This window comes from Oncorhynchus mykiss, chromosome 11 (genome assembly GCF_013265735.2).
Source record: "Oncorhynchus mykiss isolate Arlee chromosome 11, USDA_OmykA_1.1, whole genome shotgun sequence".
NCBI classification, from domain to species: domain Eukaryota; kingdom Metazoa; phylum Chordata; class Actinopteri; order Salmoniformes; family Salmonidae; genus Oncorhynchus; species Oncorhynchus mykiss.
In genome coordinates, this window is record NC_048575.1 from 66824111 (window position 1) to 66879029 (window position 54919).

Consider the following 54919-nt stretch of genomic DNA (forward strand, 5'->3'; position numbering starts at 1 on the left):
ACAGTAATGTACTTACTTGTTAGCCAGAAATGATATTGAGATAAAAACAACTGCATTGGACATCTAATGCTTAGGCAATTTCTATTTGCCTATGCTTGCAATGCATTCTGGTAAGTAGACCCTTCTCTCTCGACCTGAGGACGTCCCTGCCCCCACCTTTTCCTGGATCTTAAACAGTTCTCTTCCCTTTCCCTCGCTGTTCCACAACTCTTGACATTTGTTTTTAACCACTGTTAATTCTATCCCATTGGCTTCTGCTTTACTGATTGATATTTCCATATCAGGATTTCAACATCATCATATCATACTAGGATGTTTGAGAGCCTGCTTGGAGCGAGCACCCCCTTTGTTTACTTTACAACATGTTAATTAATTTGCCTTGCGACCGTGATATATAGGCCTAAAGGCCGAGACAATTAGAAGGCACAATGGCAGAATACATTCACCACACCTTTGTTTTATTTATAGCGACCTCTGTCCAGGTAAGTCCACAAAGCATATTGCATGACCCACAGCATGGTCAAGCAAGTTAATGTTTCCACCATTTTCGGACAACTAAACAACTATTGGTTTATAACTACGGAGATAAAAAATTTTTTTTTTTAAATGTAACATTTATTTAACTAGGCATATCAGTTAAGAACAATGATGCCCTACCAAAATGCACAAGGCCCCCTGCAGGGACAGGGGCTGGGATTAAAAATAAAAAATAAAAACATTTAAAAATAGGAAAAAACACACATCCCGACAAGAGAGACACCACAACACTACATTAAAGAGAGACCTAAGACAACAACATAGCATGGCATGGCAACATACGACAACACAGAGTTATGGAGTCACCACAAGTCACAAAGAAAACAGGAGCTGCCTCCACTATTCCAGCACCATTTCAACTTTAACATATCAACATCATCAAATCACCTCTGCTTAGTCTAATACAGTGACAACTACAAGATACCAAAAACGATTTAGTCCAATCAACTTAAACTAAATATGGTGTGGCTGTCCATGGTTCTGATTTCTGTGTGTGTGTGTGCGCGCGTTCATGCAAGCAGAAAAACATGTTGACTCACCCTACTTGTAGGGAACGGTCTATCACTCTGTCATACAGTACACCTTTTAATTTGTTGTTGTCCTAGGCTACCTGTTTAAAATGCTTGCTCGCTAGTCTAACTTCCATTCATGGGCAACGTTAGCTTGTTAACATTAGCCTTTTATATCTAGCTACATACTGAACTTCCATCCTCCCAGGCCAGGGGCACAACAATGTATGAATTAATGGTTGGATCAGAATTGCCTTTATAAATATTGGCCAGTACAAAGAATTAAGTAAAACCAGAAGTCCAAATCTTTATCTCCATCCATGGCTAATTTAGGAACCAGACAATTTTAGCTAGCTGGAATGCAACAATTCAAGTTTTTTCTGTCAATGACATATGCTCTCAATGGGATTTGATAGGACTGACACTAAATCCAAGCTGGCTTCCATTGACACTTTTTTTTGGTGCGCCAGGACAATTCACAGTTGAGCTCGCTCCTTTAGCTCAACGCTGATTGGACATTTTTAAAACTTTTTTTATCAAGGGAGGCCAAGTGCTCAGCTTGCTTCCTTTGCCTTCAGTGCTATGGGCGGCAACGATGTCATGCTGGTTTGGACCAGACAGCATCAGTTAGATGACCTACACGTAGAGAGACAGAGGGGTGCTGTTTTTCTCGCTCGGATGCTTTCTCCTGTGAGAGACATTCAGCCTCTTGCAAACTGAAGGAAAATTATGAAACACACAGAGACGCAAGATCAATTAATTTATGCTATAGAATTTACATATTGGTACATTTTTGGGGGAAGTATGGCTTCTCATGGCACCCATGAATACACGCCACTGCTAGCATTACCCCCAGCTGTCTCATCCTAAACAGGCACTGCATAATCACATATAATACATCTTGGATGCTCCTTTGACACAAATTCATTTAAACTCATCAGTGCTGCAGATGAGACAGAGCAGATAACAACTCCATTGTGTAAACAGATAAATGATCTGTTGCTCTTTTTCTCAATGTTCCCTTCAACTCAGAAACACTAAAAGCTGCACCTGTCCTCCCTGTTTTAGGGTCCTTAGATGCATCAGTGAATATATCCAAGACAGCATAGCACTGAGTTCTTAAATATTCACTTACAATATTTACTGGATTTCCCTCTCAAGCAATGTCCCAAGGAACCTGGATAGCAAGCACCCTTTTTTTTTTAAATGGCTATAAATAAAATGCAATGTGATTGGTAGCTGATATACAAAAATCTGAACAATTAGAAGAACCCATATGAGGTTATTTTAAAAGATATAAAACCAATCATCCCTTCCTTTTTTGATCAGTAAAACCTATTGAGATAGATGCTTGGAAATAACACATTTTTGCATGGACTTTGCTGTTGAGGACTTACACCATTTTAAAGCAGTCAACTTCTTATGGGTTAAGGAAGGATCACACAATGCAGCCTTAATTGACATCCACGTCATCCGGGTGACAGTTGGTTTACTGACTTGTTCAGGGGCAGACACGACAGATTTTTCCCTTGTCAGATCAGAGATTCGATCCAGCTTGCAGTCCTCAGTCCTCAAGTAGAGTTCATTCTACAGTATTTAAATGAATGTTTCGAAGACAAAATTACATGTATTCAACTATTTTGTTGTTGTAGTGGGGACAGTAACATTAGAACTTTCAAAGAATCATACTTTAAGGATAAAAAAATACATATATGTTTAGCTCACATAATATTATGTAAAAGTATACATTAAGGTGTCTGTAGTAGAATAAATGTGGCAAAAACAAATATAGACATTAATAAATGCCTTTCTATAGCTTCCAAAATATGTTTTACAATGGTGGGGGAGTGTGAAGATAGAGGTGCAGTGGCTTCAAAACAGCGCCCCCCCGTCAGTCATCTAGTGTACATATAAATTATTGGGTAATACCATCATAGAGTACCACAGTATGAGTCATAATGCCCATCAAATCTAGCGGTCAAACAGGGAAATGGTTACAATCGTTTTTTTGACCATTCAGTTTTCCCATAGAGGACTTTAGAAACACTTCAAATAAGCGCTGTGTTTCGTGTAGGCTTATTCTGGCGGGACATTTTGCTAACCGTGTAAATCTCTCTCAGACAATGCGATTCCAAATATAAAATACAAATCCAGGTGCCCCCCCCCACATTCTGTTAGCATTCCACTTTCTTTTGTACAACACCCTTCCTTTTGACAGCGACTTCTAGGATGGCAGATTCAGAGAGCGAAGTGGAGTTAAATCCAAGATGAGTCGTCACATCAGGCAAGCCTACTACAGTGACAATCAATGATGATGTAGTTTCTCTAGACAGAAGGTATATAACAGTTGGTTTATTTGTGTGTGGCGGGGGAAACTAGTGTTCGAAATAAGTACACCTCATTGATGGTGGAACCGGCATCCAGTGTTCAATTTAATAAAATAAAAAACGGTATAACTGACAATGTAAATATGCCCTGGTCAGCTGAAGGGTATGTGTGTGAGTGAGGGAATTCCTATGGTCACATATAGAGTAATCATATCACTGTAGAAGGTTGATCAGTCAACCCCACCAGCACCCAAACCAGCCTGTAGCCCAGCCTCAGTCCCAGTTGTCCGTTTAGAGAAAGAGAGTTAGGGAGATGAGAGGGGGGGGGGAACAACTCTTCCCCATTCCTCAGTTTGGTGTTGTCAGTAGTTCATTAGAGCTCCATTGGTACAGTAGACTATGTTTTCATTGATGCATCCCTGCAATTAACAGAATACCTGTCTCTCTCTCCATTTGCTCATTTCAGGCCAGGAAACTACACCAGGTAAGCCCTCTTTGTGCATATATTAACATGTCCTCTGGGTCTTGTTTAGTCTGGTTCCATTTGCAGAATCAAGGCTCCCTGCTGGAGATGGCAAATAGATCTGAAACTCACACTGTCAACTACTTACTGAAATACAGATGATGATTTCCTAAAGTCTGTATAAATTGTTGAAACTTGACGAATTGTTATATTAATTTGGGTATTATGTTTTATCTTGTAGGCTTGGATATCCCAGCATATATATATATATATATATGAACTGGCGCCTGTCAATGAACAGTCTTGTAGAGATATGGGCACAAAAATGACAGTGAAGTCTTTAAGCAGTTGATGTTTTTGAGCAAATTGATCTAAGAAGCAATGTTCTTGGGGAATAAACATAATTGGGGTACAAAACTAAATGTTGTTTAATTAACTCAATGTGTCATATCTTTGGGAAACAATATGTTTGAACAGAAAATTGTGATAACTGCTAATGTAATTTGGTTTCATGGAATGAAATTGCTGCAAACTGATTTACAATGTATTAAACACCACTTTATTTGATCTTTAAATAGCAAATGAAATAATAACTGTAAGCAGTACGGTTCCTGATACTCATACAACAGAAATGTCAGAGGGGCTGGACTTTTTGGGGTGCAGGTGTTGTTTTGAGCTAGAAACAGTATAATCTGCAAGGCAGATGTGATGTGACTATTGATTGTGCACCAAGGTGAGATGGGGGAGTGCAGTGCACGTGTGTTTAGAGAGTAGAGAGAGAAAAGGGGGGATAGGGGAGAGAGAGAAAGGGAGAGTGACAGAGAGAGAGGGTGAAAGAGAGAGAACCAGTGTTTGTATCAGTGTGCTGTGGCTGTTCACATTGAGTTTAAGTGCCTTTGCAGGCGGATCGATCAGGCTGTCAGAGCAGAGCGGTGATGGCCTGCAGGTCCCACTCAGCCTGCCCACTGGGTGTGAAGGACACTGATGTGACAGGACTAATTACACACACAGGAAGCCAGCAGTAACAAGAGCCACACACAGGAGCAAAGCAAGCTCAACACAGGCTCAACACAGCCTTAACCATCTATGGCCTTAACCAAGCTTTTTCCTACTCTGCTTGCTATCCATTTGATAGTAATTGTAGGTTGGATTGTGATATTAGCAAAGGGTGGACTCATAGTTGGTAGCAAGGCATACACGGGTGGTATAGTTTGAAAGGAAATGGATATTAACTATTGTTACCCTTTTTATGCTTGTTGATTTTGTGTTAAAGTGGAGTTAATGTAGTCAGGGGCAATTCCACAGTAACAGAATGACGCTGAGACGCAGATATTATACTTCAAATGTATGTCAAACAAAAACCATTGATTGCAAAGTTAAACAAATCAGCCAACTCTATGCACAATTACTACTTTTAACAATTTCCACTGAAAATTGTTCAAAAGCACATTTACTTAAAGAATAGTGCAGGTACAAAGTTAGGTAACAGAATGATGGTAAAATCTTCATCGGTGACCACGTTTTCTAAAAACTCTGTTAAATATCTAATTTGAATCAAGCTTCAAATATGTCTGCAGAAAGAACAGCCTAGGAACAGGGGTAGAATGATAGATTTTTACCTTGTCAGCTCGTGGGATTCGATCTAGCAACCTTTCGGTTACTGGCCCAACGCTCTAATCACTAGGCTACCTGCTGCCCCGAATGAGTCTCCGCCCCCAAACAAGACCACATTTTGTTGGTCCGCACTGGACCAAACCTGTATCAATCATAGACTGATGTGTTTCACAAGTTTGGACATCACAGTAAAGAACAGTAGAGTACAGTATAGCACAGCACATTATAGTAGAATAGAGTTCAGTAGGGTACTCTACAGTACAGTACAGTACAATACAATACAATCAATTATACTGTTCTCTACTCTAATGTGCTCTACTGTACTAAACCTTATTCTACTGTACAGTACTGTACAGTACTGTACTGTATTGCACTGACCTATCCTCTGCTATATTTTTCTTTACTCTTCTGTATTGTACTGCACTATACTGTACTGTACTGTGTTGTCCAAACTTGTGAAGCAGACGTCTATGATTATTTCAGATTTGGATTGACAAAATGTCAACTCATTTCCCACGTCCGGTATCAGTTGGTGCTGGGTGCATGAGAGGGCAGGTTACAGTACAATATATGGAAAGAAAGGGGACTCATGGGTAGGTGTCAGTAATAGTTGGTAGTGTTGACATTAACTGGAGAGAGAGAAGAGAAAGAGCGAGGGGTTGTCCAGAAGATAAATCATTTCTGCAAAGCTAAATATGTGCTGATATTAGTTGGCAAGAGTCTTTACTTCAACATTGTTGTGTTCTGATATATTTCTAACACCTTTTAAGACTTTATCTGACAGATGTTTTCTAAGACCCCTTTTCCATCTGTTTGACCAGAAATCAAATACCAATTTTTAGGATGAAAAATAGTTACAAAATGTAAATAAATCTTTTTTTTATTTTTTAAATAGACTCTTAGCTTTCATTTGATTTCAAATGTGTTGTGCCCCTATAAACCTCATGGGGCTTTTTACATGAAAATGCCCTCAGGCTACTTTATGAATGTATAGTTTAGTCAGTATTGTTTATGAACTTTGTGTGCCACGTAATGATGTTACCTGGGAATAGTAAGACACACAAACATGAGAAGCCTAAGTATTGTGAATGGCATTACCCCATATCTAGTGGTATGTCAAAATGTCACGTGCATGAAGTACTCTGCTCATCTGTTTTAATTATTACATTTCCATTGAGTTGACCTGCCATTTAATTATTTCCACATTGATCTGTGATCCTCAGCAGCAGCAGCCTCACATGCAGGTCAATGCACATGGCTTACTGCTCAGTTGGGTCTCTCACACACACACACACACACACACACATGCACGGACACTCACACACACACGCACACAAACACACACACACACACACACACACACACACACACACACACACACACACACACACACACACACACACACACACACACACACACACACACACACACACACACACACACACTCAAACACACACACACTCAAACATACATGCACGGACACTCACACACGCACACAAACACAATAGTAGCTATATAGTCAGTCACAACCATGCAAGCACTCTTCTAAGTGCATACAGTATATGTGAACTGTCTCGCCCTTCAAATCCTTGACACGTTCGCTACATTCTCAGGGTCTCCCAGATATGGGAAATGTTCAGCACTCAGTCTGTACACACACTGACCTGTAATTTGTGAACATGATCATTGTGTATTGCCTGGCTATCCAAACTTTTTCTCCGGCCAAAAGCTACGCCACGCTCACTGACAATATTTTCTTCTCCGCAATGCGTCTGAATCTGAGTACCTCTCCGATGATTTTTAGAACGCAAATACATTCTAACCACTCTGATTGATCGTAGAAACCGATGGGTTGTCAACTAAGATTGTGTGAACTGTGCTAAATACACACAGTTCTTTACACAGATCTTCCCTTTTCTGTCTTTCTTTTTTTCCAGGATGGACCATGAGCGAATGGGAGACCGGGGTATGGGAGACCGGGGTATGGGAGACCGGGGTATGGGGGACCGGGGTATGGGGGGCATTCACCATGGATATGATGAGGAGGAGGGTAAGTGAGACACAGCACAGTACATCAGGAAACTGTCCTCATCTACAATAAAAATACATGATGTATAATGTACAATAGACCTATCATGATGGAATAGGTCTATCAGTCTGTTGCTAACAAGAATGGACATGAGAGATTTAGAGTTACAGTTTGTTTGTTTTCAATTACAGTATTATTACTGAGTGGACTATCCTGGCTAAAATGGAATGAACTGACATTCATCATTTCAGTGTATTTAAGTATCTAATGTATCATTATTAGATCTGATCATTTGTGTAAATGTGCTGTTTATCTTGAAGAATTAATCATGTCCTATGTGATGATAATTGGCAATAACAACGATGAAAGAAGAACATGATCATGATGGGCATTGGATACCATTTTATATGTGAATATGAGTGTGCATGTGTGTATGTACTTTCAGTGTGGTTCGCCATGTCCTAAGCAGGCCCCTATCTATCCATTTGGCAACAGGGATGTGTGTATTTCCAGCAGGGCTGTATGTTGTTGTTCCAGCATTGATTTCTCTGTATTTAGTTTTGCACTGAGGCGGATGTCACAGACTTTTCATGTTTCAAGTTTTATTAGTTGTATGTACAGGGTACACATGGTACACACCGTCCAAATAAATTCTTACTTGCGGGTTCCTTCTCGACAATGCAACAACAATAATAAATAATAAAATATAAGAATACGAACATAAAGTAAATGGCTCAGTAGAATATAATAAACATTTTCGCATGAGTATAATACAGGAAGACACAATTTATAGTCCAATATTTACACGAGTATAGGGGAATGGGGGATCGGGGGGCAAGTGTTTAAATTGTGCAGTATTATCAATAGTAACTAAGAATCTAGTGGCAGCAGTTGTGATGGATGTGTTTAACAGAAGTCCCCACAAGAATAGTAAACAAACAACAATTTGACCAACTGGGTCAAATGCTATTTCTAATGGGTTTAGGATTCAGGTTAGAATTAATGTTTGTGTTATAATTAGGTTTAGGGTTAGGGTTAGGAGCTAGGGTTAGCTTTAGGGTTAGGAGCTAGGTATCAAGTTTGAAGGTGAGTCCCATGTGCAGACAATGTCGAAGTAACAAAAGTTTATTAGTTTCGAACACAGGCAGGCAAAGGTACAGGATGGCAGGCAGGCTCAGGGTCAGGTCAGGCAGAGGTTGGTTATCCAGAGTAGTGGGGCAAAGGTACCGGACGGCCGGCAGGCTCAGGGTCAGGGCAGAGGTCGGTAATACAGAGTAGTGGTGCAAAGGTACAGGATGGCAGGCAGGCTCAGGGTCAGGGCAGGCAGAGGTCGGTAATCCAGAGTAGAGGGAAAAGGTACAGGATGGAAGGCAGGCTCAGGGTCAGGGCAGGGGTTAGAGAAAATTGGATGTTGAATGGGACTGAATTGTGTGTTCCATTGTTAGCTGTACAAGACTGTGTGTGTGTGTGTGTGTGTGTGTGTGTGTGTGTGTGTGTGTGTGTGTGTGTGTGTGTGTGTGTGTGTGTGTGTGTGTGTGTGTGTGTGTGTGTGTGTGTGTGTGTGTGTGTGTGTGTGCGTGCGTGCGTGCGTGTATGTGTGTGTGGATGTGTGTCTGTCTGTGTGCGTGATTGAGTGAGTGAGTGCATGTGTGCGGAGAATCAGAGCAGGTGGTCAGTCCAGTTCAAGTGTTTAGCATTCTGATGGTTTGTAGATAGAAACAGCCTCTGAGCCTTTTGGTATGAGACCTCATGCTTCTATAACGTCTGCCTGACAGTAAGGGATTGAACAGCTCATGGCTGGGTTGTGTGTGGTCCTTGATGATTCCCTGGGACTTCCTCAGGCACTGTTACAAATATATTTCCTGGATGGGTGGGAGCACAGTCCCAGTGAGATACTTGGCGAACTTCACCACACACTGGAGGGCCTTGCGGTCATGGACCGAGCAATTCCCATACCAGGCCATAATGCAATTGGTCAGTATGCTCTCGATGGTGCAGCAGTAGTATTTGGCAAGTACCCGGGGTGGAAAGCCAAAATTCTTAAGCCGCCTTAGTGGGTAAAGGCGCTGTTGAGCCCTCTTGACAAGAGTGGGGGTGTTGTTGGTCCATGTCAAGTTATCTGTGATGGGGACGCGCAGGAACGTAAAACTGCTGACTCTCTCTAATGCAGTCCTGTTGATGTGGATCAGGGCTTGTTCCCTCCTCTGCTTCTAGAACTCCTCTGTTTTGCTGACGTTGAAGGACAGGGTGTTGTCCTAGCACCACAATGCCAGTTCACTTACCTCCTCCCTATAGGCTGACTCGTTGTTGTTGGTTATCAGGCCTACAACCGTGGTGTCATCAGAAAACTTGATGATGGAGTTGGTGTCGTGCAAAGCAACACAGTCATGGGGGAACAGGGAGTACAGCAGAGGGCTGGGGACACACCCCTGCGGGGTGGGGGGGCTGTGTTCGGAGTCGGTGTGGAGGAGGTGCTGTTGCCAATCCTCACAGCTTGTGGTCTGCCCATCAGGGAGTCCAGGATCCAGGACCCAGGTGTAGAGGGCAGTGTCCAGACCCATTATTCTGCCTTGGAGCGCAAAAGCACCTGGTCATCTGGAGCAGCTAGAGCCTTCAGTGAGCACCACACATCTGGATCTGCCTTTGTAGTCCCTGATAGCCTGTAGTCTTTGCCACATGCGTCGGAATTCTGAGTTGTCGAACATCGATTCAAGTTTGTGTTTGTATCATCTTTTTGCGGAGTTTGTACCTGCTTGACTTGTAAGCTTTGCGCGTCAACGAGTCATTTGTTCTGCCGACATTGAATGCTGCAGTATGGGCTCTTAGCATGGTACGGATTTCACCATTCATCCAGGGTTTTTGGTTTGGGTATGTACAGATTGTTATTGTTGTTACAACATCATTAACACATTTCCTAATGAAGCCTGTGACTGATGGTATTTATTCCTCAATGTTGATGGATGAGTCCTGAGTAGACTCTTTGAACATATTCCAATCAGTATTCTCAAAACAGTCCTGCAGCTTTGATTCTGCCTCTGTCACGGATGTTTGAATATACATGGTCCATCACATTGTTTCCTCTCATGAGGCAGGATACATGTTGGTGATACTTTGTTTTAAAATCTCCTGCGACAATAAAGACTGCTTCTGGGTGAGAGGATTCTTGCTGGCTAATGTCCTTGTACAGTTCGCTGAGTTCCGCCTTGATGTTTGCTTGTGGCGGTAGGTACACACTGTGATAACAACACAGGAATTCCTTCGGCATATTTGAGCATGAAAAACTCCAAGTGGGGTGACCAGGAGCTTGAGATGTTTTGTTGATGAGAATGCATACCCCTCCCCCTGCTCTTACCAGAAGCTGCTGTTCAATCCATACGGAAAATGGAAAAGCCGTCTGGTTGAATAGCAGAGTCAAGTGAATTGTCCGTAAGCCATGTCTCTGAAAAACAGACACAGCATTCTCTGATGTTCCTATGCGATTGAAGCCTTTCTCTGAGTTCAACATTTATTTTCCAGCGATTGGACATTAGCCATCAGAATACTAGGAAGAGGAGGCTGTGTAGACGGAACTTCTAAAAGACTGCTGAATTTGCAAGATTTTCTTTCATTTTGATTTCGGCACAAATTAAAATATGACACTAACTTGCCCATGGCTTGATGTTTCAGCATTGTCTCAATGAAGAGTTCAGAATTCGACTAGTCACGTGCGACATGCACGCGCAGTTACAAGCCTGCTAGAGTTAGTGGCAGGCAGAAGAGTAATATCCACTGTCCTAGCACGGATGAAGCCTGAGCTGGAATGGGAAGCTAACTGAAGCTGGATAACTTTAGAAAACCCTGAGTAGATCTGGCTGACCCCTCAGGCCTCACATTCTAGGTTCATTTTTGGGGGGTCCTTTCGGCAAACAGAATATTATTCAATTTAGAACAATGTTCTAATTGTGTTTTAATGTAGTTGTTGCATAAAATGAACTTGATCATGCATTGATATTCAAAAAGGAGTCCATTGCAAAGCGACAGATACAGTTGGTATCAAAGTAATGTAAAACAACACAAACGTTGACATGGTTCCTGCTGTTAGTAGCTGACAGGAAAACATGACAAAGTATGTCATGTAAGGAAAGACACTGTGTAGAAGAAGAGTCATCTTTTACATGCAAATCATTGATAAGAATGAATTTTCTTTGTCATTCAACCCTGACTGAAATACTTGAGAATGGTTTATTTATTAGAGAAACAGACATGAACACTGTATCATAATTTATTCATTGTTTGTTTCAATGATTGAACACTTATGGAAATGTCCCTTTCTGTACCAGGGATTAATGAGTGATGTGGCAGGACTCCGTGATTATGTTAGTCTGTCAAGGTTGTTGTTTGGCTTTTCTAAATAATGTAAAACTATTATTAAGCCCAGTTTAATGTCTTTTTTAGGACGTTCTGTTTCTGTAATACATGTTTGCAGTACGTTCTCCTCAATGACTGATTTAAATCATGTATGTTAATGTGACTTTACATTACGGTTTGTTTACAGGCCATTAGTCCATCTGCATTAGTGTCCCAGTAACCAACTTTGATGTTAATGTAATTTGCATTACCGTTTGTCCACAGACCAGCAGAACATCTACATCGGTGTCCCGGTGCCTCGTGGGTACAGACGGAAACGCCGGCGAAGACGTTCTGCGGGGGGCCGTGAGGCAGCAGACAAGGAGAGGGGGGACAGACACTACGACCACCATAGACACCATGACCATGATGACAGAGACAGATACAGGGACCTAGAGGAGGGACTCATGGACCCACATGACCTCCAAGTTCCTCAAGACATCAACCGCACAAGTTAGTCATGGTCTGCGTGACAAATGGCACCCTATTCGCTATGTAGTGTACTACCTGGGCTTCAATCACATCACACTCCAGTGCCTAAGCACCATAAAAACCAATCACTTCACGCATCACATCACAAGTGAGTCATGATGAGTCACATGTCACTATGCTGCACTACAGTATGGAATGGAATGAATGGTATCAAACACGTGGTTTCCATTTGTTTCATTTGATTTCATTCCATTCCCTCCACAAGTAACAACTCCTGTGACGCTCCAGACAGTTGACGAAGACAGTATTTCAGATTCAATGGCCAGTTGTTATTTCCCTTTTGGTGGCAGGAAGCCTAGAGGTTAAGCATGATGGGCCAGTCATTTAAAGCAAAGCCCTTGAGCAAGGCACTTAACTCTAATTTATCCTGCAAGTCCCTCTGGAAAAGAGCATCTGCTAAATTGACTAAAATGTCAAATGTAGATAACTGCATATGTTTTCCTGTATGAGGAAGTGGATCTGTAATGCTTACAGGAACTAAAATAAAACATAAATCAGGTTTGGTTGGAATTGCATCCCTTGGCCAGAATGCTGACCTGGTTGAATTGCTAGGTGAAGCTGTGCACATCACTTTATGTGGTGTAACTGAGTTCAAAGCAGCACAGTAGTATGAATATGCAGCTGTTGTTCATCTCAGTCAGCTTGTTAGCTGGTGTAAGAGAGCATCTGCATGGCTGCAATTTTAGGAGAGGGCTGTTACACAGGAATAAAAGGAACACTATGTTTGAATATATTTGAGAGAAGAAGGAAATACAAGGTATAGTTCAGTTCCACATAAATATGTTGTTTTGTGGAACTATCCCTATAAGAATAGAAGCTGTTTGAAGGTTGTGAGTCGTACAGAAGTACCTTCAGGACAACAACATTTTGGGAGATGAAAGCTTAGAAAATGCTGAAGAGAGAGAATTTCGGGAAAGTGAATGAAACTGCTTACTGTAGCGACAGTCTCTCTGTCTACCCGTACCTGTCATTTTCTCACACTTTGAAAACTGTTTGTGTCAGTGTTTTTATTACAGTTGGATAAATACACAAGGGTTTAAAAAATATACACTACCGTTCAAAAGTTTGGGGTCACTTAGAAATGTCCTTGTTTTTGAAAGAAAAGCACATTTTTTGTCCATTAAAATAACATCAAATTGATCAGAAATACAGTGTAGACATGTTAATGTTAATGTTGTAAATGGCTATTGTAGCTGGAAACGGCTGATTTTTAATGGAATATCTACATAGGCGTGCAGAGGCCCATTTTCAGCAACCATCACTCCTGTGTTCCAATGGCACGTTGTGTTAGCTAATCCAAGTTTATAATTTTAAAAGGCTAATTGATCATTAGAAAACCCTCTTGCAATTATGTTAGCAGAGATGAAAACGGTTGTCCTGATTAAAGAAGCAATAAAACTGGCCTTCTTTAGACTAGTTGAGTATCTGGAGCATCAGCATTTGTAGGTTTGATTACAGGCTCAAAATGGCCAGAAACAAAGCACTTTCTTCTGAAACTCGTCAGTCTATTCTTGTTCTGAGAAATGAAGGCTATTCCATGTGAGAAATTGCCAAGAAACTGAAGATCTCATACAACGCTGTGTACTACTCACTTTATAGAACAGCACAAACTGTCTCTAACCAGAATAGAAAGAGGAGTGGGAGGCTCCGTTACACAACTGAGCAAGAGGACAAGTACATTAGAGTGTCTAGTTTGAGAAACAGATGCCTCACAAGTCCTCAACTGGCAGGTTCATTAAATAGTACCGGCAAAACACCAGTCACAACGTCAACAGTGAAGAGGCGACTCTGGGATGCTGGCCTTCTAGGCAGAGTTGCAAAGAAAAAAACATATCTCAGACTGGCCAATAAAAATAAAAGATTAAGATGGGCAAAAAAACACAGACACTGGACAGAGGAACTCTGCCTAGAAGGCCAGCATCCCGGAGTCGCCTCTTCACTGTTGACATTGAGACTGGTGTTTTGCGGGTACTATTTAATGAAGCTGCCATTGGAACACAGGAGTGATGGTTGCTGAATATTTGTTTCCCAGTAGTTGTTTTCTGCATTGGGAAAAAGTAATATGCTCTGTCTCATTCACGTGTACTGTCTTTCTACATAGAAATAGAATCACTATGATGATGGGATTCTGTTTCTATGGTCCTTCCCCATAGGCTGACAAGTGAGGTTTTTGTGGGTACTAATGCATGCAAACAGGCAATATAACAGGAATTCACTCCCGGGTTGGTTCCTGTCGATACAATGATTTAAAGCCATTGATCCATCATGGCCTTTTACAGCTCAGTGTGTAATTTATAGACGGCTCTGGTCCATCCGTCGGTTAGGTTAGAACACTGTGACCACCAGCTGCAGTGCAACGCTCCCTTCCCTCAGATAACTACAACCCACATATGGAATGTGTCCCAAATGGCACCTTGTTCCCTATTTAATGCACTACTCTTGACCATAAGTAGTACACTATATAGGAAATAGAGTGTAATTTGGGACGCAGATATGGACATCTATGTCAATCTTCATGTAAATGTTAGAGAAAAAAAACGGATTTTCATGTGAATTTATTGTGTCATACGTTTTTATGATGCTTGTATCTAAACCTATGTAGATAGTTTTAAGATTGTTTTATACATCAGTTGGGGTCTCTCTCAGCTACAATATGAGGTCCTAAACCTGGAATGAAAGTGCATACTTGTATCTGTGTGGGCTAATATGAGCCAATGGCCACCATACTACATACCCCTGATAGGTTCTAAGTTCTGGTACAAATCCAGTTGGACTACAGTTGGAGTCACCTCCTTGTATTTCTAGTACAAACAGTCAGTCTCTGTTGCTGGGCAACAACTAAGTCTGTTCCTCCTATTGGTGTTGTCGTGGTCCAGTCTGAGTCCAGAACCTTCAGTCAGATAGTCTCCAACACGTTTAGTCAGTTTTATGCATAAATGCATCGTACTTTAGCAAGGTGTCATCCATATGAACTCAAGATAGTGCATTTGTATTGCTACAGAGCTGACATCATCAAGCCCCATGTAAACAAACGCAAAACAAGCAGGGGTCTAGCCCCCCCCCCCCCCCCCCCCCCCCCCCTTTGAGGTTCTTGACAGAGCAGCCAAGGAAGTGAGAGAAGGGAAGAAGTCCATAAGAGTACAAGCAACTAGCAAGGGCGGAAAAAATAGACTGAATGACACTGAAGAGGTACAGTGACAAACAAACATGTAGCTGTGTGAAAGTGAGGCTGTGACAGAGTAGCAGAGGAACACAAGGTCTCATCTGATGACTTGGAGTCTGAGCTTGATAAACAAATCAAGAATCTCACGGACCAGTTTCATGGGCTTAGTAGCCTCAAATGCAGAGAACTTGCCAATGAATTGGCAGATTGAAACATCCCTGTCCCAGATAACTGGTCAAGAGATGGAAGGGTAAGTGATATTGAATAGAGAAATCTATATCTGAATGTAGGCATACATTTAAGATCATATATCACACCCCCATTCCATAAATTAAACTTTGACCTACCAGCACCATCACCCAGTCACAGGACACCGTCACCCAATTACCCCAAGGCGGCTCCACTTACCCTGAACCAATGCTCAATTTACCTCATACCTCGTAAGTTGTGCCAAGAGATCACTTTTTCTGGACAAGCTATGTTGTTATTTTTAAATTAATTTAGATTATTTCCAGGGATACACAGCATCCTGAATAATAGATATCATTGTTAGAAAAAATACAATATTTCCCTGTACGTAGTGATGCTGAATGTATAGAACGTCTCAACACACCCCATTCTCCCCTATATTGAGGTTGTAATGTGACAAGCCAGGTCGCTGAGTTAGCCTAAGCATTGACCGCTCGGGGTGGAGACCAAACCCTCTGGTTATGGGTGTTCCTGTTGGATTAATAGAAATGCTGTCAAGCTCAAGATCAGATCATTACCATTTAAGTGGAATGAAAGGGGAAGACAAGTTCAACACTTTCTGATGTGTCAGCAAACCATCCCTAAATAATAATGTGTGTGAGGAATTACAACAACAAGCCAGTCAAAATCTTTCTTTTCGATATTAGGAAATGTGATCATCACCGTCTGCCGTTACACCATTTCTTGAAATGTATAAGTGGGTAAACTGGGAAAAGATTAAGCACGCTTAGATTTCTGATCCATAAAAGTCAAAATAAAGAAAACAACTCCAGAGTAAATATGAGTCTGACATCAGTGATGATATCTGACGTGTGTGTGTGTGTGTGTGACCGGTGTGTGTGTCCGGTGTGTGTGTCCTGTGTGTGCGTGTGTGTGTTCATCCCAGTGTCCCCTGCAGCTGAGCGGCTGCGCTATATCCTGGGAGAGGAGGATGACATGCCCACCCCCACACTGTTCACTGAGATGGACACGCTGCAGCAGGACGGGGATGAGCTGGAGTGGAAAGAGTCTGCTAGGTGACTGCTGACCCACAGATTATACACACAGACCTACAGAATCATAACAGATCACACACACAGACCTACAGAATCATAACAGATTACACACGCAAACCTACAGAATTTTAACAGATTACACACATAAACCTACAGAATCATAACAGATTACACACCCAAACCTACAGAATCATAACAGATTACACACACAGACCTACATAATCATAACAGATTACACAAGCAAACCTACAGAATCATAACAGATTACACACACAAACCTACAGAATCATAACAGATTACACACGCAAAACTACAGAATCATAACAGATTACTCACACAGACCTACAGTATCATAACAGATTACACACACAAACCTACAGAATCATAACAGATTACTCACACAGACCTACAGAATCATAAAAGATTACTCACACAGACCTACAGAATCATAACAGATTACTCACACAGACCTACAGAATCATAACAGAAACGTACAGTAGAATCCAGCCAATGTCAAATCTGTTCATACCAAAACAAGTTCATGCCAAGACGTTGACAGTCTATGTTATCAACTTCTGAGTCAACTGTAGTATAGGCTAATTAATATTTTAACATGTGCATGGTGATGCCAAAAATACATGAAATAAAACAAATTGTCCCATTCCTTCAGCATAGACAGAAGTCATTCCAATTTTGAATGAATGAATGTCTGAGCTACTGAATGTCGTAGCTACTGAATGTCTGAGGTACTGAATGTCTGAGGTACTGAATGTTTGAGCTGCTGAATGTCTGAGTGCAGTCAGTGTTTTCAGTCAGTGTTGACCTAATACCAGATTCGACATTAGTCATTTTTAACTTCCAACTCATTTGATGCCTCCAACTCATGTCCTCTATCTGTCCCTGTGCTGTGGTCCAGGTGGGTGAAGTTTGAAGAGAAGGTGGAGGAGGGAGGAGAGAGGTGGAGCAAGCCCCATGTGTCCACCCTGTCCCTGCACAGTCTGTTTGAGCTGAGGACCTGTATACAGACCGGCACTGTGCTGCTTGATCTGGAGGGATACTCACTGCCACAGATAGTTGGTGAGCAACACAAACTCCTTTGTACAGAGCACTAATGCATGCCATATGTGTGATTCTTACCTAATGTTAAGACGTAGTACTGTAAAAAATGTCAAGTCTCTGTCACAATTGACAAGCAGAGGCATTTCAGCATGGTTGCCCTTCTAAGAAGAGTTAGCTTAATGTGTACAGATGTAGGATCTTAATTTGATCACCCTATTGCATGAGAACTTTCCTGCAATATAGGACATGTAAAACTTGTAGTGTTTTTGAGGTTTAAAAAGGCTTTTGAAGTTTGTAATTACCACTTACAAATTTCAGACTTGATTTTCCCATACAACATTTTGTATCAACCTCTACAAAAATGTCCATGAATTATAATCTACATAATAATTCACATTTCCTGTTGCTGCAGGATTATTTTCCTGCAGTAGCAAACTGGCTCAAATTAAGATGCTAGTAGCCTTCAGTTGTTGACAAGAAAGGTGTTATGGTACCAAGAAGGAAATGAAGTGGTGATCGTGAGTGATTCTACACAAACAATAATAAGACCACATTCTCCTCTAGATGAAATCATTGAGCAGCAGGTAGACGAGGGCATGCTATCTCCTGACCTGAGAGAGAAGATCAGCTTTGTCCTCCTGAGGAAGCACAGGCACCAGACCAAAAAGCCCATCCACCGCTCTCTGGCTGACATGGGCAAGGCCAGCGGTGGTGGTGCCCGTGAGTGTCCCTCTGCTCTCTGGTCAAGTATGGCCGTCAGTAGCTTGAGACACATTATAGTACTTCCTAAATGTTACATTTGTATTCTACTTATATACATTAAAACATCAAAGTGTATGCCCACTGCCCAGGCTGTCTTACACTTTCATTAATTGTAATTGACCACACATCTTTTCATGCAATAATCTCAGTTTTATTCAATTCAATTCAACAAACGTTATTTATCCCCAAGGGGAAATTATAATCTTGTTCAGCAGTCTCCTGTCTTCTTTACTTGTATTCCCTCCTCAGCCCGTAGTCCAGGTGCAGCAGCCGCATTCAACCGCTCCACAGAAGACCTCCGCATGAAATCACAGCCAGGAGGCTATGGTCGTCTGCGTGAGTCTGCCTGCTCCTCTGTCTCTCTCTGTACCTCTCTCTCTGTACTTCTCTCGCTACATCTCTTTCAATTCAATTCAATTCAAAGGACTTTATTGGCATGGGAAATATATGTTGACATTGCCAAAGCAAATGGAGTAGATAAAATGCAAAAGTGAAATAAACAAAAAAATGAACAGTAAACATTACACTCGCAGAAGTTCCAAAAGAATAAAGACATTACAAATGTCATATTGTGTGTAGAGACGGATCAAGGCGCAGCGTGCTCTGAGTTCCACATCTTTATTTTTGTGAAACTTACAAAAACAAAAGGAAACAAACTAACTCAAAAACAAGATCCCACAAAACACAGTTGGGAAATGGCTGCCTAAATATGATCCCCAATCAGAGACAACGATAAACAGCTGCCTCTGATTGGGAACCATACCAGGCAAACATAGATATAAACACACTAGATCACCCACCCTAGTCACACCCCGACCTAACCAAAATATAGAATTAAAGGCTCATATGACACATATTATGCAACGATGTGTTGTAACGATGTGCAAATGGTTAAAGTTTAAAAGGGAAAATAAATAAACATAAATATGGGTTGCATTTACAATGGTGTATGTTCTTCACTGGTTGACCTTTTCTTGTGGCAACAGGTCACAAATCTCGCTGTTGTAATTGCACACTGTGGTAGTTCACCCAGTTGATATGGGAGTTTATCAAAATCGGGTTTGTTTTCGAATTCTCTCTCTCAATTCAATTCAATTCAAGGGATTTTATTGGCATGGGGAACATATGTTAACATTGCCAAAACAAGTGAGGTAGATAATATACAGAAGTGAAATAAACACTAAAAATGAACAGTAAACATTTAACATACAGAAGTTTCAAAATAATAAAGACATTACAAATGTCATATTATGCATATATACAGTGTTGTATCGATGTACAAATAGTGAAAGTGCTAAAGGGAAAATAAATAAGCATAAATATGGGTTGTATTTACAATGGGGTTTGTTCTTCACTGGTTGACCTTTTCTTGTGGCAACAGGTCACAAATATTGCTGCTGTGATGGCACACTATGGTATTTCACCCAGTAGATAAGGGAGTTTATCAAAATCATGTTTGCTTTTTTCGAATTATTTGTGGATCTGTGTAATCTGAGGGAAATATGTGTCTCTAATATTGTCATACATTTGGCAGGAGGTTAGGAAGTACAGCTCAGTTCCCACCTCATTTTGTGGGCAGTGTGCACATAGCATGTCTTCTCTTGAGAGCCAGGTCTGCCTGCGGCAGCCTTTCTCAATAGCAAGGCTATGCACACTGAGTCTGTACCTGGTCAAAGCTTTCCTTAAGTTGTGGTCAGTCACGGTGGTCAGGTATTCTGCCACTGTGTACTCTCTTTTTAGGGCCAAATAGCATTCTAGTTTGCTGTTTTTTTGTTAATTCTTTCCAATGTGTCAAGTAATTATCTTTTTGTTTTCTCATGATTTGGTTGGGTCTAATTGTGTTGCTGTCCTGGGGCTCTGTGGGCTGTGTTCGTGTTTGTGAACAGAGCCCCAGGACCAGCTTGCTTAGGGGACTCTTCTCCAGGTTCATCTCTCTGTAGGTGATGGCTTTGTTATTGAAGGTTTGGGAATCGCTTCCTTTTAGGTGGTTGAAGAATTTTATGTCTCTTTTCTGGATTTTGATAATTAGCGGGTATCAGCCTAGTTCTGCTCTGCATGCATTATTTGGTGTTCAACGTTGTACACAGAAGATATTTTTGCAGAAGAGTCTCAATTTGGTGTTTGTCCCATTTTGTGATTTCTTGGTTGGTGATTGGACCCCAGACCTCACAACCATAAAGGGCAATGGGTTCTATAACTGATTCAAGTATTTTTAGCCAGATCCTAATTGGTATGTTGAATTTTATGTTACTTTTGATGGCATAGAATGCCCTTCTTGCCTTGTCTCTCAGATCGTTCACAGCTTTGTGGAAGTTACCTGTGGCGCTGATGTTTAGGCCAAGGTATGTATAGTTTTTTGTGTGCTCTAGGGCAATGGTGTCTAGATGGAATTTGTATTTGTGGTCCTGGGGACTGGACCTTTTTGGAACACCATTATTTTGGTCTTACTGATATTTACTGTCAGGGCCCAGGTCTGGCAGAATCTGTGCATAATATCTAGGTGTTGCTGTAGGCCCTCCTTGGTTGGTGACAGAAGCACCAGATCATCAGCAAACAGTAGACATTTGACTTCAGATTCTAGGGTGAGGCCATGTGCTGCAGAATTTTCTAGTGCCCTCGCCAATTCGTTTATATTCATGTTGAAGATCGTGGGGCTTAAGCTGCATCCCTGTCTCACCCCACGGCCCTGTGGGAAGTGTGGTTTTTGCCTATTTTAACCGCACACTTGTTGTTTGTGTACATGGATTTTATAATGTCGTATGTTTTACCCCCAACACCACTTTCCATCAATTTGTATATCAGACCCTCATGCCAAATTGAGTCAAAGGCTTTTTTGAAATCAACAAAACATGAGAAGACTTCGCCTTTGTTTTGGTTTGTTTGTTTGTCAAATATTGTGTGCAAGGTGACTACATGGTCTGTTGTACGGTAATTTGGTAAAAAGCTGAGGAAATGTACGAGTCTGCTGTTAATGATAATGCAGAGGATTTTTCCAAGATTGCTGTTGACGCATATCCCATGGTAGTTATTGGGGTCAAATCTGTCTCCACTTTTGTGGATTGGGGTGATCCGTCCTTGGTTCCAAATATTGGGGACGATGCCAGAGCTAAGGATGATGTTAAAGAGTGTTAGTATAGCCAAATGGAATTTGTTGTCTGTATATTTGATCATTTCATTGAGAATACCATCAACATCACAGGCCTTTTTGGGTTGGAGGGTTTTTATTTGGTCCTGTAGCTCATTCAAGGTAATTGGAGAATCCAGTGGGTTCTGGTAGTCTTTATTTGATTCTAAGATATGTATTTGATCATGTATATGTTTTGCTCTTTGTTCTTTGTTATATAGCCAAAAAGATTGGAGAAGTGGTTTACCCATACATCTCCATTTTGGATAGATACATCTCCCTGTTGTTGTTTTTCTCTCTGCACCTCTCTCTCACTCTCTCTGTACCTCTCTCTCTCTGTGTCCCCCCTCTCTCTCTCTACATCTCTCTCTCTCTCTGTACATCTCTCTCTCTCTCTGTACATCTCTCTCTCTCTCTGTACATCTCTCTCTCTATATATACCTCTCTCTCTCTCTCTGTCCTCTCTCTCTCTCTCTCTCTCTCTCTGTGTCCTTTCTCTCTCTCTCTGTACATCTCTCTCTCTCTCTGTCCTCTCTCTTTACATCTCTCTCTCTCTCTGTACCGCTCTCTCTCTCTCTCTCTCTCTATCTCTCTCTGTACATCTCTCTCTCTCTCTCTCTCTCTATGTACCTCTCTCTCTCTGTACCCCTCTCTCTCTGTCCTTTCTCTCTCTCTCTCTCTCTCTGTACATCCTTCTCTCTCTCTGTACCTCTCTCACTCAATTAAATTTGCTTTATTGGCATGACGTAACAATGTACATATTGCCAAAGCTTATTTTGGATATTTACAATATAAAAATGAAAATCAAAATTGTCAACGGGACAACAGTAACAACAATAACCAAGTGTCAAAATAGCCATACATTCAACAATAACAATAAGCATACAATGGAGTACATGTGCATGTTGATTGGTCTGTCAGACACTGTCCCTCAACTTATGGCAGGCAGCAATGTAGTACGCTGCCAACCCACAGCTCTCTGCATCCTCCCTCAACAGGATGGGTAGCTTACTCTCATCAGAGAGGTTTTTGAAACCTTGAATAAGTGTTTCAAATTTGGGGAAATTACACTCTCTAATTGTTTTATATTTTTGACATTTTGTCAGGAAATGCAGCTCCGTCTCAGGTTCTGCTGTTGCGCAGTGGTTGCACAGCCTTTCCTCTACAGGGAGCCAAGTTTTCCTGTGTCTACCCTTTTCAATGGCAAGGCTGTGCTCACTGAGCCTGTACTTTGTGAAGGTTTTTGGTTTTGATCAGTAACCATGGTCAAATATTTAGCCACAGTGTACTGTCGATTTAGGTCACTCTCTCTCTGTACCTTTCTCAATTCAATTCAATTCAATTCAAGGGCTTTATTGGCATGGGAAACGTGTTAACATTGCCAAAGCAAGTGAGGTAGATGAAATATCTCTCTGTACCTCTCTCTCTCTCTCTCTCTCTCTCTCTCTCTCTCTCTCTCTCTCCGAACCTCTTTTTCTCTCTCTGTACCTCTCTCTCTCTCTCCGTACCTCTATCTCTCTCTCTGTTCCTCTCTCTCTCCCTCTGTACCTCTCTCATTCTCTCTCTGTACCTCTCTCTCTCTCTACCTATCTCTCTCTGTGTACCTCTCTGTACCTCTAACATTGTCAAAGCAAGATAAGTTTATATCTCTATCTCTATGTACTTCTCATTGCTTTCATCATCTCTCTAGAGCCTGTTTGTCTCTCTTTCTCTCTTTCTTTCACTCTCTCTTCCTTTGACTTCTTTTATCACTTCTAAATATCAAATTATTTCCCTGTCTTTTCAGATGTGTTTAAAGCTCTAGAATACTAGACAATATATAATAATATGTACTATACTAGACAATATTTCATCGTCTTCATGGTATGAACTCATTTCATTTGAAGAAGAAAAAACTGAACAAAAAATTATTTGCACATTTTTCATTGATAATTAGAACCCTCTCCATATCCTAAGCAATTGTTTATATGTACTGTGTTGTTTTGCAGGTCATGCCCAAAGTAGGAGCATGAATGACATTTCAGACACTCCGAGCACAGACCAGGTGACCCACTAATATAACATTACAACTCATCAGGCTCAATTCAATCAAACATTGTCCTTGCACAGAGAAATGACTGGTTTTACTGAATTATTGTCATAATATAATGTATATTTATTTCATGTAGGTTAATCTAGGTTAGTTACATTACTGAAAATGTCATTATCTCTAAGCAGGGATGATGTTAGTTTTCTGCAAAGCTGTTTGATTGAATTGCAACCAGAGTGTTTTTAATGCAGGAATGAATGTTTCTTATTTTGTAATAGCACAATGTGTTGAGTGTGTGTACTCCATGTGAACGCTATGATCCCTTATTGATGTCACTTGTTAAATCCACTACACTCCACTACTACACAAGGAGAAGGATTTGTTTAGCCTTGAGACAATTGAGACATGGATTGTGTATGTGTGCCATTCAGAGGGTGAATGGACAAGACAAAAGATTGAACTTCCTTTGAACGGGGTATGGTAGTAGGTGCCAGGCACACTGTTTTGTGTCAAGAACTGCAACGCTGCTGGGTTTTTCCCGCTCAGCAGTTTCCAGTGTGTATCAAGCTACCCAAAGGACATCCAGCCCACTTGACACAACTGTGGGGAGCATTGGAGTCAACATGGGCCAGCATCGCTGTGGAACGCTTTCGACACCTTGAAGAGTCCATGCACGATGAATTGAGGCTCTTCTGAGGGCAAAATATAGTCAATATTAGGAAGGTGGTCCTAATGTTTGCTATACTGAGTGTATATGTGTGCTTGTACATGACATATAGTGTATTAAATAACATTTAACCCATAATCTAATGTTACTTTCTGTATGTATGCAGTAAAGGATTTGGATTACAGTTGTGTTTCATTGTTGCCAGGGGAGCCCGATGGAAACAGTGTTGTTATAATTAAATCTTGGATTGTGTTTGTTTTAGTGTTCGTGTCACAGAGTTATCTGGGGAGCAGGCGGGCATACAACTCAGTGTTGTCTAAGGATGATTTAACAGTAGCATTTAAACCCAGTGAGAAATACAGCCCCTCCCTGAATGATAGGTCAGGTGTATTGTGCTGAGTATTGGGTTGAAACAGTTGCCTCTGCCAAGTTTATGCCCAAATAATTGTCTTGAGATAATGTGCTGGACAAATATGCCATGTTTAACTCAGTAGACACATCAATGAATACATCTCTGGGTACTTGACTGTTCATGTATCTGTTTGGCCAGCGTAAAGCAGAACCAGGCTGATTTCCAGGCTATGCCAATCTACCCTCACTGATTAGGGGAAGGGGGATACCTAGTCAGTTGTACAACTGAATGCATGCAACTGAAATGTGTCCTCCGCGTTTAACCCAAACCCTCTGAATCAGAGAGGTGCGGGGGGCTGCCTAAAATCGACATCCACGTCTTCGGCACGCAGGAAACAGTTGGTTAACTGTCTTGCTCAGGGGCAAAATGACAGATCTTTACTTTGTCAGCTCGGGGATTTGATCCAGCAACTTTTTGGTTACTGGAGCAGCGCTCTAACCACTATTATTCTCTGGTTGAGTGGTTTTTACTTAACGTAGTCGCAGGGGGATGTTTGAATCAACAGTAGGTCACATGTGCCAGTTTGCTAGTGATAGCCCACGTGTCGTGTGTGTCGCTGGCAATGGCCTCCGTAGATAAGCTGACATAGCCCGTGACTGTGCTAGGTTTGTCTGGGACAGTATTGAGCTGCCATTGGGAAAACGTGCTTCTCAGTGTCCCATCCTCGTGCCTCTGCTGCCTCACATGTAGAGACTGGGATTGGCATTGGGATTGTACGTTCATATCGGGTGAGATCGTTAGTATCTCATTTGCAGCCTATCTTCGCATGCGATTGGTCAGTTCAGGTTATACGGCCACATTTCTTTCCCACAGTCAAGCCCCAGTCTCCAATGGATGTGGTATTTTTTTTACATTCACTAGAATTGCTTTAAATGTTATGCTCAGAGACTAGTTTATTTTATCCAGGAAAAACATAAGCTGCCAGAACAGCAGTGAGGTGAAATGTAATGATATTTTCAAACAGATCAGTGAGTGGATCGATGAAAGGCCAAGGGCATTGATAGAACACAATGACAACGTCAAGCAGGAGAACACTATTGTATACACATATCTAATGTCTTCCCTGTCACAACTGAATCCTTTATTAATGTCATATTGGGATATTTATGTGCGTATAAATGTATAAAAAAAAACTTGAAACTTGAACTTGAAAATATGATGGAATTTCATCTCAAAATGTTCTTGTCAGTTCTGCTGACAAGAAATCCAGTGTCCATACCATATATAGTATGCCCTGATGTATCAACTCTCTCTGACTGTCCTTCTTACCCCTCTCTCCCTCATTCCCTCCCTCCATAGCTAAGGAATAAGTTCATGAAAAAGATCCCTAGAGATGCTGAGGCATCTAATGTTCTGGTGGGTGAGGTGGACTTCCTGGATAAGCCCTTTGTAGCCTTTGTCCGCCTGGCCCAGGCCACCACTCTGGGAGGACTGACAGAGGTTCCTGTGCCCACCAGGTAATGAGCTGCCTGCCTGCCTGCCTGCCTGCCTGCCTGCCTGCCTGCCTGCCTGCCTGCCTGCCTGCCTGCCTGCCTGCCTGCCTGCCTGCCTGCCTGCCTGCCTGTCTGTCTATCTGTCTGTCTATCTGTTTGTCTGTCTGTCGGTCGGTCTAGCTGTCTGTCTGTCGGTCGATCGGTCAGTCAGTCGGTCTAGCTGTCTGTCTGTCTGTCTGTCTGTCTGTCTGTCTGTCTGTCTGTCTGTCTGTCTGTCTGTCTGTCTGTCTGTCTGTCTATTTGTCTCTTTCTATGTGTTCTTTGAATCTGTTCTTATGCTCATGCAAGCACATATTTTGACATTTTGTGGACCCTAACCTATTCCTCACACAGCCTTACCTAACCTTGGTTGACCGTAAGTTGCTCTGGATGAAAGCGCCTGCTAAAGGACTAACATGTAAACAATGTCTGACATACAGTGCCTTGCGAAAGTATTCGGCCCCCTTGAACTTTGCGACCCTTTGCCACATTTCAGGCTTCAAACATAAAGATATAAAACTGTATTGTTTTGTGAAGAATCAACAACAAGTGGGACACAATCATGAAGTGGAACGACATTTATTGGATATTTCAAACTTTTTAAACAAATCAAAAACTGAAAAATTGGGCGTGCAAAATTATTCAGCCCATTTACTTTCAGTGCAGCAAACTCTCTCCAGAAGTTCAGTGAGGATCTCTGAATGATCCAATGTTGACCTAAATGACTAATGATGATAAATACAATCCACCTGTGTGTAATCAAGTCTCCGTATAAATGCACCTGCACTGTGATAGTCTCAGAGGTCCGTTAAAAGCGCAGAGAGCATCATGAAGAACAAGGAACACACCAGGCAGGTCCGAGATACTGTTGTGAAGAAGTTTAAAGCCGGATTTGGATACAAAAATATTTCCCCATCAGACCACTGCAAATCTACCAAGACCTGGCCGTCCCTCTAAACTTTCAGCTCATACAAGGAGAAGACTGATCAGAGATGCAGCCAAGAGGCCCATGATCACTCTGGATGAACTGCAGAGATCTACAGCTGAGGTGGGAGACTCTGTCCATAGGACAACAATCAGTCGTATATTGCACAAATCTGGCCTTTATGGAAGAGTGGCAAGAAGAAAGCCATTTCTTAAAGATATCCATAAAAAGTGTTGTTTAAAGTTTGCCACAAGCCACCTGGGAGACACACCAAACATGTGGAAGAAGGTGCTCTGGTCAGATGAAACCAAAATGTAACTTTTTGGCAACAATGCAAAACGTTATGTTTGGCGTAAAAGCAACACAGCTGAACACACCATCCCCACTGTCAAACATGGTGGTGGCAGCATCATGGTTTGGGCCTGCTTTTCTTCAGCAGGGACAGGGAAGATGGTTAAAATTGATGGGAAGATGGATGGAGCCAAATACAGGACCATTCTGGAAGAAAACCTGATGGAGTCTGCAAAAGACCTGAGACTGGGACGGAGATTTGTCTTCCAACAAGACAATGATCCAAAACATAAAGCAAAATCTACAATGGAATGGTTCAAAAATAAACATATCCAGGTGTTAGAATGGCCAAGTCAAAGTCCAGACCTGAATCCAATTGAGAATCTGTGGAAAGAACTGAAAACTGCTGTTCACAAATGCTCTCCATCCAACCTCACTGAGCTCGAGCTGTTTTGCAAGGAGGAATGGGAAAAAATTTCAGTCTCTCGATGTGCAAAACTGATAGAGACATACCCCAAGCGACTTACAGCTGTAATCGCAGCAAAAGGTGGCGCTACAAAGTATTAACTTAAGGGGGCTGAATAATTTTGCACGCCCAATTTTTCAGTTTTTGGTTTTTTAAAAAAGTTTGAAATATCCAATAAATGTCGTTCCACTTCATGATTGTGTCCCACTTGTTGTTGATTCTTCACAAAAAAATACAGTTTTATATCTTTATGTTTGAAGCCTGAAATGTGGCAAAAGTTCGCAAAGTTCAAGGGGGCCGAATACTTTCGCAAGGCACTGTATAAGTACTAGCTGTACATAATGGCTACATCTTGCCTTGTCCATTGTATCTGTTCTTATGCCCATGCAGCACATACTGTATTTAGACATTTTGTGAGCCATTGTTGAGGTTTCTTTTCCCCCGCACTACCACAGATTCCTGTTTATTCTGTTGGGGCCAACAGGAAAAGCCAAGTCCTATAATCAGATCGGTCGAGCCATAGCTACCCTAATGGTGGATGACGTAAGTGTCTGTCAATGTTTCTTTCTTTTCATGAATACAGATGACATGACAGATCAAATCAAATCAAATGTATTTATATAGCCCTTCGTACATCAGCTGACATCTCAAAGTGCTGTACAGAAACCCAGCCTAAAACCCCAAACAGCAAGCAATGCAGGTGTAGAAACACGGTGGCTAGGAAAAACTCCCTAGAAAGGCCAAAACCTAGGAAGAAACCTAGAGAGGAACCAGGCTATGAGGGGTGGCCAGTCCTCTTCTGGCTGTGCCGGGTGGAGATTATAACAGAACATGGCCAAGATGTTCAAATGTTCATAAATGACCAGCATGGTCAAATAATAATAATCACAGTAGTTGTCGAGGGTGCAACAAGTCAGCACCTCAGGAGTAAATGTCAGTTGGCTTTTCATAGCCGATCATTAAGAGTATCTCTACCACTCCTGCTGTCTCTAGAGAGTTGAAAACAGCAGGTCTGGGACAGGTAGTACGTCCGGTGAACAGGTCAGCATTCCATAGCCGCAGGCAGAACAGTTGAAACTGGAGCAGCAGCACGACCAGGTGGACTGGGGACAGCAAGGAGTCATCATGCCAGGTAGTCCTGAGGCATGGTCCTAGGGCTCAGGTCCTCAGAGAGAAAGAGAGAATTAGAGAGAGCATACTTAAATTCACACAGGACACCGGATAAGACAGGAGAAGTACTCCAGATATAACAAACTGACCCTAGGCCCCCGACACATAAACTACTGCAGCATAAATACTGGAGGCTGAGACAGGAGGACAGGGCCAAACAGGAAGGATATAACCCACCCACTTTGCAAAAGCACAGCCCCCACACCACTAGAGGGAACATGACAGATGACAGATGGCAGATGACAGATGACATGACAGATGACATGACAGTTGACATGACATATGACATTACAGATGACATGGAAATACAGGCTTGATGGTGTGTTAACTTGAGTATGAACTCCACATGGTGATAATGAGGCCTTCATTGCTTGCTGTTGGTACCAGTCAGCCTCTCATTATCAAAATATCATGGATATAAATGTTTTATGTCAGACAGATAACAGCCTGTTATTTCCCATAATAGACTGGCAGGTATTTTGAACAGAGTCCCACCACTATCATACATAAAGAATAGGTCCCTGGGTATGCATCCCATTAACTAATGAGGGGAGAGGTCAGAACCTTGTATCAGATACTGCAGCGCATAGGAATAACTCTATCTCTCTCTCTCTCTCTCTCTCTCACACACACCCCCTTCTCTCTCTCTCTTTCTTTCTCTCTCTCTCTCTCTCTCTCTCTCTCTCTCTCTCTCTCTCTCTCTCTCTCTCTCTCTCTCTCTATCTTACCCCCTTCTCTCTCTCTCTCTCTCTCCCCCCTCTCTCTCTCTATCTCACCCCCTTCTCTCTCTCTCTCTCTCTCTCTCCCTTCTCTCCCCCCCCCCCTCTCTCTCTCTCTCTCTCTCTCTCTCTCTCTCTCTCTCTCTCCCCCTAGCTGTTCAGTGATGTGGCGTACAAGGCTAGAGATCGAGAGGATCTGATTGCAGGTATAGATGAGTTCCTGGATGAGGTGATCGTGCTGCCACCCGGAGAGTGGGACCCCAAAATACGTATCGAGCCCCCTAAAAAAGTGACCTCTGCTGACAAGAGGTTGGACTCTAGTCATTTCCCCCTACTTAATAATAATACTTTGCATTTTTTGATAGCGCTTTTCTAAAACCCAAAGACGCTTTAATTTTCAAGAGTCTGAGACCTGAAAACTCTGAGACACAGATGTGGCAGTCTTTCTCAGTATGTCTGTCATAATCACTTCCTGTACCTCTCTTCTCCGCCGGTGTGTACTTCCTGTTTCCTGTGTGTACAGGAAGTCAGTGTTCTCTCTGAATGAGCTGGGTCAGCCGAATGGTGCGGCCGGAGGAGGTGGAGGCCTCGCTGAGGATGAGGAGATGCCAGTGGCTCACGAACTGGGAGAGGAGCTGGCACACACTGGGAGGTAGGCTACTGCGTGGGGACTGGGATTTACACCGTTTGCATGTATGTTAGGAGACTAGGAAGTATGATAACGTGAGAGAAACTGGGTCTGAACTGGGATAAGAGAGGAAGACTACTGAGTGAATTGAGATATGAGGTAGAGTACTAGAGTGGAATTGGAACCTTTAGCTGGCCTTTACATAGAGCTGAGTTGCTGGGACAACCTATTAGTATTCAAGGGATATTGCATCTAAATGTGCTTTAAAATGTCCTGTCTCTTGTTAATTCACATTTGGAACATTCACTCACTCAGGAGTGATGAGTAAAGTGACTGGTCAGGCGGTCAGGATAGCCAAGATAATCACCTCTCCATTTCTCATCGGCCCAAAATTATTGTATTAAATCATCAGCGGTTCAATTGGCCCACCCAGTCACACGGTGAAACGACAGACAGGCTGAAACGAAGTGACTCAGTGATGCATTAAATAGATGATACAAGATTTTAAACAGAACGTGTGCAGCATCATAACCAGAGTTTCTGTGACAATCACTTTGTAACAATTTTGGATATAAAAAGGGCTTTATAAAATATATTTGATTGATGTCTGTGGCAGGTTCTGTGATAACCAGTTTTTGTATGTGTGTCTGTAGCATGCTCTGCATCATAACCAGAGTGTTTGTGTGTCTGTGCCTGTGGCAGGTTCTGTGGTAACTAGTGTGTTTGTGTCTATGTCTGAGGCAGGTTCTGTGGTAATCTGAGTGTTTGTGTCTGTGTCTGCAGCAGGTTCTGTGGTAACCAGTGTGTTTGTGTCTGTGTCTGTGGTAGGTTCTGTTGTAACCAGAGTGTTTGTGTCTGAGGCAGGTTCTGTGGTAACCAGAGTGTTTGTGTCTGTGTCTGTGTCTGCAGCAGGTTCTGTGGTAACCAGTGTGTTTGTGTCTGAGGCAGGTTCTGTGGTAACCAGTGTGTCTGTGCCTGTGGCAGGTTCTGTGGTAACCAGAGTGTTTGTGTCTGTGGTAGGTTCTGTGGTAACCAAAGTGTTTGTGTCTGTGTCTGCAGCAGGTTCTGTGGTAACCAGAGTGTTTGTGTTTGTGTCTGTGTCTGCAGCAGGTTCTGTGGTAACCAGTATGTTTGTGTCTGAGGCAGGTTCTGTGGTAACCAGTGTGTTTGTGTCTGAGGCAGGTTCTGTGGTCACCAGAGTGTTTGTGTCTGCAGCAGGTTATGTGGTAACCAGAGTGTTTGTGTCTGTGTCTGCAGCAGGTTCTGTTGTAACCAGAGTGTTTGTGTCTGTGCCTGTGGCAGGTTCTGTGGTAACCAGAGTGTTTGTGTCTGTGCCTGTGGCAGGTTCTGTTGTAACCAGTGTGTTTGTGTCTGTGGCAGGTTTTGCATCATAACCAGTGTGTTTGTGTCTGTGCCTGTGGCAGGTTCTGTTGTAACCAGTGTGTTTGTGTCTGTGCCTGTGGCAGGTTCTGTGGTAACCAGAGTGTTTGTGTCTGCAGCAGGTTATGTGGTAACCAGAGTGTTTGTGTCTGTGTCTGCAGCAGGTTCTGTTGTAACCAGAGTGTTTGTGTCTGTGCCTGTGGCAGGTTCTGTGGTAACCAGAGTGTTTGTGTCTGTGCCTGTGGCAGGTTCTGTTGTAACCAGTGTGTTTGTGTCTGTGGCAGGTTTTGCATCATAACAAGTGTGTTTGTGTCTGTGCCTGTGGCAGGTTCTGTGGTAACCAGTGTGTTTGTGTCTGTGCCTGTGGCAGGTTCTGTGGTAACCAGAGTGTCTGTGTCTGTGTCTGTGGCAGGTTCTGTGGTAACCAGAGTGTTTGTGTCTGTGCCTGTGGCAGGTTCTGTGGTAACCAGAGTGTTTGTGTCTGTGGTAAGTTCTGTTGTAACCAGAGTGTTTGTGTCTGTGGCAGGTTCTGTGGTAACCAGAGTGTTTGTGTCTGTGGCAGGTTCTGTTGTAACCAGAGTGTTTGTGTCTGTGGCAGGTTCTGTGGTAACCAGAGTGTTTGTGTCTGTGCCTGTGGCAGGTTCTGTGGTAACCAGGGTGTTTGTGTCTGTGCCTGTGGCAGGTTCTGTGGTAACCAGAGTGTTTGTGTCTGTGCCTGTGGCAGGTTCTGTGGTAACCAGAGTGTTTGTGTCTGTGCCTGTGGCAGGTTCTGTGGTAACCAGTGTGTCCTTGTCTGCGGTAAGTTCTTCATCCTAACCAGAGTGTCTATTGCAGGTTCTGTGGAGGTCTGTTTCTTGACATCAAGAGAAAAATACCCTGGTTGCTTAGTGACTTCTATGAAGGCTTTCACATCCAGTCTATCTCTGCTGTGCTGTTCATCTACCTGGGCTGCATCACCAACGCCATCACCTTCGGAGGCCTGCTGGGAGACGCCACAGACAACTACCAGGTTGGGCTGCTTTAGCCTGAAATCCACAACTGTTTTGTGTTACCATTCCACCCCTTATACTCCGTGTCATATACCAATATGTTCGGCATATCACAAAGTACAATGAATGGAATGTTAGCACAAACAGACTGGTACCCAGGTTAGGGCCAATTAATTAATGTCCTAATTTTCTGAGTCGATGATTTGCAAAATGGAACAAAACAAATAAATGTATGGCAGCTTAATTGGGGGGACTGAGAGACAGAGAGAGAGATGGATTCAGTTCAGTCACTGGCACTATCCATCACATGCAGTATATGGACCAATGACTGAACTGAATTCATTTGTTCATCTCTTTCTCTCTATCTCTGTCAATTCAATTCAGAAGGCTTTATTGGCATGGGAAACATACAGTAGGTTTACATTTCCAAATCAAGTTAAATAGATAATAAATAAAAGTGACATTAACAATACAAAAACATTACAGTCACAAGTTTCAAAGGAATAGACACATTTCAAATGTCATATTATGGCTATGTACAGTGTTCTAATGAGGTGCTAATACTTAAAGTACAAAAGGGAACATAAATAAACATAAATATGGGTTGTATTTACAATGGTGTTTGTTCTTCACTGGTTGCCCTTTTCTTGCGGCAACAGGTCCCAAATCTGGCTGCTGTGATGGCACACTGTGGTATTTCACCCAATAGATATTTGAGTTAATCAAAATTGGCAGGAGGTTAGTAAGTGCAGCTCAGTTTCCACATAGCCTGTCTTCTCTTGAGAGCCAGGTCTGCCTACGGCAGCCTTTCTCAATAGCAAGGCTATGCTCACTGAGTCTGTACATAGTCAAAGCTTTCCTTACTTTTGGGTCAGTCACAGTGGTCAGGTATTATGCCACTGCATACTCTCTGTTTATGGCTAATTCCAGTTTGCTCTGTTTTTTTTGTAAATTCTTCACAGCATGTCAAGTAATTATATATATTTTTTCTCATGATTTGTTGGGTCTAATTGTGTTGCTGTTGCTGTCCTGGGGCTCTGTGGGTTCTGTTTGTGTTTGTGAACAGAGCCCCATGACCAGCTTGCTTAGGGGACTCTTCTCCAGGTTAATCTCTCTGTAGGTGATGGCTTTGTTATGGAAGGTTTGGGAATCGCTTCCTTTTAGATGGTTGTAGAATTGAACTCTCTTTCTCACTTTCTCTCTCTCTTTCTCTCTCTCTCTCTTTCTGTCTCCTTTTCTCTCTCACACTACCCTCTCCCCCACCTGCCCTCTCTCTCTTTCTGTCTCCTTTTCTCTCTCTCACACTACCCTCTCCCCCACCTGCCCTCTCTCTCTTTCTCTGTTTCAGGGTGTGATGGAGAGTTTCCTGGGCACAGCGTTGTCAGGAACAGTATTCTGTCTGTTTAGTGGTCAGCCCCTCATCATCCTCAGCTCTACTGGACCTATCCTCATCTTTGAGAAACTGCTCTTCGAATTCAGCAAGTGAGCGAGCTCAACCCCACCCTAGTTCACAATCAGACACTGTAGCCTATATGTAGTATTTGAATACATATGGTTCCTCCTCTTGATTTGATGAGAATTCAAGCAACACGCACATCAGACAGTTATATGAATGGCACAATGGTGAGATAAGATTTGATGTGTCTTATTGGAGAGTATGCGTCCATTCCATCTTCATAAAAAGACTGTCCTGCCTTCCACATTCTGCCCCTATATCAATAATGTTCTTATTTATAAGGAACAATGGTATAGACTACATGGAGCTGCGTCTGTGGATCGGGATCCACTCCTGTTTGCAGTGCTTCCTCCTGGTCGCCACGGACGCCAGCTACATCATCAAGTACATGACCCGTTTCACAGAGGAGGGCTTCTCCAGCCTCATCTCCTTCATCTTCATCTCTGACGCCATCAAGAAGATGGTGGGTCACACACATGCATGCATGCAGACGCGCACACACACACGCAGGCGAGTACACATGTAGTCATGCAAGCACACACACACACACTTAACTGTTGATATAATGTGTTGCTACAGATGGGCTCCTTCAAATACTACCCCATCAACACCGACTTCAAGCCAGACTACGTCACCGCCTACAAGTGCGAGTGCCTGGCCCCAGACCCCAGTGAGTCCATCCTTAGCTGTATAAAATATTACTGTAGTGCAGAGTCCCCAGCAGAGGATATAAGGGTTGTTAAAGGGTTGAAGAGACTTATGATGAGGTTATCAGGACCTAGTAGCCTGGGTGTCAGTCTGTTTCCACTCTCTCATTACAGCTCCTTATGGAATTGTCTCGCCAACCATGTCAAAAGTTTGACAGGAATAGAAATGGCAATAGCACAAAGAAATGTGGGTATTAGCAGGACCTGGCTACCGCCAAGGGGTTTGGGGACACCACGATTATAGAATGGTTTGGTAATATAAGGATGGATTATACCTTTATGCCTGTCTGGAGACGTTTATTGCATTGCGAAATCTTATATTGCAAACGTTATGAGAATTGACTGAAGATACTTGACTACTGTAACTGATTTGTCTCACGTTTGTTTTTGCTGCACACACAAATGGCTGCTGTCTGATGCGAGTGAGTAATACTTCCTGTGTATGCATGAGCTTTAACTAACCACTCCTTCTCTCTGTTTAAAGTCTCAAAGTCTACCTGTTAAAATCTTCTTTTATTTTGTATTTCTCTTGTCCCCTGACTCTGCCGTCATCTCGTTTTCCCTCTCTGCATCTCAATTTCTCCTTCATTACCCTCCTCTCTTTGTCTCTTTCTCCCTTCTTCTAACTTAAACAGTGGCTTCAATGATCTTCAATGGTTTAGTGCCAGTGCCAACTGATAACACCTCTAGTCTCTTTGGAGTAAGTTGTTGTTTTTATTCTATGTGTATTTTGTCATGTCTTATTAAGGAGATGTTAGAACTGGTGTTCTGTTGGAAACACAACACACCCCTGCTGAATACCCATTAGGCCTTAAGGGCTTTTCAATATTTCATTTTTTGACACAACAGTCTTCCTCGTTGTTGTTTGTTTGAACTCAAAGTTTAATGATACTACTTAAAAAACAGGAGTATGACACTAAGCCAAGTGGAAACTATATGTTTAAAGAGTCTGTTCATTTTCTTTTTTTGTCTCCCTTTTGTTCCCCTGCACTCTCTTCCCTGTTATTCTCTATCTTTCTTTCTTTCTTTCTTTTTTTTCTCTCTCTCCTGACAAACCCTCACATCCTCACATCCATGCCAATCGTTTTCTCTACATGTCACCTTTTTCTTCCACCTGTAAAACTGTGTCCCCCTTCCTGCCCCCCTCCACCCCTCTCTCCCTCCTACCAGTTAAACATCACAGGCCTGGACTGGAGCCAGCTCAGTAAGAAGGAGTGTGTGAAGTACGGAGGCTCTCTGGTGGGCAACACCTGTAAGTACGTCCCTGACCTGGCCCTCATGTCCTTCATCCTGTTCTTCGGGACCTACTCCATGACCGTCTCCCTCAAGAAGTTCAAGTTCAGTCGCTACTTCCCCACCAAGGTGAGACCAGAACTAACTGAAGAGGGGCTGGATCTTTATACAGTGACAAACAGGCTGCCTCACAATTGGAAGCCTAATGCAGCCACAGTTTCATATTTTTCAAGACAGATAGTCTGTTCCAGGGGTCGGTAACAAGCGGCCGACGGGCCAAAACCCTCCTGCAAGTGATTTAAAAAAAGACTTCAAAAAGACCAGGAATTCAGCTAAAAATGTGTTTTATTTAACAAATCTGTTCAAAAGAAAGACGTGATTGTATTTGAAAACTACATTGAGACACAATCAATTTTTTTGTCTTAGTTGTGGTCAATTTGCAGTATACCAATTATTATAATTATGTTCCGCCCCCACGACCATCCGCTCCGACAAAAATCTTATATGTTCAAAACTCTCTAGCCAGTGGAAAATACATATTCCTGTGGTGATTTAGTACAAATGTCCATAGAGATTGGGTGTAAATAAGAGTAATGACCAAAACATGTTTATATCAAAACTTTTGTATACCATTGTCTCCCCCAACTCCCCCCTACATGTTTTTGCTCCTATCTATCTATCTATCTATCTATCTATCTATCTATCTATCTATCTATCTATCTATCTATCTATCTATCTATCTATCTATCTATCTATCTATCTATCTATCTATCTATCTATCTATCTATCTATCTATCTATCTATCTATCTGTCTGTCTGTCTGTCTGTCTGTCTGTCTGTCTGTCTGTCTGTCTGTCTGTCTGTCTGTCTGTCTGTCTGTCTGTCTGTCTGTCTGTCTGTCTGTCTGTCTGTCTGTCTGTCTGTCTGTCTGTCTGTCTGTCTGTCTGTCTGTCTGTCTGTCTGTCTGTCTGTCTGTCTGTCTGTCTGTCTGTCTGTCTGTCTGTCTGTCTGTCTGTCTGTCTGTCTGTCTGTCTGTCTGTCTGTCTGTCTGTCTGTCTGTCTGTCTGTCTGTCTGTCTGTCTGTCTGTCTGTCTGTCTGTCTGTCTGTCTGTCTGTCTGTCTGTCTGTCTGTCTGTCTGTCTGTCTGTCTGTCTGTCTGTCTGTCTGTCTGTCTGTCTGTCTGTCTGTCTGTCTGTCTGTCTGTCTGTCTGTCTGTCTGTCTGTCTGTCTGTCTGTCTGTATCTTTCTCTCTCTCTTCTCTCCCCTTTCTCGTTCTCTCTCTGTGTGTCTCCCCTTTCTCGTTCTCTCTCTGTGTGTCTCCCCTTTCTCGTTCTCTCTCTGTGTGTCTCCATTGTCAAATCCCAAACAGTGAACAATGTTCCCTCCCTGATCCTCAATGTACTGGATCCCCTGGTGACCTGAAACTGCATGTTCCTCACAATATTCTATTCCACCTATATTACAGCTGAATACAGCTTATGATTTTCAATGCATTTGAGATGTTTTTAATGTGTTTGTGTCTCTGCATTTGTTGTTCTTTGAGAGATGATTTGTTTCACACTAGACTTGTTTTATATTTTTTGCTTTGTTCACTGTCTGTCTGCGTGTTTGTCTGTGTCTCTGTGTTTGAGTCTCTGTCTGTCTCTGTGTCTCTGTGTCTCCGTCTGTCCGTCTGTCTGTGTCTGTGTCTATATCTGTGTCTGTGTCTGATGCTCTGTCTGATGCTCTGTCTGTTGCTCTGTCTGTTGCTCTGTCTGTTGCTCTGTCTTTGGCTTCTGTAAACAGCTGCGGAAGCTCATCAGTGACTTCTCCATCTTCATGGCCATTATGACCTTTGTCGGTCTGGACAGGTTAATTGGGCTCAAAACCCCCAAGCTCATCGTTCCCACAGAATTTAAGGTAAAGAAACATGTTTAAAATATTAGTAATGTTCCTGATCATACCCTGGGCATAAACCTATAGTGAATGTAGAAAAACATTATGAACACCTACTCATTCCATGACATAGACTGACCAGGTTATTCTAGGTGAAAGCTATGATCCCTTATTGATGTCACTTGTTAAATCCACTTCAATCAGTGTAGATGAAGGGTGGGAGACAATGCCTTTGAACAGGGTATGGTAGTACGTAGGCGCCAGGCGCACCGGTTTCTATCAAGGGTTGCAGTGCTGCTTTGGTTTTCACGCTCAACAGTTTCCTGTGTGTATCAAGAATGGTCCACCACCCAAAGGACATCCAGCCGACTCACTGGAGTCAACATGGGCCAACATCCCAGTGGATGCCCCGACGAATTGAGGCTGTTTTGGGGACAAAAGGGGTGTGTACGTTTGTGTTTGTCCTTTAATCAAGGAATGGTCACTCTGACACTGCCCCTTACTGACTCCCTTTAGCCCACACGTCCCGACCGGGGTTGGATTGTGCTGCCGTTTGGGAAGAACCCATGGTGGGTGTATTTGGCCAGCTTTGTCCCTGCTCTCCTGGTCACCATCCTCATCTTCATGGACCAGCAGATCAGTGCTGTCATTGTCAACCGGAAGGAGAACAAACTGAGGGTAGTTGGATGTTTTTATTGATTTATTTAACCTTTAATTATCCAGAAACTCCCATTGAAGTTAGGAGACCTGTTTCACAAGGGAAACCGTGATGTGCTGTATTAAATACACAGCCAGCCTGTTATAGTGAAGACATTGATAACTAGTTTAACCTCAGCTTTTGGAGGACACAATGGGCATCAGACATGTTGTTTGCAATGATGAGTCATTTATATTGGAGATAAGACATACTTGTAGTAGTAAAATCTAGTTCCTAGACCCTTATTTGGGCTCTGGTGTCACGCTAGGGCCTACACTACATACTTAATAGGACAATTACCTCAATGACATCCTGCAGTGTGAATTTATGTCCTACTCTACCCTGTGTGTCCCTCCCCAGAAAGGGTGTGGCTACCACCTGGACCTGTTCTGGGTGGGGGTGTTGATGGCTGCCTGCTCCTTCTTGGGCCTTCCCTGGTACGTGGCCGCCACTGTCATCTCCATCGCCCACATTGATTCACTGAAGATGGAGAGTGAGTCCAGCGCCCCTGGGGAGCAGCCTCAGTTCCTGGGTGTCAGGTGAGGGAGCACAGAGAAGAGAAAATAGAGTGTGACTATAGACCAGTAGTATTCAAACTTTTTCAGCTGGGACCCCGTTTTTTTCGGCAGAATTTCTGGGGACCCCATTTTTTTCCACAATAGTTTCTCGCGACCCCAACCCACCCCAAATCTAATGGCAAAACCTTAAAATCGGTACATTTCTATTTTTACACCAACAAATAACCTTCAATTCATTAAATGTTTATCTCTTATCAAAATTAAAAGAAACCAATAAATACGTTTACACAATAACATTTTATTTTTCAAGATATCTTTCTCAAAAACGTTTGTTCCCTGGGTTGCGACCCTGATTTTTAATACCACTTCTACAGAGGATATACAGGACAGTACAGTCCAGGCAGAACTTGTCTCTTTTCTGCTGTCTGTTACATATGGAAAGGTTTGCTGGTAGTCATTCTCTCTGTGTCTCTCTCTGTATCTCTCTCTCTCTCTCTAATGTATAGGGAGCAGAGACTGACAGGGATTCTGGTGTTTGTTCTCACTGGAGTCTCCATCTTCTTGGCTCCCATTCTACAGGTCAGTAAAATATGATAATTTCCTCCAACCTAAACTAGGCTTATTGATGAAAGATAAAAGTGGTAGTGGCCCAAATGGCACCCTATTCCCTATTCTGTGCACTACTTTTGACCAGAGACTTATGGAACCTGGTCAAAAGTAGTGCACTGATTAAGGAATATGGTGCAATTTTGGGTGCAATCAGTGTGTTTTCTATACCAACACATGCCATTACAAGGGATCAACAGGATTATGTGTTGATGTTGCCTATGTAGTTTAACTGTGTGTTCTCCCTCTGGTCCACTCACAGTTCATACCCATGCCAGTGCTCTATGGTGTGTTTCTCTACATGGGCGTGGCATCTCTCAGTGGCATTCAGGTATGTAGAGACCAGAAAACAGTCGACAACCAGTGGTTGTGTGTCAAATCAAACTCTCATGGTATGGGCTTTTTAGTATTCTCTGTGGTGCGTTTATCTTCCTTCTGAGAATGTGTGTGTCTGGAGGGAATGTAACTATGTATTCTAGCAGCATCTAAGCAGCAATTGGAGATGCATTTTAATCAGGGTGTTAGCTAGGCTGCTCAGAGCATGGCTTGTGTGTGTGTGTGTGTGTGTGTGTGTGTGTGTGTGTGTGTGTGTGTGTGTGTGTGTGTGTGTGTGTGTGTTCTCATTATGTCTCCCCTGTCACTCCTCTGTAGTTCTGGGAGAGGATCAAGTTGTACATGATGCCATCCAAGTACCAGCCAGACTTCCCTTTCCTGCGTCACGTGCCTCTGAGGAGGGTCCACCTCTTCACCCTGGTCCAGATCATCTGTCTGGCTGTCCTTTGGGTGCTCAAGTCCACCGTCCTGGCCATCCTCTTCCCTGTCATGGTATTATTCATGACTCGCTTTTGAATGGAACAAGTATTAATGCAGAGGTGTCAGACTCGTTCCATGGAGGGCAGAGTATCTGCTGTTTTTTACTATTTCCTTTCAATTTGTGTCTAATTAAGACCTAGAAAAGCAGGTGAGGAAAGTTCTTACTAAATAAATTACCTTAACTGATCAATCAGGTACATGGGAGGAGCGAAAACATGCATACACTTGGCCCTCCATCAAATTAGTTTAAGCCATGCATTAATGCATAAAAAAGTATTACTTAGATGTATTACCAATAGTCCCAATGGCCGTGTTTCGGGATACATTCAAGCACCCATCAACATACAAATGACCTGATAGGATGTAAATGTTGGTTACTTATGAAGTAAATGTTGGTTACTTATGAAGTAAATGTTGGTTACTTATGAAGTAAATGTTGGTTACTTATTGTGACGCACTCAGGCGTAGTGGGTGCGGAGTCAGGCGCAAAAGACAGAAGGTACAGAACAATGCTTTAATTTCTGGCACAGAGAAAATAGGACACGCCAAATACAGGGCGCACATAAACGACCGGCCCAAAACCAGGACCTAACCAGTCCGGAGAAAAACAAAACTGAAACGCACTACCACACACAAACACAGAGGGAAAAATAAGCCCGCAGAAAGAGCAGGTGGGCCTTACCGGCTTAAATAGCCCAACTAAAAACCTAAACAAGAAACAGGTGTAACCAATAAGACAAAACCAACAGAAAAGGTGGCAGCTAGTAGACAGGTGACGACGACCGCCGAGCGCCGCCCGAACAGGAAGCCACCTTCGGTGGGAGTTGTGACACTTATGATGTAAATGTTGGTTACTTATGAAGTAAATGTTGGTTACTTATGAAGTAAATGTTGCTTACTTATGAAGTAAATGTTGGTTACTTATGATGTAAATGTTGGTTACTTATGATGTAAATGTTGGTTACTTATGAAGTAAATGTTGCTTACTTATGAAGTAAATGTTGGTTACGTATGAAGTAAATGTTGGTTACCTATGATGTAAATGTTGGTTACCTATGATGTAAATGTTGGTTACTTATGATGTAAATGTTGGTTACTTATGATGTAAATGTTGGTTACTTATGAAGTAAATGTTGGTTACTTATGAAGTAAATGTTGGTTACTTATGAAGTAAATGTTGGTTACTTATGAAGTAAATGCTGGTTACTTATGATGTAAATGCTGGTTACTTATGAAGAGTTTTACATGTATCTTCTTTCCTGTTGATGTTATTTTCTTGTCACAAGTTAAGGATAGTGATAATTTGCTTGTGCGACCATCAGATCCTGGGGTTGCTGGTGGTGCGTAAGATGCTGGACATGGTGTTCTCTCAACACGACCTCGCCTGGATAGATGATATCCTGCCAGGGAAAGACAAGAAAAAGGAGAAGAAGAAGAAGGGTGATAAAGATGACACAAAGAAGAAAGACAAGAAGAAAGGGAGATCAGACGACAGCGAAGACGAGGTGAGACATGTTAGGTTTTACTGCCACCAACTGGCTGGTTTAGAGAAAAACAATTCTTGCTAAATAATTCATTTCTGATGGCTGTGTTTTGTGTGTGTCTGTCTGTTTTGTGTGTGTGTGCATGTGTTTGTATGCAGGACAAGTACCACGCGTACTCCAACTGCTCGCCCAGCTCTGAGTCTGACGTGGACCGCAGGTACTGTGTGCTCAAACTACACGTCCCCTACAGTGACCTCCTGCAGCCCGTTGACGCCCAGTCACAGTGGGCTGCTCACTGCCAGCCAGGCAAATACTTCCCCTGATTCATAGATTACATAAACATGAAACATCAGCCTGGCAGATGTAAGCAGATATAGAAACATGCACTCACACTCACACACACACACACACACACACACACACACACACACACACACACACACACACACACACACACACACAGCATCCATAATTACACACATAATTTCTCACAGACCCAGTATTCCATAGTGTTCTGTCAAGGCTGGGCTGAAGTATAAGATATATCTCAGAGAATATGCCTTCATACCCTTCTCTTCATGCACTTTAATGCAATGCAGATGTTATTTTGGGTTTTGCTAAGCAGCCCTTGCTGCTATTTTCCCTGCACTCCTATGCGTTATGAAAACTAGTTGTGTAATTTTGTGTCAATGTGTCTCTATGTGTAGACACATCACATGCATGTGCATAATTCCAACACACTAGTCATACATCTCCTATGTATTCTTACTTCCTACTTTTAAGGCACCGGCTTGGTTTATATTCTGTAGAAATGTGTGGCATATTTGAATAGATGAATAAAAGTTTGACATTCTATCTGTATGTAGCAGATAGCAGTATTTGAGAGTGAACAGTGTTTGGTGCACTGTGACCTCACACCACATGCATCAGGCCTTTCTCAGAGTTTTGGTTGTTTCTTTTTCCTCCATGTGTTGTTGTATGTACCCAATAGTCTAGTAGTCTATCGATGGGTCCCATTCACGAACACTACTGTTTTGTTCTTAGTTGTGTCTTCATTCCATATAGTTGAATATTCCTCTCCCCTCTATCCTTTTAGTCATGTTATCTGCGTGTTGCCTTTGACTCCTTATGTCAAATAGAAACTATGATCAAATTCATGTCTGCATTGCTTTTAAGGAAGCATGGTTCAGCAGTATACATTAGGCCTACATATTTGCTAAAAAAAAACTCCTGAAGACTGTGAAATTAGGAGAGGAGAAACTGCAACATAAGGAGAAACTTTGTTTCTTTCACTGTTAGTTTTGCATCACAAACTGTGCATTGCATTCCTCCCCACATCTCACATTCCCCATAGGCTGCGAACTACACCGCAGAAAGGCTTGGAACACTACGGCATAAAGAACAGACTTCAATCACAGTTGACAGCTCGTCTAACTCTCTGTCATGTTGTTTCACATTCATTTGCCCAACCTGTCCTCTAGTCTAATTCACTCTCTGGTACTCTCTGGCACCAGCTCCAGATTACATCTCACTACAGACCACCCCTGTCTAGCCCAAGGTTATCTTCCCCCTCGCCTGTCTCCAGTCCCCCCTCCCTTCTGTGTTTCTTTCACTGTGTATGTCATATATGTCATTTTGCACTCTTTTATCCTAAGCGACTTACAATAGTGCATGTATACATTTTCGTATGGGTGGCCCCAGCGAGAATCAAACCCATCTGAACCACACAGGACATACATACAGGTATGTATGATATGTATGATAACTGGGACTTGCCGTTCCTCAGCATCACCCTGCATCTGAAGATATCCTGCCCATCGTCTCCTGCGGTGCCTATGGCCCACGGTCGTGGCATGGCCTTCCCCGTGCCCCAGGTGAAGATCGAGATGGAGTCGGACTACGACACAGACACTGACCACCCCCGCCACAGGGACATGAGCAGCGAAACAACGCTGTAGGCACTGACTACAGTGTGACAGAGCAGTGGCATATGTGGGTCGAACGCGGACGCTCTACAGTACATAGCTTTAGAGCGCTGACCCACTCACACACTAAGACTCTTCTAGAATGCCTGCAGAGGACAGTGCAAGGTGTCATGGACTAACAGCTGACAGCATATGACACCTAATGTAAAGAAATTAGATGCTGGGAATACATGTACATGGAATAACTTAGCTTGAATGTACAGTACATTTATACTTGATCTGATTCCTCATATAGCTGTCCATTTTGATGTGTCCAAAGTCCAAGCAACAGCTTCTGCTTTTAACCTAGGAGGCTCTTTGCTGTCGTAAATTGTCATGGATATCTCTGTTGAGAACATGTTGATTGTATAATCTTCAGGACACGCGTAGCTTTAGAAACAACGTAGAGGGATATAGGAGAAAGGTGGAGTGAAGGATCTCCTCTGTATGTGCTGTATATAAGAATATATTTTATGTCAAGATATTTATATTTCTATAAATATATAGAGTACCAGTCAAAAGTTTGGACACACCTACTCATTCAAGGGTTTTTCTTTATTTGTACTATTTTATACATTGTAGAATAATGCTAAAGACATCAAAACTATGAAATAACACATGTGAAATCATGTAATAATCAAAAAAGTGTTAAATAAATCTAATTATATTTGACATTTTAGATGATTCAAAGTAGCCACCCTTTGCCTTGATTACATATTTGCATACTCTTGGCATTCTCTCAATCAGCTTCAACCAGCTTCCAGGTAGTCACCTGGAATGCATTTCAATTAACAGGTATGCCTTGTTAAATGTTAATTTGTGGAATTTAATTCCTTCTTAATGTGTTTGAGACAATCAGTTGTGTTGTGACAAGGTAGGGGTGGTATACAGAAAATAGCCCTGTTTGATAAAACAGCTCAAATAAGCAAAGAGAAACGACAGTCCATCATTACTTTAAGACATGAAGGTCAGTCAGTCCTGAAAATTTCAAGACATTTTAAAGATCTTCAAGTGCAGTCGCAAAAACCATCTAGCGTTATGAAACTGACTCTCATGAGGACCGCCACAGGAAAGGAAGACCCAGAGTTACCTCTGCTGCAGAGGATAAGTTCATTAGAGTTAACTGCACCTCCGATTGAAGCCCAAATGAATGCTTCACAGAGCTCAAGTAACAGACACATCTCAACATCAACTGTTCAGAGGAGACTGCGTTAAATCAGACTTTCATGGTCGAGTTGTTGCATAGAAACCACTATTAAAGGACACCAATAAGAAGAAGAGACTTGATTGGGCCAAGAAACACAATCAATGAACTTTGAACCGGTGAAAATCTGTCCTTAAGTCTGATGAGTCCAAATTTGTGTCTTTGTGAGACACAGAGTAGGTGAACGGATGATCTCTGCATGTGTGGTTCCCACCGTGAAGCATGGAGGAGGAGGTGTGATGATGTGGGGTGCTTTGCTGGTGACACTGTCTGTGATGCATTTAGAATTCAAGGAAAGACTTAACCAGCATGGCTACCACAGCATTCTGCAGCGATACACCATCCCATCTGGTTTGCGCTTAGTGGGACTATCATTTGTTTTTCAACAGGACAATCAATGTTTAACACTTTTTTGGTTACTGCATGATACTGCATGTGTTTTTTCATCATTTTGATGTCTTCGCTATTATTCTACAATGTATAAAATGAGTAGGTGTTTCCAAACTTTGACTGGTACTGTATATATAGTATTTTTTTCACAGTTTGTTCATACAGAAAGTTACACTGAGTGTACAAAACATTGGGAATGCTTTCCTGATATTGAGTTGCACCCCTTTTGCCCTCAGAATAGCTTCAATACGTTGGGGCATAGACTCAATGTTCCCCCAAATTGTTTGGGGCACTGAGTAAATGTCAGGTCTGCTGAGCGCAAACTTGAATGTTATGAAAATTCTGTGCAACTTCCAGCGTGCATTTACTATGACCATTGAAGCTGTACCTGCTTTAACTTACAGTTGCAAACAGTGGTCAAGTAGGCTCCTGTGGCTATTTGATCTTAAATTAGGCCTACCAGAGTGTCCTACCGTCAAAAACAATGTATAAAATGCATCGCATAACATTTTAACATGGAAATAGCTGTTCTATCATTCAGCCTTCAATAGCAGCCAATGTGTGTTGTTCAACGTAGGCTTACATTCCATGACTTTAGAAAAAAAACATGCAGGGCTTGACATAACCTGTTTATCAATTTGTTCTTCAGACAAGGAGGTGACTGAATATGTTGTTGTGTTGTTTGATGCAAGAAACCACTTTACAAAATAAAATGCACAATTATTCCCATACAATTATTATAGAAAATCAGACAAATTATGCTACCCTATGCCTATTGGCTACTTATCTTATTCAAGCCTGTCTCAAAATAGGACATTGACCCCTTTAAGACAAAAAAAAGCTCTTTACCTGACTCGCTTTTGAAAGATGTCTGGAAATGTACACATTTTGTGCTCTTGTTGGAAGCAATCACTCCCCCATTGCTGACTACGAATTAGCTATAACTGGGCTAATAGCTCACTAACTAGCAAAGGATATAGCAAAGGATAAGAACAAATGTGCCCAGGTGGCTATATGCAACTCTGGCTTTGATCTCAAAACAACTACTCACTACCACTCATGCTGTAAACACAGTCCTGTGTTTGTGTAGAATACAGGCTGAGTGGTGAGAGTCAATTTAATAGAAAGCCTACAACAAAATCTCTTGCATACTTAGCTTTGCATACTTCTTGCATAGTTTGTTTTGTTTCGGTATGCTGCATTGAAAGTGACTAATATTGGGTGGATTCGATCACAATTCCCACAGTAAGGGGAAACTTGGATAGTGTTAACTAAGGGGGAAAACTCTAGAAAGTTGAGTGAAGTTCAATCTCCTGCATGGGCCAATATTTATTCTGCACACACGCGCAGCTTAGAGGGAACATTGTCTACAAGGTGTCGAAAGCGTTCCACAGGGATGCTGGCCCATGTTGACTCCGATGCTTCCCACAGTTGTGTCATGTTGGCTGGATGTCCTTTTGGTAGTGGACCATTCTTGATACACACTGGAAACTGTTGAGCATGAAAAAAACAGCATGGTTACAGTTCTTGATACAAACCGGTGCACCTGGCACCTACTACCATACTTTGTTCAAAGGCACTTAATACATATTTTCTGTTGCCCATTCACCCTCTGAATGGCACATATACACAACCCATGTCTCAATGCTTAAAAATTGTTCTTTAACCTGTCTCCCCCCTTCATCTACACTGGTTGAAGTGGATTTAACAAGTGACATCGATAAGGGATCATAGCTTTCACCTGGATTCACCTGGTCAGTCTGTCTTGGAAAGAGCAGGTGTTCCTAATGTTTTATACACACAGTGTATAGTAAGTATAACGTATAAGGTCCAGGATAACTTTAATTGCAATCCAGAATTTCAATGTACTGTAGGTGATTGTTAACATGGCCTGCCTTTTCATGTGACAAATGAGTTTTTGAATATCCTTCTTTAGCAAAAGAAAATAAATGTTTTGGTGTGTGTGTGTGTATGTGTGTTGAGAGGTTATATGGTGCATCTCTTCTGCTAGCAAACTAGCTTTCCTATTCCCTATTCCCTCTTGTGTTTTCAAGCCATTGGAAAAAAGAAACAACCAAAAAAATTGAATAGCCCACTGGACTGAATATTGTTTTTGGTGCTGAAAAGGATTGATTTGATAATAACATGGTTGAATACAGTGTTTTGCAATCACGTTATTATTCCCTACTGTGTGTAAATGACTGTGTGCAATTACTGTGCAGACACTGAACAACAGGGTGTAATAGAGGACAATTAGGGAGGAGGGGTTACCATACTTGACAACAAAAGAGGCATGCACAGAGGGGCAATAAATTGATTATCAATTATGGTTTATTAAATTAAATATTATTAATACTATGTACGAACTGTATTCTTGAGATATTTGGTGTGTAAATGTGTTGTTGATCTTTCCAATATTATTGATTTTTACCAATACAGAGAAATGCCTGTGCATTATTGTTTTCTAAAAATATATTACTGACGTACTAAAAGAACTACAGCTATGAATTTATTTATATTACTTACATTATGTATAAAGTTTACAGCATTTCAAATATTTCCCAATTTCTGTGAACAAGAAGCAACCCCACTAAAAGTAAGGTACAAATGTGAACGCTCAGGTTTTCTTCACTAGTGTCTATTGACTTTTGGATATGTAATATCCCTACCTGGACAAAAGACCATTCAATTCACAGGCTACACATATTTTTTATGGACATGATCATTTAGAAAAGATTGGAATAAATGTGACACTGCGTAATGAAGTATGTAGTGCAGTGTTATGTAGAAATAATGTTCCTAATGTCTACCACGTTTCCTCTCTATAACTCTTTTTTGGCACATGCGATAATGTCCACGATAAGCAGACATCCAGACACAAATCATACTAACATACACAAAAACATATGGACCAGCAGCATTAAGTTAACGCAGAACGCATGATACATCCTGTAGAAGAGACATCCCTGAGTCACTGGTGAAGCCATCTGTGAAGCCCTGTCCCTCGACCAAGGTAGGCTTATTTTTGCACATGGGGCACAGTTTTGTCCTCTCCTGTGAGGCCCTCATCCAGACAATGAGGTTCCAGCACTGGCCAGAGGAGATGGGCAGGGAACCGTGCATGTGTTGTCCTCTGTATAGGAGACCCTCTATCATTCCCTGCTCTACCTCTGTAGACACTCTCACTCAGAGGCACCTGCAGGGTCAGGAAAACACTATCAACCAATGAGCCACACTAGACTAACAATTAGAATGTTTACTCATATTTTGTTTGTGCAACTAATAGTTCTGGGAGTTTTCCCAACCCGAAATATAACAGTGTGTACCTGTATGAACTGGCATGTTTTTAAAACCACAGTGTGTGGAATCAATGAGAGATAGTATGAACCTAAATCAAGATCACGGCTTCATTTGTTCTTTCATTCTACATAAGGTCAATTCAAATATTTCAATATCTATAATAAATTGGATATTGGGTTATTACACTTACCAAATTGGCTCTGATTAGGCACCTGTTTCATGTCACCAAAGTAGAGGTTCCCCAGAGACACATTGAGTGACCTCTGCGTTGTCGTAATGGTAGACGAGGTCCAGGTCTTCATGAATGTCATATTTCACCATGAAGGCCTTGTGGCTGTGTAGGCAGCGTATTTAGGGTAGAGCAGAGATGTGAGAGGCTACAGATACTGCACACGGAGAGGGGTGGTAAAGCCATTGTCAAATCCTAGCTCGTTCAGGAGGATCTGTGTGGACGAAAGAACATTGCAAACAAAAGGACCATGAGTTACCACAGGTAACACTTGATACATTTAATATTTTGCCTGAGGTCTCCATATCTAATAGCCTACAGATGTATTTTATATGAAAGAGGAAGCATACCCTGTAGTTCATTATGTTGGGTCTGTACACTGTTCAAAATGTTCCATCTCATCACAGAAGCTTTAAAAAAAAAAAAATGTTTAACACAGGCAAGCGCAAGATCCTTGGGGCTTCAAAAGATTTAAAACAATGACATGCACCACCTATTTCAAATAGGAACTCTTTATGGAAAACTCATCTGCTTCTGTCTGCATTAAACTCAACAGTCCCAACAGTCCCAATCTTAGTGTGTTTGGAGACTAAAGTATTGTAGGCTTCCTTCCTACCTGTAGATGGTAGACATGGTCATGGAGGGGTTTATAAATCTCCCTTATGGCAGCAGCTCTCAGCTGACTTCACGCCAAGGCTCTGACGCCATTAAACTTATCTGGCAATCTAGAAAGGAAACATTTAACCACACATCAAAATGGAAAGATCATTCAGTAGTGTCTAGACATCCGCGTTGCCTTCCACAATTTCAAACGCTCCGGTTTTCGAGACTAATCATTCAGTACAATTTTAATAAATACTCAAAATGCGTAGGCCTACTTGGCTTTGTCAGGATATCCTCGAACTGTGTGTCAGTGGAGCAGCCAAGCTTTCTTAACACCTGTTTGGCAAACCATTTTTGGTTTCTAGTTAACTAGCTAACGTTAGCTCGCAAACTAGTACATTTATCCAACAAGATGTTTTAACATGACAATTATTTGTAGATCTACTGTACTGGCTAGCTAGTAGATACCCACCGCTTGATAATAGGTTCTAACTGCTGCTGATCTGACATGACGTTTGAACTCAAGGAAAATATTTAGCGCTAAAACAACTAGTGTAAACATTTGCATTACGATCCTTACAGTTTTGCATGATTATCCTATGAAGATAATACACATAAACGTATCAAAGTTATAGTAAAATCCATAATAAAAAACTATTGTTAGTAGTTAAATGAGAGTGAACGAGGAGCTGTCAAAAGCAGTTATGGTATTGCTTCCGGATTTTGAGTTGTTTGTTGTGATCCAACGTTGTTATGTGTCCGATGTGAACCGATATTCTTAGCATTTAGTTTCCAAGGTATGTAATCAACTAAACGGCTTTAATGGAGTCACATTGCTAGATATAACATTTCAAAATATTACATTTTACTTAATTATTTAAATGTGTGGCAAATTTTCTTGGTGTAAAATGGATTCAAGCGGAACGGTAAAAATAAAAATGTTAGAGATGTGTTTCCGCATGCGTCAACATAAATCGTCCGTTCTCTGAATACCAGGGCAACATGCGAATCTTTCCTCCGTTGATTAATTATTTAGCTAGTTCTTCTTTTGTCATATTTGTTTGCACGTAAGTCGGTTTCTCCTTCCATTATATAATTTGGCTTACATATTTTACGTAGTTTGAGGTTCATTTCGCTGCAGAGATGTTGAGTGTGGACTCGTTGCAAGTGGTGGCTGAAGAGGAGGTGGTGGAGTCGAGCTCAAACCGCTTGGGTGACATCTACACGTTTGTGGCCGAGGGCTGCTACCCCCAGACAATGAATCCCATACGAAAGAAGAATCTCAAAAGATATGCTCAGAAATTCATCATTGATGGTAAGAAAGAGAAAATGCTTGAGACGTAGAGCGATCTGAAATGTGTGCCGTTGAATGTAGCCTAGTGTCTCTTTCTAATGGCATGTTTCATTGATTGTTGTCTGTGTGGTTGTGTCGTCCTAGAGGGTCGACTGTACTATGTGGGGCCCAAGAAGGAGGAGAAGCGAGAGGTTGTGATTGAAGCTGAACGTAAGAGGCAGATATTCCTTGAGTGCCACTTTAATGACATTGGTCATCACCTGGGACAGAAGAAGACTGTTCACAGGATCCAGAGCAAGTATTACTGGCTGGGTATTGTAAAAGATGTCGTGGACTGGGTATGTTTGTCTATTTGGAGTTCAGTGTACAGCTTGGAGGCATACATTCATTCTTCTTACAAATTGTGCACTTGTCTGTCTCAGATAAAGGTATGTGAAACCTGTCAACACACAGAGAGGAACAAAAACATGACAAGGACTGTTCGGCCAATCAAAGTGGATGCTCCCTGGGAAATTCTAGGGATTGATATATTTGGTAAATAAACTCATATCTTATCAGAAAATGAAACTACTTGGCTAGTCTCGCAACAATAGATGAACTCCGAGTACAATTGTTTGTCTGACTTTGTTGAATTTGTTCATGTTTTCACCAGGGCCTTTCCAAAAAACACAGCAAGGTAATTCCAGCGTGGTAATCGTCACAGATTACTTCAGCAAGTGGGTGGAGGCGTTTCCCATTCAAAAAAGAGATGCCCTCTCTGTTGCCAGATGTATATCTACATCCATTTTCAGGTAATTCAACACACACACAATTTCATCTTGATTTGACAATTATTTGCCAGATACAACCATCATCGCCAACATGAGTGGCAATGAGAGAGCACCATACTTTTTTTCCTACCAGGTTTGGAGCAGCAAAAACAGTTATCTCCACACAAAGCGTTGACTTTTGTGACGAGGTAAGACATTATTAGCCTGTTTCTATTTACAAGCTCTTAAAGTAACTCTCCAGTGGAAATCTCACTTTTAAAAGTTCATATTCTATTAACTCGTACCTAAATAATGTTGACTCGTCATTCTATACTCGTATCTGAGGCCAAAGCATGAATTTGAGAGAAAAAAATGCAGCTCAAACTTGTATCTCAGACTGTTTAAATAATGCTTGCTATTTTCTCATAGAACATGCTGTCATGTTGGCTCATTGACTGAGCTGACCAATCAGTGGTCTACTTGCATGAATATTTTTAATGACCTGTTTACGCTCACACCATTCTGCTGTTGGGGATCGGCCACACTATTCAAACACAGAAAAGCTGCTAGAATTGTTTTAATAAAACATTTATTATAACCACAAATAGGTGCTAAGTTTGAATGAAAAAATCCAAGTCCAGGCACTCGTGTGGATTAGCAAGTTAAAAAGCCTTTAATGTGTAAAAATACATTAATGCCTTCATCAGGGTGTCGGATACAATGTGTGACACACTTGTGTAAAGGTGATCACAGGTACAGAAAATATGCTTTTTTTTTAACATAAAATGAAAAAAGGAAAACCTTTTCACTCCTATTGTAATTAATTATAGGTCTATCAACATTGCCTCTGTATAATATGTTGCTTCTAGGTGACAAAGCACCTCTGTAACAGGTGGAACGTAGTGCAGAGAGTGTCTGCCGTAGAGTTGAACCCGCTACACGACCACAGCAGTGGACTACTGAAGGAAGCCATCACACAGGTGGTGGCAGAGAAGCAGGCAGAGTGGGACGATTTCCTGGACCCTGTCTTATGTCTGTTTAGGACGACCATCAACCCCACAACAAAGTTCACACCCTATTCACTCATGTTTAATAGGAAAACTATTTTACCTAGTGAGGTGAGATATTATTATTTATTTTTTTAAGACATTTAATTGCGTTAATACTATGTCTTAGTTGTTGTTAATATTGAATTATTAATTTAAAATGTATTTTTGTCAAGACCGACCAAGAGACGGATTTGTATCACTCAAAGGAAGAGGCCTCTGCGTGTATGACAGTGATGCAAGAGCAGCAGAACTCTGTGAAGCAACTGGTGAGTTTGAATTGGAAATGGAATATCTTGCCATTTGGGAGACGCTGTGCTTCACTGCCAAAGAGAGCCTGATGAGCTTGTTTCATGGTTGCCACTTTTCATTTCTACTTCAATGCTAACTTACTTGACCTACAACCCTATTAAGCTCTGCGGAGCATAGGTCATCCATCGTATGACATAGGTTATATGTGTAATTCCCATGTGAGATTTCTCTGGATTCCACTGGAAATGGTCAATAATTGTTTGTGTTTACAGGTGATTGCCAACATGAATGCGGCATACAAACAGGAGAAGAAGAATGCCAAGAGAAGAGCTCGGAACATGCCCTCCATTACCTTCAAAGTCACAGACCCATTGTTTGGCTCGGGTGAGTCGTCCTCCCAGAAGAAACTGAAACTGAGCATTTACCTGTCTTTCCCGGTGGAAACGGTCCTTGCCACTGAGCAATGCAGCTCTGATGATAAAAAGAGTGACTTGGAATACACCCTGCCGATTTCTGATGCGCATTGATGCCTACTATGCTGGGGGTTATATTATACAAGGAACATAATTGAGAAGCATACAGTGGCTGTATTAATGGATCAACAATTCCTCTTGCGTCAGTGGTATGATGGAGCCATGATGTCTTCATAAGATGCTTCATCTCAGAGAGAAGATTGGTGAACATGGAGGCACTGGAATCAAGAAGCCTGACCAAAAATATTGATAAGAAATTATATTGGGTTGGAGATATGTCCAAATACATAGATTTTCCCAGTCAGTGCCTGGTGCATTTGTGGTCTAGTCATTGATATTGTGAGGCATGTAGGTGCTAAATGCAATTTTTTTGCAAAGATGTGAATGAAATGAGTATGTTCACTATCCTATCATGTAGGATACACCTTTCTCCAACTCTGTTAAAAATGTGATATGAAGTTGTATTGACATCATGGAGCAGGGTATGTGCACTTGGGGTCAGCATCAGTTTTTTTGTGGCCACACTTAGAATACTTTGTCTTCACAATCAGTCATTCATTCATAGTTCTTTGAATTTCGGGTCTGCTACATGCTTTAGGGAAGGACTTTAAATAACTGGTTAGGGTCCATATCAAATGATGGCATTTGGTTTATTGCTGTGCATGGATTCAATATTCCCGATAGCCCCAACATTCTATTGACCAGTGCAACCTTGAAGAAATGTGGATGGAAAAGCACAATAGAGTTCTAAAGTAAAAACAATGTATTTTAAAATAAGCTAACACAAAACAAATCAACCTTTTAATCTATAAAGGTGCAATATCCAGAAATCGCTCCACCAATTCCTGGTTGCAAAAATTCTAATAGTTCTCCTAATTTTAGTTTTTGACAAAACAAGCAATGTGTAGTGTAGAGCAGGGTTCCCCCATTGATGGCCCCGGGGCCAAATCTGGCCCCCCAAATGAATTATGAATATTTTTTCCCCCATAAAAAATACTTAATCTCGGACCCGAGATTCAAAAACTCTCAAATGTAATGTCCCAAGAAGGAAGTTACCTTACCTCAGTAATGTAAAAGTTACGTTTTACCTTCATTCATGAGGATAGAAATATACTAATTATGTTCTGGACCGCCGACTATTAGTTCAGAAACAAAATTGGCTTAGGGTC

General features: G+C 41.9%; 1 protein-coding gene and 1 long non-coding RNA gene across 3 annotated transcripts; one reads left to right on the forward strand and one right to left on the reverse strand.

The window, feature by feature from the left end:
- Window positions 1-9866: 9866 nt before the first annotated feature.
- LOC110535095 (electrogenic sodium bicarbonate cotransporter 4-like) lies at window positions 9867-44764 on the forward strand. The gene is made up of 27 exons (XM_036936340.1): window positions 9867-10095; window positions 12091-12318; window positions 16656-16785; window positions 17681-17841; window positions 18388-18543; window positions 18835-18921; window positions 24668-24785; window positions 25121-25133; window positions 26129-26274; window positions 28427-28514; window positions 30015-30169; window positions 30384-30512; window positions 32703-32877; window positions 34206-34339; window positions 34596-34776; window positions 34893-34983; window positions 35656-35720; window positions 36191-36382; window positions 38039-38152; window positions 38645-38806; window positions 39186-39364; window positions 39850-39922; window positions 40212-40280; window positions 40601-40774; window positions 42085-42267; window positions 42405-42463; window positions 44033-44764. Exons 1-27 carry the CDS (start codon window positions 9867-9869, stop codon window positions 44202-44204), a joined length of 3663 nt encoding a protein of 1220 aa, XP_036792235.1. The 3' UTR covers window positions 44205-44764.
- Window positions 44765-48496: 3732 nt separating this feature from the next.
- Window positions 48497-50672, reverse strand: LOC110536269. Of its 2 annotated transcripts, none has more exons than XR_002475392.2 (5): window positions 50409-50672; window positions 49950-50058; window positions 49684-49743; window positions 49317-49547; window positions 48497-49000 (listed from the first exon to the last, which is right to left on the reverse strand). It is a non-coding gene; the product is annotated as an uncharacterized LOC110536269 (long non-coding RNA). The 2 variants fall into 2 exon arrangements; XR_005034723.1 differs by having other exon boundaries at window positions 49295-49547.
- Window positions 50673-54919: the final 4247 nt, after the last annotated feature.

What these genes read in the sequence shown, in the direction of transcription:
- LOC110535095 (XM_036936340.1), top strand. Translation starts at nt 9,867, where the DNA reads ATGGGGGAACAGGGAGTACAGCAGAGGGCTGGGGACACACCCCTGCGG. An exon ending in GGCCAGCGGTGGTGGTGCCC is followed by an intron (nt 18,544 to 18,834) that starts GTGAGTGTCCCT and finishes TTCCCTCCTCAG; the next exon opens with CCCGTAGTCCAGGTGCAGCA. An exon ending in TCTTGGCTCCCATTCTACAG is followed by an intron (nt 39,923 to 40,211) that starts GTCAGTAAAATA and finishes GTCCACTCACAG; the next exon opens with TTCATACCCATGCCAGTGCT.